Source organism: Sciurus carolinensis, chromosome 1, assembly GCF_902686445.1.
Source record: "Sciurus carolinensis chromosome 1, mSciCar1.2, whole genome shotgun sequence".
NCBI lineage: Eukaryota > Metazoa > Chordata > Mammalia > Rodentia > Sciuridae > Sciurus > Sciurus carolinensis.
Window position 1 is genome coordinate 91,521,633 of NC_062213.1, and position 72,089 is coordinate 91,593,721.

General features: G+C 36.0%; 3 protein-coding genes and 1 pseudogene across 3 annotated transcripts; 3 read left to right on the forward strand and 1 right to left on the reverse strand.

The window, feature by feature from the left end:
• Positions 1-3,475: 3,475 nt before the first annotated feature.
• Positions 3,476-4,417, reverse strand: LOC124962656 (olfactory receptor 10K1-like). The gene has a single exon (XM_047521825.1). It carries the CDS (start codon positions 4,415-4,417, stop codon positions 3,476-3,478), a length of 942 nt encoding a protein of 313 aa, XP_047377781.1.
• Positions 4,418-18,748: 14,331 nt separating this feature from the next.
• Positions 18,749-19,688, forward strand: LOC124977847 (olfactory receptor 10T2-like; annotated as a pseudogene).
• A 15,430-nt stretch (positions 19,689-35,118) lies between these two features.
• On the forward strand, positions 35,119-36,060 carry LOC124986937 (olfactory receptor 10K2). Its single transcript, XM_047555813.1, has one exon. The coding sequence runs from the start codon at positions 35,119-35,121 to the stop codon at positions 36,058-36,060; it is 942 nt and encodes a 313-aa protein (XP_047411769.1).
• Positions 36,061-44,808: 8,748 nt separating this feature from the next.
• LOC124987012 (olfactory receptor 10T2) lies at positions 44,809-45,777 on the forward strand. Its single transcript, XM_047555927.1, has one exon. The coding sequence runs from the start codon at positions 44,809-44,811 to the stop codon at positions 45,775-45,777; it is 969 nt and encodes a 322-aa protein (XP_047411883.1).
• The last annotated feature ends 26,312 nt before the right edge of the window (positions 45,778-72,089 follow it).

Below are 72,089 nucleotides of genomic sequence, written 5' to 3' on the forward strand. Positions count from 1 at the left end.
TGAAAAAAGGAGTAGTGAAGACAACTTCCACCTGTCAGGCTTGACTGTGTGGGTGGAGTTAACTTTCATTAAGATTGGGCACGAAGGTAGCAGAGCAAGCTCAAAGTTGGATGGGAAGTTCATTGATATGACTAGAATCACTGTCATGGCAGAAATTATGCAGGAATTATGTTCTGGATTATAACAATGTTGTATTCAATATCCGTACAGGAGTAAATTCAAATTTATTGTAGTAACAGTTAAGAAAAAAAAAAAAAAGCAGTTATGTCCCCAAAACACAAGTAACAAAGACATAGATATGGGATTTTATCAAAATAAAAACCCTTTTGCATAGCAAAGTCAATAATCCTCAAATGGAGAGAAAACCTATCAACTAGAATATGTATTTGCTTACCATACATGCAATAAGAATTATTCTTCAAAATACAGAAGGATTCAAAGAGCTCAATATTAAGGAAACAATCATATTAAAAATGGGAAAATTACCTGAACAGATATTTCTCAGAAGAAGAATAAACATGGCAAACACATATATTTAAAAGAATAAAAGCACAAACCATGATGGAAAGTCAAGTGCAAACACACCTGCTAGAGAGACTTATAAAAAATGAAACAAGCGTTGAGGAGTGCTGTGCCTGAGCATCCTCCACAGGTTCATCTTGAGCTTGTTCCTCAGGATGCTCCTACAAGGAGGTGCTGGGGATCCTTTAAGAGATGGGGCCTGGTGGGATGCCGTTGGTGGATTTGAGGGAGCACTCTCAGAAGGGCTTTTGGGATCCCAGTGTCTCTCTGGCTTCCCGTTTGTAGATGTGAGTTCTTCCTCCCACAGGTGTACCTATCATTGTCATGGCCGTGATATGACACAACCAAGAAGACCCTCTCCAGAGCTGAGTTGATGGCAGCACCATGCCCTTGAGCTTCCAAGGGAATAATTTCTTTATTCAGTTAATCTTCCTGAATTATGTTTGTGTAGCAACACAGATCAGACTAATACAGAGAGATTGTGGAGAAAAGGAAATGATTACACACTATTGATGGGAATATTAATTAATATAGTGCATATAGAAGGATAGATGCTCTTAAAACATGTAAAAATAGAACTACCAAATGATCCAGCAATTATTCTACTCCATATCCAAAAGATATGAAATCAGTATGTTACAGAGGTATCTACTTTCACGTTTATTGAGACACTCTTCACAAGAGTTAAGATATGAAATCAATCTCTGTGGCCATAGATGGATTAATAGATTATATGGTGTATACATACTAATACAATGGTATTCATTTATTAAAGATGAGGGAAGTCCTGTTATTTATGGCAACATGGATAAACCCAGAGAACACTCTGTTACGCCAAATATTGAGGTACAGAAAAATAATTTACATGATCTAACATGTATTGGAATTTTAAAGAGTTAAATAATAGAAACACAGAATAGAATGGTGGTTACCAGAAGGTTGTGGGTAGAGACAGAGGTTGGCTGGTTTGCAAAGATGTTGGTCAAAAAGTACAAAATTAGTGTAAGATGGGATGAATATGTTAAAGAGATCTGTTGTACATCATGGTTACTACAGATAAATCATTTTGCATACTTGAAAATCACTGCGTAGATTTGGAGTATTTTCATCACACGTAAAACATGAGTTAGTACATATGCTAATTGTATTTATTTGTCCATCATATAATATATACGTGGATCAAAACATCATGTCACATACAATGAGTACACATATCTTTTTAAATTTCAATTAAAAACATTTTTTTAAAGGAAGTTGTATTGACTTTTTTACCTATCTTTAAATCATTCAGATCTCTCTTTTTCTCAGGGTTTATGTACGTGTTTCCCCTGTTTGAAGGGATCTCCTGCATTGGTCCCCTTTCCTGGTGACTCCAATTACACTTCAGGATATAGGTGAAATGTCAGCTCCTAATGGGACAGCAATAGAGCACAGCAAGGGCAACAGGAGAACAAGGTGAAAGTGGGGCACTGGGGCTGAAATGAACCTAATAATTATGTGCATCTATTAACATGTCACAATGAATCCCGTTATTGCATATAATTATAAAGCATCAATAAAAATTTAAAGGTCTTGAAACCAGTTCCATATTTAATATAAATTAGATTTTTTAAGTCTTCTCTCTTCTAGATCCTGCATGCACTCTCCTTTATAAACTAGACTTACACTGATTCTAAAACGTTTTCCCTGCCTTTGTCTGCTTATTGGGACTGGTTTGAAACTGAGCATAAGGTTTATTATGGCAGACATCCCATATATGTCTTTCATCACACATTTTCAGTAGCTAAGATAGTATCTAGTATATATTAAGGAAATAAATAAATTGTTGAAAAAGATGAGAATAAACAAATCAGATCTTGCATGTCATGAAACCATAAACATTGGGATGCTGCAGGAAAAAGGGAGGGTGTAGAATGAAAGGGACAGCTGAAATTGTCTTGAAACATAAGATCATATGTTCATGTTAAACAAAGAAGAGGAGCTTTTCCAAAGGAAAGGAACAGCACTGTAGACTACACAGTCATGTCAATTTCGGGCCCAGCAAAGTTTGGCTGAGCTTCAAAATGTACAACTAGGCACTCATGGGATATGGATAATGATAACTTCAGAAATAATAATGTTGTCGATGTAGTCAGAGACTACATGATAAATTCAGGTTCGTGAAGGATGCTTGGTTTCATCTCATTTGATAAGGGAAATTATTGGAACTGTTTTTGATGGATTTTCTGACCATTCTGGACTCCTGAACTTTTTCTGCCTGATTATTAATTCAAAGTCTTTGCTTGGAATTACTTGAGAAATTTTAGCAACTGGTGCAATGCTAGTAGCTCCTCTGAAGAGAATAAATGTTTGTTTCTTAGGGAATATATGTGGAGACTGACAAGGTAAGCCAGGAAGGATGTACACATGAACAGAAGGGAGATTCCATCAGGATGTTCCCGTCTTAAAGAAAGGAAAATGTAAAGGTAAAGACAGGTCAATGTTAGTATGAGGTGGTGAATGAGGGTGCGAGAATGTCAGCAAGGTTTGTTGCAGAAATCATGGGGCCAAAGTTTTGCATTTTCTTTGACAAAGGTAGTAGTCAGCTAGACAATCTTTCTCAGTAGAGCTGAACAGTTGAGATACATGTTTTCTCTGCTCACTTACTCTCATCAGCTTGAATGTACATTTGCTCTGATATTAGTCTTTGAATGACCAGTATGTTGTGCACTTACATGTAATTAACTTTTTCCTGTAACTGAGGAAACCCTTTTCATGTATTATTAAACTTTTTAGAGAAGCATTAATGGGAGAAAACTGAAATGTCTTCGTTTTATTGAATAAAGTGTAAATGTTCTTTCCACATGGAGAATATTCTTATGTTATACTGAGTTTGGGTATTTAAATGAGAAAATAGATGCAAGCACATATTTTCCTGGCAAATAATAGCCATGAAGAGTGTAAAATTGATTCCTTAGCTAAGAGGATACCAAGTCTTGCTCATTGTTCTTCGAAGGGCTGATATGAATTCCTTATTTCTCAGACTATAAATCATGGGATTGAACAATGGGGTGAGGATGGTGTAAGACACAGATATCAGGGTGTCTTGGCTTGAAGAGTAATTGGACTTGGGCCTTAAGTAGATGAAGGAGGCACAGCCATAGTGAACGGTTACCACAATGAGATGGGAGGCACAGGTGGAAAAGGCTTTGTACCTTCCAACAGTGGATGGGATCTTTAGAATGGCAGAGATGATGTGGACATAGGACACCAGGATAAGTAGCAGTGGAATAACTAAGACAAATACGCCCAGCGTGAAGATGACCAGCTGACTGAGGCGGGAGTATTGAGATGCCAGTTTGAGGACAGGAGAGATGTCACAGAAGAAGTGATGCAGTTGGTTGGAAGAGTGGAAAGGAAGGTTAAATATCAGACAGGTGGTGACCAGAGAGAAGGTAAAGCCACAGGTAGAGGCAGTAGCCACTAATCCCAAGCACACCCCATGGCCCATGAGCACAGTGTAGCGCAGTGGGTTGCAGATGGCCACATAGCGATCATAACCCATGGCTGCCAGCAGGAAGGAGTGAGAACAGCCCAGGAAGAGGAAGGTGAACATCTGGATGGCACAGCCCAGGAAGGAGATGGTCTTCTTCTGAGCCAACAGGTCCACCAGCATCTTGGGCACAATGACGAAGGTGTAGCTGGTCTCAAAGCAGGAGAGGACCGAGAGGAAGAAGTACATGGGGGTATGAAGGGCTCTGTCCAGCACAATGGTGGAAATGATGATGGCATTGGTGCCCAGAGTGAAGAGGTAGAGGAGCAGGAAGACCACGAAGAGCAGCCTCTGGAGGCTGGCCAGAGCTGAGAAGCCCAGGAAAACAAATTCCCTCACCAAGGTCTCATTGACCCACTCCATAGACAGCAGTTCTATACAGGAGAGTCAGGGACACAGGGGTAGGCCAGGATCCATGAAGAAAGCAGAAATGTGCAGGATCCTCAGCAGGTGACATGTATTTTTTTTTTTTTTTTTGTATTTGGTAGAATTCCTTCATTCCCTCTTTAACATGTCTGCTAAAAGAAGAATGATGGTAAATTTACCGAGGAATAACTGACTCCAGTTGGGAGACTTTTTGTAGTGTAAAAAACAGCTCATCCTTTTAGCTATGTGTTATGCCAATGTCTAACAGATTTCCCCTTTTTCTTTTTAGGCATTATTTTTTCCTTGCTCAATATAAACACACAGAAACCAGCTCTCTCTAAGTGATAAAACATTGTTAACTTGAACAATCTGATCCTGATCAGAATGTAGAATGAAAGAATTATTAACCCGTACCAAATCATGGCACATGAATTATGCTATGAATATAGCACAAGGAATTACAATTTTGTCTAACTATATAATTCACAAATTTTTATAAATGAATAAATAATGAAAAATAATTTTAAAAAATAAGCAGAAGGAATGTCAGACAGATAGGGCAGGGGAAGGAAGAGAAGACTTTGGGAATGCTGAAGATTGAAAGGGATCAAATTATTATATGAATTTATGAATATGCTCAGTTATGTGGTAAGGATGTAACACACTTTATCACAATATTCATTACAATTATCTTAACAAAGTACACAAAACCATAGTAAAAAGTAATTAGTTAAATTTCAACAGACTGAGTAAAAAGAAGACAACTGTCAATTAGGAATATTGCTGAAGGTTCCAGAAACTAGTACTTCACATCAAAGGTGGGACAGAAGATAATATTAAGGGCAGTATTTTTTCTCTTATCCAAGAAGAGAAAAGTCACCAGGTGGTAGAAAGAGACTGTAACTTTGTGACATTTTTCTGCACATGACAGTTTTTCCATTCTGAAGTTCCGCAGAGAAACTTACAGGAACAGAACTTTCCAGAAGTGGCTCAGATCTTGCCACAGAATGTGAAAGAGAATAGGACAATTGCCACTGACAGGTTCTGCTCCCTGCTGGAAACCACCTGCTTTTATGTAGTGGTAGGCCAATAAGAATCCTTCTGAACATTTGCTACTAAAACTAGTTTGCAAAGTGCTAGAAATTATTTTATTTCTACAGTAATTTTTAGGTTTTAGATGAGATGATTTTTTCCAATTGCCTGACCTAATAATAAGAAAGTTTTCTCTAAATATAAAAGTCATCCACTATATTTGTGTGAATATAATCTTAATTCATTTGCCTCTAAGTTTTTTTACATCATTTTTTGCTGAGGAATTTTGTCATCTTTTATCATTTTTTTTTCATCTTTTTAATCAACAGTAATACTTTGCTTTCTAGACCCTAAGTTAAATTATGAACACTTCTGAAACTCATTGCATCTCAGCCTATAATTTAGAGATTATATATTTTCATACTAAAAACTGATCTAAAACATAGTTATGAACTCTGTCTATAATGACCATAACTAAAACTTATTAGTTCTATTATCATTTACTATTACCCTTCTACTATTAGTATTAACACCTAGCATTATTAGTATTATATATAAATATAAATAGGTCTATGATATTTAAACTCCATTATAAGCATGTGTATGAGAGAGAGAGTGAGTGAGTGAGTGTATGTGTATGTATAGTACTTTCGTCTTTTCTATACCAAGAAATTCCACAGGTTTCCCCACATAACACTCACCTCCTAACACAATGGATTTCTGTCCATTAAAACACCAAGGAAAACTGAAACTCATGATCCCTGCTTATTCTTGTCTCACTGTTGTCCCAGAAGACTTTTTATTCTGGTCTCCTTAGAACTCATCCACTTCTAACCCTGGTATGCCTTCCATTGAATATGATGTAAAAAGTAGAGCAAAGAAACGGAAATTCTCTGGTTCTGAAGGAGTATCTGTATCTACCAAGACCAAAGAAAATCAAGTCTGATTATTTGTCACTCAGGCTTATACAGTCATCTGGTTTCATATAATCCTATAGGTGAAAAAGCTTTGTAATTTATTTATTGTCGCTTTTCATGAAGTTTAGAGAACTAGCATCACAGTTCAACTGAGCAGTCAGCCCCACGTACTGAAGCGGACATCAGAGAACACACAGAGCATTTAATCACCAGTACTAAGATAGAAAGGCATACAAGAATAAAAATTAGAATTCTCTTCCAGCCAGGTTATAAAATAAATATGAAAGATCTCTCAATATAGAGTGAGAATACATAGATATTTAGATTTTTTTTTGTTGACTCATGAAGAGGCACTTAACATAGGTATTCAATCTCCTTATTTTAAAGTTAAAGGGAACTACATAAACAAGAACTGAAATAAAATAATAGATTCATGGAAGGTACAAGGAAGACAGTCCAAAAATAGTTTGCAGCAGAATTTTGACTTAGGGTAGTAGTTAAATATATTATGACCCTTGAGATGTTTTGATTCAGACAGTCTAAGGTTCTGTGCTTAGACTCAAAATTCCTCTTATTATGATATTGTAGAACACAAGCATAGAATTCAGGTTATGATCCTTGCAGATGATACTTGTTTGTGTTTCCAACTCCTCAGACGTTCCCTTGGGATTTTATATAATATGGATTTAAATAAAAGATCAATATTTGAGGATGCTGGGTGTCTTCAAAAAAGGAGTAATCTATGAAGTTTTCAGATGTAAAAATTTCAAGAAATTCTAATATTTATCATAGGAAAGACATCAAGTAGTTAGGAGAAATTATGAGATAGCCTCTAAGATTACGAAGTGGAATTTTTGTCTTTTAAAATACACTTGAAATTGCCTAACTAAAATGAAGTTGAAGAAGCATACTTCAATTATAGCTAAAAGCATACATCCTTGAGTAGACATCAGAGAAAAGTGGAAAGAGAGAGGTGGGGTACCTGTTTCATTTCTTCCATGATTCTACCTGTTGAAAAGGAAAAGGAACGAAAAGAAGAGGAAAGGGAAGAATGGAAATCTAGCTGGGAGCAAAAATGATCCAGTATAATCATCTAGAAAAAAATCAGAGAAATGTACAGACCATTCCCCATCATTCATAGTATTGGGATGAAAAGTAGGCACTGATTCTCTTTTTCATCCCTGCCACTTACCAGAACTCCTGTGTGGGGTGGAAAAAGAGTGTTCTCATGTATGACTCATCCCTCATGTCCAGACCTCACAAAGTCCCTCCAGTGTTCCCTCTGCTTGGCAGGGACCCACATTGCTCTTCTTTTTCCAATTCAAAAACAACCAGCTATTCAGTATCAGGGATTCTCTGGAAAGTAAAAATTTAATCACAGAATCAAGCCTGAGAGAAGAGCAGAAGAGAGGGAATCTGCCATAGGACAGAGGCTCTCATATGAATTAATGCAGTGAGTTCCTCCATCCATCAGGACTCTCAGCTTCTCCACATCAGTCATCAGAGTTGGTGACCAGCACAGGTCGTGGTTATTAGAGGCAAGTACTATGATCACTGGACTCCTGAGGCTAGTTCTACTGCCCTGGAGACATTGTCTTGGGGTTAATTAGAAGTCAGGCTATTTTGGAAAAATAATGTCACCAGTTTCTCAAAGGTGGCCTGGGTCGAAGAGCCTGGGGAAAAGGAGCCAGGAGTAAATTATTCTGTGTATGCAATGGAAGTTGAGTCCATCTGTCAGGGATTCTAAAGAAGAGTCCACCAGAGTTAAGACTGCATACTTCAAAAAATAGAAAATCTCAAAGACATCAACAGATTTTTAGAGACATTTGATCCTCTGAAATTGAATCAGGAGGACACACACAATTTAAATAGATCAATTTCAAGCAATGAAATAGAAGTCATCCAAAGCCTACCATCCAAGAAAAGCCCCAGACCAGAGGAATTCTCAGCTGAGTTCTAAAAGACCTTCAAAGAAGAATTTATACCAATACTCCTCAAAGTATTCCATGACATAGAGAAGGAGAGAACTCTTCCAAACTCATTCTATGAAACTAGAATCATCCTGTCACCAAAACCAGGCAAAGACACATCAAGGAAAGAAAATTTTAGATCAATATCCCTGATGAACATAGGCTATGTTATCATCGGGAACACTGAAGGACAGATTACCTCATGTACATATATTGACTGCATGACCAATGTGATCCTGAAAAATAACAAATTACACTCCATTTATGTATGATCTATCAAAATGTATAAATGCATTCAACAGTCATGTACAACTAATTAGAACAAATAAATTAATATGAAAAAAAAAAATAGGAAAAATCATTCTCATGTGAATTTCAATGGTTTCAAATCCTAATCAACTCTAGGGAGTATTAGTCTTTTGAATTATTACATTCCCCATTAGATTTCATTGTAATTTAGTATGCATTTTCTTGAAGACTAAGCTTGTTTAGCGTTTTTTCATGTTCTGATTGTTGTATGTACATCTTGTGCTGTGAAGTGTGTGTTCAAAATTTTAACCTTGGTTTAACGAAATGGTTTGCCTTTATATTTGTAGGAGTTATTTTTATATTCCAGATACAAATCCTTTATCAGAAATATTTTGCAAATATGCTGTCATTGTGTAGGTTACATTTTCATTTGATTAATCATTTTTAGAACAGTTTATTGAATTATAATTTGTATATCGTAACATTTGCACTTTGAAGTATATAGTTCTATCTTGTTGCATTTTTGTTTGTTTGTTTGTTTCATTTTTGTTTTTGTTTTGGTACTTGGGATTGAACCCAGGGGTACTGAACCACTGACCCACATCCTCAGTCCTTTTTTTAATACATTTATACAAATGGTTTATTACATAAAATTTAAAAATACATAAAAGAGTGAATAGTACAATATACCTGTCACCTAGATTCAACATCTGTTAATTATGTCATTTTTATTTTTCTGTGTTCCTGCCCACTCCACAATCAAGCCCCATTTTAATTACTTTTGGATGAGTTCTGAAGGAAACATTGAATATAACAAACACTAACTGTGCAGTTTTGACAAATACATGTATAAAATATTACTGCTTTTAAGCATAGAATATTTACACAAGAAATATTCTTGTGGATATTCACAGTGAAAATTGTCCTGCCCCAGAAGAATGTTATGATTATGATTTTTTATTTTGATTCATTGTACACAAATGGCGTACAACTATTGTTTCTCTGGTTGTACATGAAGTAGAGTCGCACTATTCGTGTAATCATATAGTACATAGGGTAATGATGTTTGTCTCTTTCTGTTATTTTTCCTTCCCCACAACCCTCCCACACTACTATTTCCTCTATGCAATACATCCTTCCTCCATTCTTGCCTCCCTTCCACATTCCCGACCCCGCCCCCCGTTATGTATCATCATCCATTTATCAGAGAAACATTTGGCCTTGGGTTTTTTGGGATTGGCTTATTTCACTTAGCATGATATTCTCCAACTCCATCCATTTACCTGCAATGCCATAATTTTACTCTTCTTTATGGCTCAATAATATTCCATTGTGTATATATACCACGTTTTCTTTATCTATTCATCTATTAAAGGGCATCTAGGTTGGTTCCACAATCTGGCTATTGTGAATTGAACTGCTATAAACATTGATGTGGCTGTATCACTGTAGTATTCTGATTTTAAGTCCTTTGGCTATAGGCCAAGGAGTGGGACAGTTGGGTCAAATGGTGCTTTCATTCCAAGTTTCCTAAGGAATCTCCACACTGCTTTCCAGAGTGGCTGCACCAATTTGCAACCCCACCAGCAATGTATGAGTGTACCTTTTTCCCCACATCCTTGCCAACACCTATTGCTGCATGTATTCTTGATAATCACCATTCTAATTGGGGTGAGATGGAATCTTAGGGTAGTTTTTTGATTTGCTTTCTGTCATTACTAGAAATGTTGAACATTTTTTCATATGTATCTGTTAATTGCTTGTAGGTCTTCTTCTGTGAAATGTCTGCTCATTTCCTTAGTCCATTTATTGATTGGGTTCTTTGTATTCTTGGTGTAAAGTTTTTTGAGTTCTTTATATATTCTGGAGATTAGTGCTTTATCTGAAGGGTGTGTGGCAAGGAATTTCCCCCACTCTATAGGCTATCTCTTCAGATTGTTGACTGTTTCCTTTGGTGAGAAAAATCTTTTTAGTTTGAATCTATCCCAATTATTGATTTCTGTTTTTATTTCTTGTGCTTTGGGAGTCTCGCTAAGGAAGTCTGGTCCAAAGTTGACGTGATGAAAATTTGGTCCTACATTTTTTTCTATTAGGTCAGGGTCTCTGGTGTAATTCTTAGGTCCTTGATCCATTTGGAGTTGAGTTTTGTACAGGGTTTGAGATAGGGGTTTATTTTCATTTTGCTGCATATGATTTTCCAGTTTTCCCAGGACCATTTGTTGAAGAAGCTATCTTTTCTCCATTATATGTTTTGGTACCTTTGTCTAGCATGAGAAAACTGCATTCACGTGAGTTTGTCTCTGTCCTCTATTCTGTACTATTGATCTACCTGTCTATTTTGGTGCCAATACCATGTTGTTTTGTTACTATTGCTCTGTAATATAGTTTAAGATCTGGTATTGTGATACCCCTGCCTCACTCTTCCTGCTAAGGATTTCTTTAGCTTTCTGGGTTTCTTATTCTTCCAGATGAATTTCATGATTACTTGCTCTATTTCTGTAAGGTATGTCATTGGGATTTTAATTGAAATTGCATTGAATCTGTATAGCACTTTTGGTAGTATGGCCATTTTGACAATATTAATTCTGCCTACCCAAGAGCATGGGAGATCTCTCCAACTTCTAAGGTTTTCTTTAATTCTTTCTTTAGTGTTCTGTAGTTTTCTTTGTAGAGGTCTTTCACTTCTTTTGTTAGATTGATTTCCAAGTATTTACTTTTTTGAGGCTATTGTGAATGGGGTAGTTTTCCTAATTTCTCTGTCAGAGAATTCATTACTTATGAATAAAAATGCATTAGATTTATAAACATTGATTTTATATCCTGCTACTTTACTTAATTCATTTATGAGTTCTATAAGTTTTCTGGTGGAATTTTTCAGCTCCTCTAAATATATAATCATGTCATCAGCAAATAGGGATAGTTTGAATTTCTTTCCCTGTTGGTATCCCTTTAATTTCCTTGGTCCGTCTAATTGCTCTGGCTACAGTTTCGAGGACAATGTTGAATAGAAGTGGTGAAAGAGCATATCCCTGCCTTGTTCCGGTTTTAGGGGGAATGCTTTCAGTTTTTCACCATTTAGAATGATATTGGCGATGGGCTTAGCGTAGATGGCCTTTACAATGTTAAGGAATGTTCCCACTATCCCTATTTTTTCTAGTGTTTTGAGCATGAAGGGGTGCTGTATTTTATCAAATGGTTTTTCTGCATCTACCAAAATAATCATGTGATTCTTAACTTGAAGCCTGTCGATGTGGTTATTTACATTTTTGATTTCTAGTTGTTGAACCAACCTTGCATCCTTGGGATGAACCCCATTTGATCATGGTGCACTATCTTTTTAATACGTTTTTGTATGCAATTTTCTAAAATTTTGTTAATGTTTGCATCTATGTTCATTAGGGATATTGGTTTGAAATATTCTTTCCTTGATTGTGTCTGTGTCTTTTTTGTATCAGGGTGATATTAGCTTCAAAGAATGAGTTTGGAAGGGTTCTGTTGTCTTCCATTTCAGGGGATACTTGAGGAGTATTGGAATGAGTTCTTCTTTGAAGGTCTTGTCGAACTCAGCTGAGAATCCATCTGGTACTGGACTTTTCTTGGTTGGTAGGATTTGATGATTTCTTCTATTTATTGCTTGAAATTGATCTATTTAAATTGTGTATGTTCTCTTGATTCAGTTTCAGAGGGTAATATGTCTCTAGTAACCTGTTGATGTCTTTAAGATTTTCTATATTGTTGCAGTATAGATTTTTAAAATAGCTTCTAATTATGTTTTGCATTTCGATGGTGTCCATTTTGGTATTTCCTTTTCATCACAAATTTTAGTAATTTGAGTTTTCTCTCTCCTTCTCTTCATTAGTGTGGCTAAGGGTTTATCAGTTTTGTTTAGTTTTTCAAAGAACCAACTTTTAATTTTGTTAATTTTTTTAATTATTTCAATTTTATTGATTTCAGCTCTGATTTTAATTATTTCCTGTGATCTACTACTTTTGGTGTTATCTGTTCTTTTTCTAGGGCTTTGAGCTATAATGTTATCTCATTTATTTGTTGACTTTTCCTTCTTTTATTGATTGTACTCCATGCAGTGATTTTTCCTCTTAGTGCTGCTTTCACAGTGTCCCAGAGATTTTGATATTTTGTATCATTGTTCTTGCTTACCTCTAAGAATTTTTTTATCTCCTCCCTGATATCCTCTGTTATCCATGCATCATTCAATAGTGTATTATTTTGTCTCCAGGTGTTGGAGTTGTTTCTGTTTTTACTTAATCATTGATTTCTAATTTCATTCCATTATGATCTAATAGTATACAAGGTAGAATCTCTACTTTTTTGTTATGCTTTTTGGCATAACATATGGTCTATTTTAGAGAAGAATCCATGTGCTGCTGAGAAGAAAGTGCATTCCCTCACTGATGGATGGAATATTGTATACATGACTTTTAAGTCTAAATTATTGATTGTGTCATTGGGTTCTATGGTTTCTTTGTTAAATTTTTGTTTGGAATATCTGTCCAATGATGAGAGAGATGTATTAAAATCGCCTAGTATTATTGTGTTGTAGTCTATTTGGTTCCTGGAATTGAGAAGGATATGTTTGACGTACATGGATGAGCCATTGTTTGGGGCATAAATATTTATGATTGTTATGTTGCTGATTTATGGTTCCCTTAAGCAGTATGAAATGTCCTTCTTTATCCCTTCTGACTAACTTTTGCTTGAAGTCCACATTATCTGATATGAGGATGGATACTCCGGTTTTTTACTGAGCCCCTGTATGCAGTATGTTAATTCCCATCCTTTCACCTTTAGTCTGTGGATATCATTTTCTATGAGATGAGTCTCTTGAAGGCAGCATATTGTTGGGTCTTTTTTTTAATCCAATCTGCCAGTCTGTGTTTTTTGATTGATGAGTTTAGGTCATTAACATTCAGTGTTATTATTGAGATAAGACTTGTATTCCTCTTCATTTTGGCTTATTTTTGTTTTTAACTTGACTTGGATTCTCCTTTAATTGGCTCCTTTAGAGGAGTTCCTCCTTTACTGACTTACATTGTTGTTTTTCATTTCTTTCTCATGGAATATTTTGCTGAGAATGTTCTGTAGTGTAGGCTTTTTTTGTATATTCTTTTAGCTTTTGTTTATCATGGAAGGATTTTATTTCATTGTCAAATCTGAAGGTAAGTTTTGCTTGGTATAAGATTCTTGGTTGGCATTCATTTTCTTTCAGAGTTTGAAATATGTTCTTCCAGGCCCTTCTAGCTTTTAGGATTTTAGCTGAAAAATCTACTGGTATATGTATTGGTTTCTCCCTGTATGTTATCTGATGCTTTTCTCTTGCAACCTTTAAATTCTGTCTGTATTTTGTAGGTTAGGTATTTTCATTATAATGTGACTTGATGTGGATTTGTTGTAATTTTGTACATTTGGTGTCCTCTTGTATTTGATTTTCCATTTTATTCTTCAGATTTGGGAAATTTTCTGATATTATTTCATTGAATAAATTATTCATTCCTTTTGTTTGCTAGTCCGCTGGCTGGGCTCAGGCCTCCTTAGTGCAGGAGATGGTGGCTGGGCCTGGCAGCTGGGCTGGGCCTCCTTCTGATTATGAGTTTTTGGACCCTGTGTTCACTCTGCCATTTCTTGGTGCTCAGGAGGCAGGCCTGCTCCCCAGGGATCTTTAGCACCTGCACAGCAGAGAAACTTGTGACTTAAAAGTATGAACGTGAAGATTGGAGCTAAATGCCCTTAGTCCTTTTTATATTTTATTAGAAAGGGTATTGCTAAGTTGCTTAGGACCTCCCTAAGTTGCACTAAGTTGCTGACATTGATTTTGAACTCCTGATCCTCCTACGTCAGCCTCCCAAGTCACTGGGATTACATGCCACGGTGCCTGACTTTTTTCTTTTTTAATTTTTATTATTTTTTTAAGTGTATAGTTATGTAAACATCATTTTGTCTAATTTTAGCACAAGTTTTTAATTATTCTACAGTTCAATTTGTCTATTATTTTCTTTTTCTGGTCTGTGTTTTCTATTTCCTGCCACTTCAACTTGCAAAGATGTTCCTCTTATGTTTTCTTTAAATTTGCATATATTTGACCATTTTGAATTATCTGTGTATACAATGTGTAATTGTGTATATGGTGGGATGTGAGTCAAGATGTATATTTTTTCATTTTTAAAATTTTCTTTGTTCTTCTTAGATACACATGACAGTAGAGTGTGTCATGATATACTATATATACATGAAATATAACTTATTCTAATTAGGATCCTATTCTTGTGGTTGTACCTGATGTGGAATTTCAGTAGTTGTGTTTTCCATTAACATCTATAAATTTGGGCTACATGTACAGTTTTCATTAACATCTATATGAAGTATTTGCAGGGACATTTTTTTTTACTCCTGTTGGGTAAATGAATTACAATGGCTGCCAAATCAGTGTTCTACAAGCTAATATTAATATTAGGGCTGTGACATGAAAAATGGGTAGAAAGGAAAGCTTGCTATTAGTCCTCTAGTCCTCTGCTCTCTAAAATGATCCACTAAGATAAATAACTCTTACTCCTAAACGTCTCTTTTTCTTCAGAAACCAAATTAACACTAGAATGATGAGACCCTGCTACACATGACATCAGACAGCTCTCAAATAAGATCCCTATATTTCTGAGAATGGGACAGGCCTATGGGGAGTTTGAGGAGAAGACTCTCCTGCCTTAATGCTGGTTCGGGGAACTGTGCTCCCTTCCAGTGACACTGTCATGTGCTGTGTATGGGCCACCTTTGCATTTTGTAATTTTCCAATTATTTCTCCATTTTTCCCTCTAAACATGAAAAAATAGGAATATAGGAAATATTAGTGAATGCAAGCATAACTTAAATACATAAAATAGGAGAGTTAAAACAATATATAAATGAACTAACGACATGAGTTTTATTATGGAGCAAGAGAAAACTACATGAAACTTGACAAGGATGTCATTTATTTAATTCCTCAAAGTATTCCATCTATACACAGGATATAATGCTAATGACTGAGAAAGCGATAGTTCATAATAGCAAGTATAACCTTGATTCAAAATTAATAACCCATGCAAAAAATTATAACATTCAAACTTATCCACCTTACACAGATCAAATAAGCCAGATAACTTATAGGTTTTTTTTAAAAATTGGGATTGAATATACATTTTTTAATGCCTAGATTTCAAAGAAGGACTTCCTTCCAAAGTCTCAATCCCCTGAGTGTTATTGTAAGACTGAGAGCCATTATAAGACTACAGCATATGCCATGAGGGACACAGCTGCTAAGAGAAGGGATGTCCAGTTAGTTCTAGCCCAGCAACTAGACAGAGCTATCTTTCATCTTCAAAGGCTTAATTAAGTCCCTTAACTTTCCCTAATAAGATCTGAGAAAATTATTGCTTCATAATTTTGCTTATTTACCCCTCCTCTCTAAACTTTGATTGGATTTAGGAGAAAAAAACCTGGGGTTGAGCTAAGACTGCTTGTGAATGTAAGTGTCTCCTTTGTATTAAAGTTATGTGGCCACTCTTTCATGTTAGATATCAGTCCTCTCTAAGAACACTCTGGATAAAAAAAGAGATTCAGAGGCAGAAGGACTGGCAGAAACCATGCAAGTTAAGGTGGGTCAAAGCATCAGGAGCTAGAGTGAAAGATAGGGATAGACTGCATATGAACAGAGCCCAGGTGGGGCAGAATACTGATCATGTGAATATGGGAAAGAAAGAAAGCTGGAGAAGGAGTAAAAGATGGTAAAATAGCAAAATACTCCTAAAATAGATCTAAATTAGGAGAAACTACCTGAATAGAAAAACAGATATGTAGCTTAGGAAGAAAAGTGGATAATGAATTAAAGGTGGAAGAATAGGAGATAGGAGTAGACAGAGGGGGAAGCAGAAGCCTGCATGAGGTTCATTCTGAGTAAAGAAGACACTGCTCTGCTTCCTAAATTGCTAGTGAACAAACTAAAGTGCAAAAGAAAGATTAAAACTGAAACTTAGGTAATTCAGAAAACCAAGTCCTGAAAGAGACTTTAGGACATTTGGGATGTAGATTCCCCTCTGCTATTAAGTAAATTATGTGACCTCGATCTTCACATTTTACTTGTCTGTGCCTTAGTTTCTTCATTGTGTAACACACAAGGGGGGTTAGATTGGATACTAACAGCTCACATTTATTGAATGCTTACTACCATTCAGGAGCTTCATTGGGTTTGGGTGTTTGGTACTGGAAAAGGTTTTCAGTTCATGTTATTATTTATTGCCCTTTCATGAATGAAAATAAGGAACAAATTCAAGACTTGATTTTCCCAAGCTCGTAAAGAAGCAAAGCCACAGGCACAACGTAGGCAGGTCTGACTCCAGTGCCTGCATCCTCACTAACCCCCCATGCTGCCATTCAAACAAAAGATCCCAGAACCAACCCATAGCTAAATAAAGGAAACAGTAATAAAAACCATTTAGGGTCTACTTAAGAAGCCTCTCAAGGGGGAAGTGGCAAGCTTGGGTTTTGTAGAAGAGATGAACATTAATTATGAGGGATGAAGAACTGCAGGAAAGTAAATATAAAGCTATGCATAGAAGGAAAGAGGTAGATGGCTTGTGATGGCTTTTCTATAACTGAGGGGCAGTCCCATGACTCAGGACTACGTTACCTAAGGTGGTGTTTGAGATAGAGCAGTTTCCATAAATGATACCTTGGCTCACATATGAAATCACTAAGAATGTTAGTCAGGAGTAAATGTGACTCATACAGGGATACGATGATTCATTGCAACAGCTAAAGGGCTGTCATTTATAAAAAGGAGTTACTTGTTGCAAGCATGTGCAGAGGACAAATAAAGAACACTGAGTGGATATTCCAAGGAAGGGCAAGGAGGTTCAGAGAACAACTCAGAGTAAGGGGGTTCTAGCTAAGCGAACTAACAAGAGAGCATCCTGTTTTGTAGTGAGTTTCTTATTACTTGAATATGACTACGGAGACTCGACAATACTTTCTAGATTGCTGTATAAAGGTTCTCAGAACTGGATTAAAGTTTAGATCAGAGATTCCTGATCTGTTTTCCATGTAAAATAATGTCTTATTACCTAACCCTAGTAATTTTATTTACTTATTTATTTGTGTATTGGCACTGGGGATTGAACCAAGGGGCACTTTACTACTGAGCTCCACCATGCCCAGTGTAAGACTGGTAATTTTAGCATTCGTGATCTTCAGACCAAACTATGGATCTCCCCAGAAATAATGGTAAGAATCATTGAGAGTAATGAAAGTTGAGATAGGGGTCAGCAAGGTAAAGTTCTCAGCCCAATACTCAAAATATTCTGAAGATAAATTGAGATTTAAGCAGGCTCTTTTGTAGTTCATTCTTTTTCCATATTTTATTTATATATTATACTTATACATAACAGTGGTTATGTATACATTGATACATATTTGTATGTGCACAAAATCCAACACTGTAATTTGATCAACATTATTCATTAAGTAGGTTCTAAGTCCCAGATCCCCATGCACTCATGACAAGAGAACCTCTAATACAGAAGCCATTCCAGACTTCACAACTGTGTGTAAATAGAACAAAACCACTTTTGAATAAATAAAAATACTTAATTACATATGAATAAACAGTTTTAGTGGAGCATGAGAGTTTATGCCACTTTTAACTTGTTTTTGAGTTAGTTTTCTGAATCAAATTTTAATAAGAAGACTTTGAAGAGAAATGATGTCTAAGCAATGCTACATTAAAGTGGGTTAAGCAAGTCTTTAATCTCTTTGAGCCTCAATTTATTGTTCTATAAAAATGTCAGAATTCAATAAGATTAGCTCTAAACTACTTGATTTAACAATATGGACAATTTAAAATTTAATGGTATGAATCTTTGATGGACCTGTGAACACAAATAACAGAAACAATATCAAAATAAAAATAAATCTCTTCAGTTGTTTAGAAATCAGTATGCTACCCATTTCTCCTGATCCCCCACTCCACGTTTTTAATGTGATTACTCATTATTTCAGATCATATTATCAGCTTTGTACAGATATGTAGATCTGGTTTCTTTGAGGGCATTTCACTTTTGTCAAATTCTCTCTGTTCTTAATTTCAGGTGTCTGAATCTGATCTCCATTGACCGATGAAGAGACAGAACCACAGCATGATCACTGAGTTCATCCTAATAGGCTTCTCAAACCTGGGGGACCTGCAGATCCTTCTTTTCTTTATCTTCTTAATAGTCTACCTGACTACTCTGATGGCCAATGCCACCATCACAACTGTCATCCGCCTAGACAGGACTTTGCACACTCCAATGTATTTTTTCCTCTTCGTCCTTTCTTGCTCTGAAACCTGCTATACCTTGGTCATTGTACCTAAAATGCTAAGCAATCTGCTCTCTACCATTCCCAGTATTTCCTTCTTTGGGTGTGCTGCCCAGCTTTATTTTTTGTGGGCTTAGCTTGTACCAACTGTTTCCTCATTGCTGATGGGCTACGACCGTTACGTTGCCATCTGCAACCCTCTCAACTACACACTCATTGTGAGTCGAGCCACCTGCACGCAGCTGGTTCTGGCCTGCAGCTTTTGTGGTTTCCTGATCTCTGTGGTCGTCAACATCCTGGTGTTCAGTGTGCCCTTCTGTGCCTCCAATCGGATCAACCACTTTTTCTGTGACATCTTCCCCGTCATAAAACTGGGCTGCACAGACACCAACCTAAAGGAGATGGTGATCTTCTTCCTCAGCATTCTGGTGCTGCTTGTTCCCTTTGTCTTGATCTTCATCTCCTACGTCTTCATCGTGTCCACCATCCTCAAGATCTCCTCAGTGGAGGGGCAGCGGAAAGCCTTTGCCACCTGTGCCTCTCACCTCACCGTGGTTGTTATCCACTATGGCTGTGCTTCCTTCATCTACTTGAGGCCCACGTCCCTGTACTCCTCAGACAAGGACTCACTCGTAGCCGTGACTTACACTGTCACACCCCACTGCTCAACCCCTCGTCTATACACTGAGAAATAAGGAAGTGAAGGTAGCCCTGAGGAAGGTTTTGAGCAGATACTCATTTCCCAAAACTGTGTGAGTGAGCTGATGAATCAGGAAACTGTATTCACCCAAGTGTCCTGGGTAGCACTTTCATGTATAAATATACCTGCCCTTTTTTTTTCTTCTAGGACTCCTTGTCCAAAGAAGAGAAATATAAGGACGTAGATAATCTTGATTCTTTTATTGGAGATTTCTTCTTCCTGGTTGACTGTCTCTGGTATAGAAGTTATACCAGTCGATCTACAGAAACCTTAAAGAATGAAGCCAGGCTATTTTCATGCATTGAAATGTCAGTTTTCCAGGATCCACACTGCAAATGCTGCACTATCTTTTTGTAAATGTCCCTAGTGCTGATACCAAAAGAAACAGTAGAGAATGTTGTCTAAGTCTCTGGATTACTTTTGATAAATTATTTCTAGATGAAAGGAACATAAGTTCACTTTGGAAAAAAAGAGGTGGGGAGATTGAAGTTCTAAGAGATTGAAGGTATAGAAAATAGATAGAAATAGATAAAAATAGATAGAAAATATACACTTCAGACTTGCAAGAGCTGGGTTTGAATGTTGATTCAGAACATTTCCTAGTTGAGTGTTTGCGGCCCAATTTAACTCTTATTTTCAGTTAATTTTTTTGTAGCATGGACCTTTAACACCTCCTCATGGGTCATTGTAAGAATACTAAATAGATTAATAGATGTGAAACTATTTCATGCTTGCCTAATAGAAGACATTCTTACACTGAAACATGAAGGAAGGGACTTCTCCCTTCACTAACTCTCTGTACTTAGTTCAATAATTTGCATCGTAGCAGATTCATGAGAACTCAGGACCGTTACCTATTCAAGTGTATCATACGCATTTGCCTGAATATATGGTGACTTTTGTTAAAGATGTGTTTTAATAAATCAGAATTAGATGGTAAAAATGTAAGTATTCAGTTCTCAGCCTTTCACTTTAGTGACAGTTTAATCTTTGGGAGAATCATAACCTGGATACCACAGTAAATTTTCTCACATTCTTGCTTTGTAAGCATAAACTAACAGCTTAAACATCATAATTTGGAAGTGATTAAAATATGTTTGTTGTAACCATTAATGAGAAAACACCTAAGAGTATCTAGCACCTTGTTTTGAAACATAATGTGCATTTGACAAATTTAAATACAGATCCTGATAGGCTTCTCAAACCTGGGGAACCTGCAGATAGTATGACTGTTATACTTGTAATACTGAGAGGCTAAAAGAAGAGATGAGTACAGAATATAAGAGATGAAAAGAGAAAGACATGCTAGGATTAGGAGAATAGGAAAAACCCCCAAAAAGAAGGAATAAAAAAGTGACAGAAGGCTGAGTTGAATTTGCCTTCTGCCAGTGGCGATTTCTTTTAATATCTGAAGTTCTATTTTTTAAAGGCTACTCCCAATGGTTTGGCAACAAGTGTCCCTAGGATAAAGTTAGGCTGCTAATTTATCCCCAGTTCATCAGAATAGTGTTCAATGCACCCTTAGAACATGTCTTCATTAAGGTGCTGAATGAGTCATGTACATATATTTTACATAAATATTATTTTGTTCCAGGTTTAAGGTGTATTTGTTGAGATAAAGTGGACACCACCTACCACTGAGAGGTGTTTGGGAGTTAGAGGTCATCTTCAGTGTTCTTCTCTGTGACCTCAGAATCTCCAAAACACCACTGTCCCAAACTTCATTTACTCACACACATTTCCATCTATAAAAGGTATTTCCTCTGATTTGTATATGGTACACATACTTCTCTCCTTGCTGCAGAATAGAAAGGGTTCCCTGAATTCCACTCTTTTCAAAGGCTGGCTGGCCTTGCACTGAATTGACACTTTGGGATGACCATGATGGACATGGTGATATTGGCAAAGATTAGACCTGGTATATATTTGACTTTTGAAAATTTTTTTAATTTACGAATGCTGATAAAGTTTGGACCATCTGAAGTCTTCTAATTTATCTGTAGTTATAGATGATCACAATGTTTTTCTTCCAGATCTCCAGGGGCCCTATTAATATTCATTTAGCTAAGTTTTGATTAAAGACATTTTATATTCTCAATCCAGAATGTGTTTTTGACTTTCATGCATTCATCTAACAAATAATCACTAGCTTCTTCACTCACTGGGCACAGAGAGAGAGGTGAAATACAGTGCACACACATTACAATACAGTATGATGAAAAGTTATTTGAGATGCATTGGGTATGCATAGTTTAAAGTCCTAACCAAATTTTGGAGAAATCAAGAAATATTTCCTAGAGTAAGTAATGTTTAAATTAAATCTTGAAAAATAAGTAAAATTAAGAAGGAGAAGAGTAGCAAAATCATCTAAGCCTTTTGCACAGGCTCAGAGAAATTAGAATAAGTTCTACTCAAGGTATGTCAAAATACATACTACTGTCATGTATCTCTAAAGGAAAACCAGCTTTGGTGACTGAATATAAGTGTCCTATATGCCTAAAAATAGACCTCTAGGGTGACAGACAGAAATTGATAAAGATAAGGCAGAAAGCATAACCTCATTAAGAAAGGACTGTGTATTAAACAAGTCAGAATGAATCCAGCACTATCAGCAAGTGAGGTTTATTCAATTGTCGTTTAACTTAACATAGTTTAACTGACTTTTTTCTTTATTATTAATGTATTAAACTTAAAGATATAATTGAGGTTTATTTATTTTTTGAACTCAGGGGCACTCAGTCACAGAGCCACGTTCCCAGCCCTATTTTGTATTTTATTTAGAGACAGGGTCTCACTGAGTTGCTTGGTGCCTCGCTGTTGCTGAGGTTGGTTTTGAACTCATCATCCCCCTGCCTCAGTCACCCAAGCCGCTGGGATTACATGCAGGGGTCACAGTGCCCTGCTATTGGGATTTATTTTGACATAATAATACAAAAATTATATTTATATTTCAAGACTATTGTTTCGACAAAAAAGGTAGAGAGATACATAAAAAAATAGCAGATGAATACAGATCATAAACCACATACACACACACACACACACACACACACACACACACATTGAATATGTATTTCTTGAAGGATGAAGAAAAATTTATGTATTTTTTAATATGCTAATATAATTGGAAAAAATAAAACAAACTTGTTTATTCATTCATATACCTCAAGAAATTTTGGACACAGTGAAGGAAGCAATAAGGAAAATGAAGAATGTATAGAATGGAGAAAATCTTTGCTAGCTACTCTTCTGACAGAGAATTAATATCTAGAATACATAAAGAACTCAAAAAATATTATACCAAATAATCAAATAACCCAATTAATAAATGGGCGAATGAACCAAAAGAATAAATACAAATGAACAACAAATACATAAAAAAATGTTCAACATCATTAGCAGTTATGGAAATTCAAATAAAAATAGTTCTTGCTTGTGTGTGGCACATGGACTTAGGGTTGGCTTTTAAGTTGGGTTTAGAATGAGAGCTCAGCTTCAAGCTGCTTCTCTTGGTTTGGTCCTTTTTGGTGGATTGTGGTCAGATCCATGTCAAGTATGTTCATTCTAGAGCCCAGGTTACAGGGACACAAAGTGACTTGGGGAAACCTCTTCTGATAGTGATGACAGAAAATCTATAGTTCTAGACTGAGGTTTTGAAATTCACTATCACTTTGGCCTCATTTCCTTGGTTGATGTAAATCCTAATAACAAACCCAAAGTGTTGGGCTTTGCTAAGCAAAGGACATAGAGAGAGATAAATAGCTATGGCTAAAAACTCCATCTATGATTGTATGTTGTGACCCAGCAATTCCACCACTAATGTTGACCAGATAAAGGGAATCATGTTACCAAATGCACACCTAAGTTTGGGCTCCCAGTACTTTTCATTATAGCCCCAAACCTGGAAATAATCTATATTATCCATTACAGTAGAACAAGTAAATTAACATGCATTCACATAATCTAATGTTATAAAGCAGTAACATTTACTACTACATTTATCTTACAAAAATAATTTAAGTGAAAGGAGCCCAAACTGTATTTACTCTGCATTTCCAATCATAATTTTGAGATGTGGAAAGATCAATATATAGGCATAGAAGTCAGAACTGTGGCTCCTCAGGTGAGGGGTTGGGGAATTCTGCCTCTAAATCTGCACATGTGTGTGTCATGTTGTGAATTCAGCTGCACACTTTGACTCACATACTTTTTTACACATTAATAAAATGTGCTTAGAATTTAGGGAAGAAACAGGTTAGAACTCTAAGTTAAAAGGATAAGTACAAAGGAATAATGGATGGTCTATTAAATATCATATAAGTTCTTTATTAATGTAATGTATAAGACATTATGGTTTACCCTTTATTTTCAACTCCATAAATACAATTCCATGAGACAAGGTCTATGTTTCATTAATCTTTATAACCCCAGAATGATTAGAATAGGGAAAGTCATAGTTTTTCAGAAAATATATATTTAGCAAACAATTTTAAAGTTAGCAAAATTCTCTATAGTAAATTTATTTAGTAAATAAATATATTTCTACAATAATTTTGTTTTAATTAATAGACAATAATTGTACATCTTTAGATTTCCATCATCTGAAGAATTTATTATTTTTTATGATGAGAACTTTCAAAATCCTCTCTTCTAACTATTTCTGATTATGTGATATAATAGTGTTAACTACAGAACACCAACATGTATTAATCCTATCTGGTGGTGACTATGAATCAGTTAGGCAAGCTCTCCCCACTCTCTGTTCTCCTTATGCCTCCCTAGCCTCTGGAGAACACTCTTCTGCTCACTAGTTCTATGACCTCAGATCTTTCAGATTCCCCATTTTAGTCAACACCTGTGGTATTTGTCTTCTGTGCCTGATTTATTCACTTAACATTGGCTCTTCAATTCCATCCATGTTGCTACAAGGACAGGACTTTGTCCTTTGTGACTGAACCATATTTCATTATGCATAAATAATTTTTTTATCCATCTATCCATTCCTGGACAACTTGGTTGATTGCATATCTTGCAACTCTGATATCTTCATTGCATTTCCTTAGGATAAATTTCTGATAATGGAAATGCTGAATCACGTGGTAGGTTCATTTCTTGTATTTATGAAATTTACTATTTTCCATAGTGGCTATAATAACTTACATTCCTATCAATAGTTTACAAGAATTACCCTTTCTCCACACCCTCACCAGTACTGGACATTTTATCTCATTTTGATTATGTAATTATAATTTATGACTAAGTGTAAATGATATTTCGTTGTGGTTCTCACTTGCAATTCTCTGGTGATTCATGTTGTAGAACATTTTTATATATTGTTACCCATTTGTACATCTTCTTTTGAGAAATGTGTATCCAGACCATTTACCCATGTTTAATTAGTTTTTTTTTTTTTTTTGCAATGCTGGAGATTGAACCCAGGACCTTCTGCTTGCAAGGCAAGCACCCTACCAACTGAGCTATATCCCCAACCCTAATTAGATAGTTTGCTGTTTAGTTTTTTAACTTCCTTTTATATTCTGGATATTAATTTTTTCTTGGGCGAATAGTTTACAAATATTTAATCCCATTGTCTCTTCACTTAATTACACAGATGTCTTTTAGTGTGATATAATCCCGTTTGTCTATTGCTTTTTTGTTTGTTTTTACCTGTGTATTTACATTCCTCTCAAGAAAATCCTCATAGAGTAATTTTATAGTTTGGGTTTAATTTCAAAGTGTTTTGTTTGTTTTATACATGGATTGAACACAAGGGGGCTTTACCACTGAAATACATCCCTAGTCCTTTTTATTTTTTTATTTTGGGAGAGGGTCTTGCTAAGTTGTTAACGCTGTCCTCAAACTCCCAAACCTCCTACCTCAGTTTCCCACATTGCTGGGATTACTGAAGGGCCTAGCTACATTTATATTTAAGTTTTTAATCCATTTTGAGTTGATGCTTTTTAATATGGTGAGAGGATTGAGAGATAGGAGTCTAGTTTAATTTTTCTACGAGTGGACATTCAGTTTTCCTAGGAACATTTATTAAGGAGAATATCCTTGCCCACATGTGTGTTCTTGGTTCCTTTCTCAAAAATCAGTTGGCTATAACTTTGTGGGTTTATTTCTGTTCCATTTTCCATGCTGTTTTGGTTACTGAAACTTTGTAGTATATTTTGAATTCAGGTCACCATGGTGCCTCCAGATTTGTTCCTAATGCTCAAGATTGCTTTGGCTCTTCAGAGTCTTGTGTGGTTCCATACAAATTTTAGGATTTTAAAATTTCAATACGAAATATGACAGCATCCGCCTGAGCTTCAGGTGGGAGGCTTGCAAGTTTGATATCAGCCTCAGCAACTGAGATACGACATTAGCATTTTTATAAGGATTGCAATACATATGTAGATTACTTGGTGAAGTATAGACATTTTAGCAATGAATCCATCCAATTGATAAACATAGGATGTCTTTCCATTTATCTCCTCTTCAATTTTCTTCATCAACATTTTGTAGTTTCCATTGTACAGGTCTTTTAACTTCTTAGTTCAACATATTCCTAGGTATTTTTGCAGGTACTATAGATGAGATTGTTTTCTTAATATTGGTTTTTTAGATATATTAGTGTTTTAGTCAACTTTGTCACTGCTACAACTAAAAGACTTGACCAGAACAATTATCAAGGAGGGAAGGTTTATTTAGGGGGTCATGGTTTCTGAGGTCTCTATCCCCAGACAAGCAGGATTCATTCCTCAGGACTGAAGGTGAGGTAGGACATCATGGTGGAAGAGTGTGACAGAGGGAACCAGTTCACATGGTGATCAGGAAGCAGGGAAAGAAAGAATCCACTCACCAGATACAAAGATATACCCCAAGGTCATGCCCCAATGAAGCATTTCCTCTAGCCACACCCCACCTGCCTCCAGATACCACTCAGTTAATCTCATCAGGATTAATTCACTGATTATGTTAATACTATAACCCAATCTTTCTCCTCCAAACCTTCTTGCATTGTCTCACACGTGAGCTCTTGGGGGCCACCACATCTAAACCATAACAATTTCTAATGATGATTCGTTTTTTTGTAACTTCCATTTATCAGTTACTTCCTATTTTAAGAAGCTAATTTATATCACCACCCATGTGTGTGCTGTTTTTAGGCAGTTTTCCCCTGTTATCTTTCACTATCTGCTACCTAAAAACACACTGGGGTTCTGGCTGTAGTCCACCTTGGCTGTAACCCAGAGACAACCTAGAACTTAGAGGTCTGACGCTAAGAATGAACTGCCACGCCGACTTCCTTCTCTTCCTTCCTTTAAACTTGTCCCATTTTAGACTGAGGTTAATTCTATGGAACACACAGGAGGAAGAATCTAGAGGATGGGGAAGGGGAACAACTAAGTACAGGGGGCACAGTTGACTTGTCCTTTCAGTTCTTCTTCTTGGGGAGATGCCTATAGACCAAGGAAGTGACATATACATCTAAAATTCAGGCCATGAAAGGGAAGATACAGCAAAGATGTGGAAGAATAGTGAGGAAAAAGTTCAAAGAAGGAACTATTGGAAACACAAGGGAGAAGTAAGGTGGGTGATGTGGCAACAGTGGATGATTTTGAAATGTTCTCTGGAACAAGATCACTGAAATTGAAGTAGAATATCCAGAACCTTGAAGCTACCCTATTGTGTCTATTATATGGGATGGAGAAGAATTGTAAGTAAATGGTCTAAGTTGCTTAAGAAAGGGGCCAGGTCAAATTCTCATGGCCTGTTTTTGTCATCTCGAATTCTCAAAGCCCCCAAAATGTTGTAGAGATGAAATTTTATTTGAGGATGATCTGGACAATCTTAATCCAGTGTAGAAAATCATATAAACCAGAGAGCTGGGGGGGGTAAGCATAAATAAATAAAACTACACTTTTCTTTTAGACTATAAGTCTGAGGTTCTAAGGAATGACACAGTCACATTGTTTTACAGACACTTTGCCCAGATATCCAACAATCACTTAGAGATGCATAATACAATCAGCACTTCTATATTGGAAACCATATCACTAGTATATTTTATATCTGTGAACAATATGACTGTTAATTATTTATGTTGACTCTAAATAGCTAAAGTTTGGTGCTTAAAGTTTAGCCTAAATTTAATGAAGATTTGGGCCTCATGGACTATATTAATATATTGTGGATTCACCTTGATAATATAAAATTACTTTACCTTTCCTCTAATTCTTTAATATAATGATCTAATATGTTTACACTTGTCTTAATGGTATATCTTGTAAGTCATCTCAGATCCAACCTTAAGTAGCTAGGATCTTATCATTTAGAATTTCTTGGCCTGTGAATAACAGATAATTCAATTCAAACTCTCACTAGCAAAAGCTGAATCTATTGACCTATGTAAGCTGAAAAGCCCAAGGGTACAATGGCTTCAGGTACAGCATGATCCAGAGTTCAAACAATTACCTGGAGGCATCTCAGATTTCTGCTTTTTCTGCCTTTGTGCCATTTTTAGTCTAAAAAACATGGTAGTCTCTGACATCTTCAGCTCACCAAGTCCAGTTCAGAAGAACAAATTAATTTCTTTTGAAAAGAAATCAAATGTCACAAGAAATTTGAATCTTTTTGTACCTGATTGTCCAGAGCTGGGTCATATACACTTCCTGAACAAAACATTAGGGCCAGAGAAAATTCAAAGCACTGATGACTTTATTGCATAGCACCTGGTGGATCCTGAAACTTGAGGGTGAGGGATTAGATGAGAGGAGTGAAAAAAAAAAAAAAAAAAAAAAAAAGAAAGAAAGAAAATTGGGGTACTCAATGGGAGCAAAATATGGGCATAACCGCCAACAAGCATATTTAGTATATAGATTCAAATATGTTAAATTCCACTGTTCTGGTTTCTTCTTCATGGGCATCATTTCTTGCTCCCAGTAGCTCCTTTTTTGCAGGGTAGGTACCGGGATTGAACTCGGGCACTTGACACTGAGCCGCATCTCCAGCCCCATTTTGTATTTTATTTAGAGACAGGGTCTCACTGAGTTGCTTAGCACCTTGCTTTGGCTGAGGCTGGATTTGAACTCATGATCCTCCTGCCTCAGCCTGGAGAGCCACTGGGATTACAGAAGTGCACCACCCGCCTGGCTTCAGTAGCTCTTTTGTTCTCAGTGTGATTATTTCTTCATTAATTCAATACTTGAGGAGTTCTTACTAGCCATCAAATCACTGTTAGAGGTCTTTTACATCCATCCACTGAGGGATAGGGAGTAATGTTGAAAACAAAGTGCGGTTCTGGATAATGGAGTAGAGTGAGAAAAATTAACTCAGAGGATGGTGACATGGGTCAGCTATCATTCTGACCAGTACCTTCACCTCAAAAAGTCACTGCTCAATCTACCCTGTCAGCCTGACAACAACCTACCACCCTACTGTAAGCACAGAAACCAATTTAAAGCTAAACAATTTTACAATGCACCTACTAAAATGAATTATCTGTGTAAATGTTCTCTTTTGTCCCTCTACCAGTATAATAAATTTAGAACTTAAATTTTATCATGCTTTCTAAAATTGTTGCATCTGAGAATGACTAAGAGCATTCTGCTCCCTAAGCCCTAATGCCTGGGCCCAATTTTCAGCAATTGGGTATTTGGTAACTTACCTCTATTTTCCACAATCAACTCACCTGTTAATTAAACCCAGTGTGACATCTCCATGGTAATGGTGTTGGCATCAAGAGACCTACAGAAAAACTTCATGCTACCAATAAATAAAATGAAAGTGCCAATGGCATTATTGCCATTATTAACTGTGACTTGTGCAGTCTTTGGTCAATTGCCACAAAATGGCAGGGGGAGGCTGATTACATTTACTTTGGTCTGGGTCTAAGACCCCAGACCATCATTCCATCTCTACCCCTGAGTAGGTATCAGCAGCCTCTGACCCATTTCAATTTTTCTCCTTTCAGTACTTCTACTTTAATTCTGTCTGAGAGCCTCTATGTCCCTGGCTTCTCTCAGGAAGAGAGAGAGAAAATGGTAGCCCATTCATGAACAGCAGACAAACATGTTGGACTAGCACCTACTACACTGTGAAACCGGACCATGAACAGAAAATAAGAGTAAACACGCACTCAGCAGGACTTAGGTTTTCAAATCTCAGGTAAGAAACAGAGAAGGGTGATGGGTTCACGCTGATACAGTAACAATAACAAGAAAGCCACATTTAAAGATATGAAATCCAAGCAAGAATCATTTAACTTTTAATGTGAATTTTTGCAAAATGGTACATATAAATTTTATACATATTATAAATTAACTAACCCATTGCTTCTCCTAAACTTATATAGATGGTCTTGATTCTGACTTAGTTCAACAGGGCATTCAATGATATTTTAATTACAAATCTTAAATAATGACTTTTTTCAGAAAGAACTGTATTAGGTGCAATCTCAACAAAGTTATATGACCTAATACAGGGCTGAGTACTTAGTGATTACTTTGCAAATATAGTTGATGGATATAAAAACAAAAGAAACCCTGCCACATGGGAACACAAAATCAGAAGCCAGCAAAACCAATAGCAAGATCAGACAGAACAGGTAGGTACAGGAAGAAACATAGTAGTGAGTGTTATGCAAAAAAAAATGTTGTTATCTCAGAAGCAGCATCATGCCATCAAACCACATTCAGCTGAAAGATAAAAAATCTCTCTTCTGTTACTGAACATCCATCCACTCAGTTGCTTTCTGGTCTTCGATCTTCATAGTGTTCTCTGAGCCCAACTTTTTCCTCTGTCAAAGGAGAATGCTAGGTTAGATCTTTAAGACCATCTACAGCTGTAACATTTACCACATTGACCTTCTGGAGCTCCTCCTGGCAAGTGATGAGGACTAACACACCATACCTTTCCGGTTCCGCAAAGGGAAACCATCTTGATCTCATTAAATCCTTCCCAAAACCAGTGGTGATGCAGATGATAATGTGATAGTCCTATTCTCAAAATCATGAGCCCTCCCAGCCCTTTTCAACTCTAAGTTGTCATTTCAGAACTAATGTCTGTGTTGACATTTAACCATTGTAAAAACATTGTCTCATTCATTTTAAAGAAACCTTGAAAGTTAAAACATAATGGAGCTGGGATCTGAACCCATAACAAATTGCACTGGAAGTCTTGTCCTTAAAGTATCTTTGTGTGGAAGGAGGATGGCAGAATGCTTCTTTCTCTTTCCTGTGTACACGCACCTGTGTTTATACACACAGATTGCACCACAGTCTAGTGCAGGTTCCACCAGCTCTGGGTACCTAAAGGGAGTCTCCCATGTCTTTGATTGTCAAGTTTTTCATCTTCATGATGGAGACACTGAAAGAAATAACTGCCTCATAAGGTCATTGAGAGGACCAATTAAGACAACATAAGGTGAAAACAGTATTTTCACCTTACCTGGAACATAAAGAATATATAATAAGTATTAGCCTATGTTACTTTTCTACAAAATGAATCTGAATCCTGGTTGTCCTTTTTTTTCTTTCTGGAAACATCAAAAACAATATCAATAGGCTGATAGGTTGGAATGATGTTCCTCAGAGAACTTGATTAAACTTACTTATGATTTGGTTTTGTTCATTTGCTTTTTGAGGTCTTTTTCTTCCTTTATTTAATAATAACAGATGAAACCGTTTGTATTTATCATGTGTAACATGATGTCCATAATTTTATCAAAATGCTTACAGGTGGTGTTAAAATATCACTTGCTCTTTAAAATCTTCCCTGAAGTTTTCTGGTTTTTCCTCAAGATTTTCAGGACATTTTGTTTGTTTTGAACCATATTTAATGATGTTTGTGATAATCTTCTTATACCATGGACAGCTGTTTGCTTCTGTTTTCCCTGCAAAATGAAAAATAATTTTATTTTTCTATCCATAATACATAGAACATAAGAGAAATCATAAAGAATTTGAATTATTAGACCATCTGTTCCAGTCTTTAGGAGTTCAATAAACTCCTAAAGTTGATGTCTATAAATGTAGATAAAACAAGCTTTATATAATATGCCTCCTTGATAATTATAGAACATCTATAAGGAGAAACTTTGATGTATGTGACCAAGATTACTTATAATTAGGCCTTCTGGGTTTTCTCCCATCCATTGTCCCCAAAATAGAAAATGGGAGACTTCCTTTGCCTTCTAACAGAGTTGAGATATTCTACATATATGACTCTATCTACAGCGCAACCAGGTACCAAAGTATTCGTGTGTTATTTCAAGGTTGGTAACACTTGCATCTTCCCAGGGCGGAATAGAACTTCATGGGAAACCAACTTACTTTCAGTCAGGGTGGAGAATCTCAGAAAAGGATCCCTCTTAAGTGTCCCTATCTGGGAAAGTACAGAAAACAACAATAAAGTAACGAAAGGGCAGTATTTAGTAGGCACTTCCTGCTTATTGAACTAGTCTCCTTTATCTACTTGATCTCAATGTATACCCCCCAATAGCCCTGGGGAGCAGAAATCGTTCTTCTCATCTTAAAAAGGAGAGAATGGACCATGAAGAATGTGAGGTCTTACCTAGAACATGCCAGTCGGGATTAAAGCCTATATCTGTCTAAACTCAAAACCCATTGTATTCCTGTATTACCCTGCTTTTTAGGGGAATTTTTAGATCACATTAATAGAAACTCATTAGTAGTGCTGAGAGTTAGGGAATCTGGAATTAGAAAGATAACAGTGTGTCAGTGATAAATCTATGCACCTACTAGGCAATAAAAAATCTAGGTTTTTAGCAAATAACCAGAGGAACAAGATGAAACGAGAGTATGTTTGTCCCTTTCATAGGGTTGTGGAAGATTAAACATGATTATGGAAACAGAAACATCGGACAGTAGGCACCACTCCTTTAGGAGAAGCAATGGTGCTTGCTTGAATTGGTGTTTATATCTGGATTAAAATTCAGAGAAGCTCAATGGTACCCAGTCTTGTGATATTGTGTCAAAACATTATTTAGTTCACTCTATCCATAACAGATGTAAAGAAACTCAGAAATAAGTAATAATTATTGATGTGCCTGTATCACTATGAAATGGTGATTTTTGTTCTTTTGGGTAAATACCAATTAGTGGGATATTGGATCATGAGGTGGTTCCATTCCTGTTTTTTTGAGAACTCTTCATACTTTTTTCCAAAGTGGTTGTAAAAATTTGTTGTACTAATTTGCAATGTATGTGCTTATCTTTTCCCTCAGTCACCAGCATTTATTAGTATTTGTGTTCTTGATGACTGTTATTCTAACTTCAGTGAAATAAAATCTCAATGTAATTTTGTTTTGAATTTCCCTGATTGCTGAGCATAGGGATATTCAACATTTTTTCTTATACTTATTTGTCATTTTATTTCTTCTCTTGAGAAATATTTGAATATGTCAAAAGGAACACTGCTATTCTGTATAACTACAAATCACTAATAAAGATATTAAAAATTATTTTCCAAGGATGTATACAGGAGTTGTCTTCAGAGTACTCATATAATTCCAAATGCATATTGATCATGTAAATCACTATATTTTAAATAATAATCTTTTCTGAATATGTCTGATCTTGATCCAAGAGCAACAGGAAGCCTTGGACTTGGAATTATTTATATATGTATCATTACCACATATAGCTCCTGGCACATGATTATAATCATACTGCTTAATATTCGTTGTGTACTGTCTGATATTCTTGATTCAGTTGCTCTCTGTTAAGGTAGAACACATTGCCAATTTTATTATTATGATTATTATTATTATTGGGGCAATAATTAGTGATATTTCTAAATGGCACAAATCAAGGTTATTTCTATAATATTCCTCTAACTTATCTATATTTTGATATACTGTAGATAACTGCAAATGTACTAGAAATTCAGCATATGGACTTCCAATGACCAGCTATCCTATTCAGGTCTAATTTTCTATTCTAAACTGAGAATTTTCTTTAAGTCCATGTGGTACATAAATCCTTAAAAAATTTGGATACTCAGCAATCTTCATTCTCAGGGTAACATTGAGGATTCTCACTTCGTGAATCCTAAAAAACATGTGATGCTGTCAATGAGATCATTAACAGCATGACAAGTTAGCCTTTTTACTTATCTAATAATTACTTGTGGAGAGGTTATTAAATACTAGTGAACAAATAGAAATCAGGTGAATACACATAACATTCTCGTCTTTCCCTCAAGGGTACAAAATCTAGTGACGAAAAAAATTCAATCAAATATTTCAAAATTAAGTGAATGTCTCATAAAATTGTCTTTTGATGTCTTATGTGAGTTCTGAGGAAGGAAGAAAGAACTCCTCTTATCAGGAGGTACCATGGAAGCTCCCACAAAATGTGAATTAACTGAGATTTCAGAATAGCCATACAACATCTACAGATAAAAACAGGTAATAAGCGAATATGAGTGAGGAATAAAGTCAGAGGAGCCCAAAACTTCTTTTCCTAATACTAATATATCCCATAATGGTACAGAAGAGCATTAGAAATAGAGTTTGGTTTCCCAGTTGAAAGACTTTGAAAAATTGTAGGGTTTGAACTTTATTCAATAGGAACGAATAAAATTTTTGAGGAGGGGAGCACAGTGACACAATGTGTATATCAGAAAGTTTATCTGGCATCAGGGGAAAGATAAGTCAAAGAGATGTGAGTGGAAGTGGGAAGGATAGCAATACCCAGATTTCAAGTAGTATTTAAGGAAAGTAATGGAAATGGACAAGAGTCCTGTAGAAAGACTGTGGTTCTGCAGCAGTAGAAAAGGCTGTCAGATCTGCAACGGAAGATGTATGGACTGCTGCATTTTGGACTAGAGGCTCAGAAAGAAGTGAATGTTTTCCAGCTTTTGGAGCAGGATAAGGACACAGAAGCAATAGAAGGCATAAAGAGAATATGAGAATGTAGAATTGATGATTCCTGCCAAGAAGTAAGGCAAGGAATGTAGGAGAGGATATGGAGAGATTAAATTTAAGAGTGGGAGTTTTGATATAAGGAAATACAAACAAAAAGACAATGAATATCATGATGTATATATATGTATATATTTTATATATCATAATTTCAGATGGTTTATTTTGTTTGCAACTGTGGGAAAGACTTCATTGAAACAGTGTACATGCAAAAACGCCAAATGAACAAGTGCTACATCTGAAAGTGATATGCAGAAATTGAAATATCAGTCTAATGATGGGAATGGAGAAAAAGGCATGGCAAGAACTTCTTGACAAAGGAGTTAGCATTACTACAGAGACCTAAAGGCTAATGTACACTTGCTTAATTTTAGATATTTTATTCCTTAAAAAAAAAAATAGAAGGGAGGAGGAATGATGTGTTAGAACCCAAAATCAGAGAATACCTGCTCCGCCATGATGCATTTCCTATGACTCTATTAATTTTCAGGGAGCTCTGTTGCTACTCTCTCGTCCTCTCTCCTGGACTGTTTCCTGATGATGTACCCTCCATGGAGTGGACCAATGGCACTGTGGTGAGAGAGTTTGTCTTCCTGGGCTTCTCTGCTCTGACTGGGCTGCAGCAGCTACTCTTCGTGATCTTCCTGCTCCTCTACCTCTTCACTCTGGGCACCAATGCCATCATCATTTCCACCATTGTGCTGGACAGAGCCCTTCATACTCCCATGTACTTCTTCCTCTCGGTCCTCTCCTGCTCTGAGACTTGTTATACCTTTGTTATTGTGCCCAAGATGCTGGTGGACCTGCTGACTGAGAAGAAGACCATCTCCTTCCTGGGCTGTGCCATCCAGATGTTCACCTTCCTCTTCCTGGGCTGCTCTCACTCCTTCCTGCTGGCAGCCATGGGTTATGATCGCTATGTGGCCATCTGCAACCCACTGCGCTACACTTTGCTCATGGGCCAGAGAGTGTGTGTGGGACTAGTGGCTGCTGCCTATGCCTGTGGTTTCACAGTGGCTCAGATCATCACATCTTTGGTATTTCATCTGCCCTTCCACTCCTCCAACCAACTGCATCACTTCTTCTGTGACATCTCTCCTGTCCTCAAACTGGCATCTTACCATACCCATTTCAGTCAGATTATCATCTTCATGCTCTGTGCATTGGTCTTGGTTGTTCCCCTGTTGATGATCTTGGTATCTTACATTCGTATCATCTTGGCAATCATCCAGTTTCCTTCCACGCTGGGCAGGTACAAAGCTTTCTCCACCTGTGCTTCTCACCTCATTATTGTCATTGTCCACTATGGCTGTGCCTCTTTTATCTACCTAAGGCCTAAGTCCAACTACTCCTCAAGCCAGGATGCTCTGATATCAGTATCCTACACCATCCTAACTCCATTATTCAACCCAATGATTTATAGCTTAAGAAATAAAGAGTTCAAATCAGCTCTTTGTAGAGTTGTGGGAAGAACAATTTCTCTGCCACATTAATCTGGATCCTACCTTTCTAAACAGTGAATCTCAAGGTATACAGGGGGAAATACTACCCAAAGTAAAAATGATCAAGCAATTGAGCACCATGTTCAGTAACAGAGAATATTACTCCCTTGTTTCCAAGTACACAATTCTAAATAACGTATCTTCTTGACATGATCACATGAATTATTGCCCATCTGAAGGCTTTCTTCTCAATTTAATGAAAAATAATAAATGGCAATTATAGGAAAACATACATGTGTTCAGAATTCTAGGTCTTGCAAATACTGTCACAGTCTCAACCAAACTAGAAACTAACTCTGTTAAAGATAAGCAGAAACCTAACTCTGCTCAAGAAACCAGGGAACTCCTGCTTTTTCCTTGCCTCTCTTTCTGAATACTTTCTGAATCTGTCTTTAAATGAGATAATATTTGTCAAATGCATGTTTGGTACATAAGATATATCCAATTAATTCTCAAGTAAGAAAATTATACCAGATGATATTTTTCTAATTTTTTGCACAGGAACATATCTAAATTTGGTCAGCATACCTTGAAGATATTCCTAGCAGCATATGTTAAAGAGAAAAATCTAAAATCACATAGTTTGGCCAGGAAAGGTAAACTAAGCTTAAATCCATTTCTTTAGACATTCACCAAATGGGGAACTGTGTGAAGAGCAGCCAGTCTCTTTTCTCCATGCAACTTAGGAGTCTGCATGTGTAGCTGAGGACAGAACTTGAGTGAGACATTTTAATGAGCTCTCCTTCCTGAAGCAACAAACAGAAAGCTCTGCAAGATATGCCTCCTCACATTATATTTCTTTTCAAGATCGACTTGTAAATAAAGGTCTCCTGATTGATTATTTTTGGTGCTCAGTGTTTTCCTTTACTTCCACAAATCTCATCAACAATGAAGCTAGGGGGAATAAAGTTGGACCTCTCATTCAGAGGCCCTGCTTTCATGCAATGCCAAGGATATCTGCCAATGAGGTTAGTCAAGTGCTTTTCTTTTATGTCTTTGAAGCTTGAGACTTGCTGAAGACAGGACTTGAAGATGATGAAAACTAAAGCAAAATCATTTATGTAGTCACCAAATACCCCTTTTTTTGGTTTTGTTGCTTATTTCAGGCCTTTAGCCTATCAAATGGTCTCATGTAAATGAAATAGGCTGATAACCTCTAGTATGAATCAGTTGAATGTATTAATTGTTTGTTCCTGCACTATATGCTCTTATTTAAAAATGCTACTTCATTTACATTTTAGAGCAGTCTTGGGAAGTACATATTATGTTCCACATTTTGTAGATGAGAAACTGAAATTCAGAAAATGAAAATGACCTTCCTACTGAAAAATAGAAGAAGTGATACTGAGCCCACATGAGTTGTTTCCTTAGTTAAGGCCTACAATATCCTCATATGACCTCTTGCAAAGACTGACTAATTAATAGAGAGTAGAACATGTAAGTATGCATCTTTAATAATACAAGACTAAGCCATGTGACATTGGTGGAAAAGGTATGCTCTTAACATAAGACAAATGGTCTTCAAATCTTATTTCTTTTCCAGGGTTGTAGATACTAACATTTTGGGGTCAAATGTCGGAGTACTGAAAAGTGGGTAAAGTCACTGTGTGTTGAAAGGTCACAAATGTCAGAATGACTCTCCTGGCATTTTTATTCTTCCTCTTATTAATGCCATATGACTGAATAAAATAACTAAAATGACCTCGGACACACTCTCCTATTAGTTAAAACTGAACTTCTTACTCACTCTGTTCCTCTTTTCTTACTACACTAATGCATGCCTGTACATGCACACGTACACACACACACACACACACCCACACACACATACTTTGGTTAACTTCATCTCCGCTCTCTAAATGTAACCTGTAGAACAGTGATAAGATTTTGAGATTTGGAGTTGAATTTATCAAGAAACCAAAGTCGTTTAGGCCACATATTCCAGTCAAGTTCACAGATCAGTCTACCCTTGAGTTTCAGGCATAAACTCAATCAATAATAATAAACTGGTAGTTTGATTTTCCATTCGTCATTGTCTATTATGTATTATCTCTTTTGAATGCACAGTGGTAAAGAGGAAAGGTTAAACCAAGGCAGGATTATGAAAATGCTGTTACCTAGGCCACAAAAACTATTAACTTACCAGGCTGACTTCATATATTAGGATAGATTTTCTAGGATAACCCTTTACATGAAGCAAATCAATCACAATTGAACTAAGGACACAGAGTTCTTCAACTGCCTGATGTACATTTCCCATACTTTGCATTAGCAAGTCCAACTTTTACCTAGGAGAAGGAAGCCCACACAGTAGCTCTTTCTAGCTCCCTATTTAACCCAATATCTACACTATTAAGGTTTGGATACAAGGTAACCCCCCCCAAAAGCTCCTGAGTTAATGCAGGAGTATTCAGAGGTGAGATGACTAGATTATGAGAACTATATCCCAATCAGTCCTTGTTTGAATGGACTTACTTGGTGGTAACTATAGACAGCGGGGCAAGGCCAGAGGAGGTTGGTCACTGGCCACGTGCCCTGGAAAGACTTCTTCCCGTGGTCCCTTCCCTTTGCTCTATCTGTTTCTTGGCCACCAAGAGGTGAGCAGCACTCCCGCACTATGCCCTTCTGCTATGATGTTCTTGGGCCATAACATATGTTATGGGCTATATAGTGTGAAGTTTCAATACATGTATACATTGTATAATGACTAAATCAAGGTAATTAGCATATCAATCACCTTTAACATTTGTCCTGTGTAGTGAAAATAGTAGAATTGTAGGAAATATTTTGTATATTCTGAATCCTAGATTCTTATCAGAGATATGATTATAAATATTTTCTCCTGTTTTGTGAATTGTCCTTTCATTTCTTAATAGTATCTGTTGAAGCATATAGTATTAATATTGCTTAATTTATCAATTTTCTCTTCAGTTGCATTTTATGAACCTGAGTTTTTTTTTTTTTTTTTTTTTTTTTACAGTACTGGGGATTGAATATGGGGGGCACTCTATCACTAAGCTACATCCCCAGCCCTTCATAGTTCATTTTGAAAAAGGATCTCACTAAATTGCCTAGACTAGCAGGCCTAGAACTCGGGATCCTTCTGATTCATCCTTCCCAGCTTCCCAGTAGCTGGGATTACAGGCATGCACCACACCTGGGTGAACATAATTCTTTTAACACCTGTATAACACCCATAATGATAATAATAGGAGTAAATGACCTACTTGGAACACTTTTCATAAGGTACATCTTTTTTCCCCACATTATAACCCTTTTCTCTGGTGTTTCTATTACCTCTGTTTTATTAATATAGAAATGAAGGCACAGAGAAGTAAATTATCCATGATTAAACAATAGGAAGAAGTAGAGCCAATAATGAGATCAAAGGTATATTACTCCAGAGTTACTAAACAAATACACGAGTTGGTCATCTCACTCTTCAGGGGTATTTTGTCATTATAAACATAACAGCAATGAGGAAAATTTCACATATGTATATTTGCATAAATTTACAAACAAATTTGTAGAATTAAATACTAGAACTAGAATTAATTAACACAAAAATATGATCATGTTTTAAACAACTAATGCCAAAATGATTTTTAAAAAGTATCAGTTTTACCCACTCCCATAACATAAGTAATAGATTTCTCAGTCCCTGTGAAAAATAACAAATGATTGTTTATTTGTAACAATCAAAAAAGACACAAATATCTTATTTTAGTTTATATTTCTAGTATACTTTTTCTTACACAAATTGTGCATAATACATAAGGTAAAAGAGTATGAGTTCTGTAACCTTTCTATCTGCATTAAAATCTAACTTAGTTGTGTGACATTGGACAAGTTACTTGATTTCTTTGCCCATCACTTTTATCATCATTTAAATTGTAATATAATATGTAAATAATAAGTAAAAGTGAGGATGATAGTGACCTAATATTTGCACTGTAATTTGTGTGATAATAGTGCCTGGAATACAGTAAAGTCTATGCAAACATAATTAGTGTTATTCTATAAATCCTAGACATTTACCCTCAACGTTTGAATTATTATCTGTTTTCATCAACTAATGTGAAATAAAATTTTTACCAGATTCTGTATTATCATGTATGTAGATCTCATGTCTTCATGCAAGTAAGTCTTGAAGTAATTTTGAAATTTTCCCTAGGGATGTCAGATGTATATATTTTAAGATTTATTTCTATTTAAATGCTTTGGTAGTAGTGTATTATATATTTATTCAAATTTCTTCTTGTGATATTTAGAAAAAAATTTTCTGATACAAAATTTTTATTTCTTTGACTTTTTAAAAAATCAACTTATAATGTGCCAGGACTGTAAGTAAAATATTGAAAAGAGGAGTATTAATGGGCTATTATTTATATCTCAAAGGGAAATCTCTTAATATTTTACGTTTAGTTGTTTAGTTTTAAAATTTGCTCCAGCTTCTTTGAAAGTGAATGTCTTCAGATTAATAAAGTAGCTTTCTGTTCTTGTTTGGTAAAAAAAAAAAAATATGAATGATCATGATTGTCTTTCTTAAATCAATTAAGGTAAGGAATTACAGTAAAATTTTTATGCCAAACAAAGAATCACTTGCATTTGGGGAATTAAACTTAATTTACTCCATTTTCTATTGCATTTTTAAAATATGAGCTAATATGTATTATGAGCTAATATTTGTGTTCTTTTCAGTGAAAAGTGGTATGAAATTTTTCTCTCACAGTTCTTATTGAGTTTTGATCTTAAGATTTTGCTGGGCTCATAGAAAGAACAGGAGATTTTTCCCTTTCTTTAAGTCTCTGAATGAGTTATGAATCATTGAAAGTATATTATTTTTGAAGCCATTGGGATCTGTATATTTCTTTGCTGAATGATATGATGGTAAAATGATTAAGGTGCTTATGTTTATATAAATACTCAATTTCTTTCATAATGAATCAAGTTAAGGTTTATTTTACTAGGCATTCCTTGACTGTCATCTAAATTGTGCATATCTATTTGAATATTCTTCACAATATGTTCTTTTTAACTGGCATCTGTGGTGATGGTATGAGTTGATCTTGATGAATTATTATATCCCTTTTATTGTGTTTGATGTTTATTGGGGTTCTTTCTCAAATCAGTGTCATTGAAGATTAACCAATTTCATCAGTTTTTTTTTTTTTTAAACCAAGTTTTGGCTATGTTGATAATTGAAAGTTTCTTATCTACTCCAAGTCCTACCTTTACTACAACCTTTTTAATTTATATTTATTCGGGAATGGTTAAACCAACAGATCAGGAAAAGACTGCTATTGACGGATAACCGTCTGTCAATATTACTCACAGTTCCCACATGGGAAAGGGGAGCACACCACGCCACACAAGAAGCACCAGGGAGAGAACAGTGGAACACAGTTCTGTCAAAGGCAGAGAGAATGAAGGGATACTGAAGTAAGACTGGCTTTTCAAGGAAATAATGAGCAAGGCAGTTAGCTGGCTGAGCAGGTTAGGACTGACTAGTTTGAATAATTTCAGTGGGCTCCAAGGCTACCCCTAGTTGTCTGATGCTGGTTCCGGGGTGATTAGGGCAGGGGGAATGTCTCTCCTTCCAAGAGCCTGAAAAAGAAGGCAGTTTGGAATATGGGTTCTGGATTCTAGTACATACAAAAAAAAAAAAAAAACCAAAAAACTCACTTGTAACCTTTTTGTCAGAAAGTATCTTAACCGCACCCCACCTCCCCTGTTGCTAAAAGAATGATTATTTGCATTTTAAGTGTTTCATTTACACATGGAAAGGTTTTTTGTATTGCTTTGTTTTGCAATCTGAGTATCTTTTCTCATTGTAAATGAGATGTCCTTGTTCAAGTTTAGACATTAATTTCCACTTTTTTGAGCTCTCTTTAAATCTCAGGGGTCCCTAGTCCTTAGAATCCCAAAGGCTATAAATACTCTCCAATCCAATTATAGGATATGAATTGGCATATGAATGTAGAATGGGCTGTTTTCAGCTGCTTATTTAAAACATTAAGGTGTGGACATCTAAGCATTCAAATGAACCCTTTGAGATGTGTCAGTACATGTTCTTCCAGTCATTTAACCTTTCAGGACTGATGTCACTGTTTTACTACTGGCTTTCTGATGCCTGTTTCAATATCCAAATTTCCTAGGAGACTCAGTCCTCAAATTCAAAGTCACATGTCAGCGTCCTCAATCTTTTAGACATAAGTGGGTAAGTGTATATTCTTTGTCAGTTACCACCTGAAGAAAGAAACATTTTTTCATAAGCTTTCAAATTTGAAAAAATGTTCACACATAGTTTTATTGTTATGAAAATATTCTGCACCAAGTTAAAACTTTATTTCCTCTTTTATTATAATGAAAGAAGCCTCTACTCTGAGTAGACATACACATTCACATACAGATACAGACAAATACACAAATCACACCTTAATATATCAAATTGGAAAACTGAGGAATAAGGAAAAGAAGAAAACAAGGGTGGAAAAGCTCTCAAGTATAGATTACTCTTTTTAATGAAAGATGATTTTGAGAAGAATAAAAAATTCAGGAGTGATAAAGACCTATAGTAGAAAAGCAGAGAACACATTGTAGACAAAAATCGTGGTAAGTGAGAAAACTCATCAACACAAGGAGAATTAAGCCATGCCATCATTTAAATATGTAATTAGAGTCTGTTAAGTCCCAGTACTGTTGTGTGTCCTACAGATCATTTATGTGCCCCCCAAAACAGTTTAGGTGGGGAAAACAGATGTCTATATAGATAAGTTAATTATAAAGTAATACAAAGCAGTATCCACCCTACTCATCATATAAGTATGGTTTTAAGATCACTAAGTGTTGTGAAAAGGAGAGCATCCCTTCAGGCTCTGGTAGTTAGGGAAGGTTTATTGGAGAACACAGGCTTGAAGGGGATTTGAATGTGGAAATTATATATAAGAAACAGCATGAAAAAGGTATAAAAATAGAACTGCAATTGTGACCTGAAACAGGATGTTTTGCATATCACCAAATCCTTGTTAGAGTCACAAAAAAGTCAGATGATGATTTAGGATTATGTTGAATGTTGTTTGATTGTGAAACGGTGGTTGCAATTAAGCAGTATCCTCTTTGACTTCCTCATTTTTGAGTGTGTTCACCAACTATATAGTTGTACCTATTTTCCTACTCCTTTGACCTGTTTTCTTATCTCCCTAATTTTTGGATAAGAGAAAAAAGCTTGTACGTGTATTATAAAATTTGATGATACCAAAAAATTGGGTCAAACACATAAGCCAGAAGTCAGCAATGTTAAGATTAGTTTTATCTGAACAAGCATTATGGAACCACATTTTAGTCCCTTAAAAAAGGTATATGGCAGATAATCTTCTGGCAGGGTAAATAATCAGTGAAATAACAACCAGGTACAGTGGTACACATCTGTAATCCCAGCCACTCAGGAGGCTGAGGCAGGAGGTCAAATGTTCAAGGCTAGCCTGGGCAACAAAGTGAGACCCTGTCTCAAAATAATAATAGTAATCATAATAATAATATGTAGCTCAGTAGTAGATCATCTCTGGACTCAGTTCCAAGTATGAAAAAAAGACAAAAAAAGACAACACATTTTGTTCCTGCACATAAGAAGCCTACACATTGTAGAAGAAGCCAAAAATATAAGGACGTGAATTCAGTTTAACATATTAAGTAAAACAGTGAGGATGCTCTCAGGTTACCACGCTCAGGAGAGAGGACATAGTATACTTGACTTGCCTGAGAGATAAAGACAAAAACACTTGTGCCATCTACCAGATTGTTTGGATCAAAACGAGGTACCTTACATGAAAGCATCTTTTTCTGCGAAGTCTGATATAAGGGAAGGAGTATTGTAGCAGGTGTGGGGAATTTCTTAAGCAAACGAACCACGCAGGGATGAAGAATATGAACACATTCAAGTGTGTCGTGTCAAGCAGCTCTCTCCATTTCACAGCCATGCATAGACTCATCAAAGATGCTCCATACACATACAATTTTATGTACCAGTTAACATAAAATTAAAACTTGAAAAAAATTAAATATTATAAAATAAATTAGCCAACAAGTTTGGAGATGCTGAGTGGCACCAATACTATACCTGATCTCTCCTGAATCTCTTAAACTAATTGTGAAAGTAACAATGATTGAGACTTTGTGGGGTGGAAAGTCCTATCAGTAAGATAATACAAGTTTTCTAAAAAAAAATCTCTTCTTGTTTTCTGTACCCTAACATTTTCTGGCTATTAATTGCCATAAATTCAAAGTGCATTCTTTTTCCTCTTCGTGCATTATCCTAACCTAGCACTTCCTACTCTGCCCCGATCCCAAAGATTCTCAATGCCTTTTGTTTCACAGGCAGGAATGCCAGATTAACCCATTAATCTCAAGTTTTCAATTCTATATAGGAAGCTGGGACATATTTGGTTAAACTGGGAAATTGTTTTCATTTCATTGAATAGTTTTTTAAAAAATATTAAAGAGCTCCTTTTAACCTTTCAGTATTTCTATTATACAGGAATTGTTTCTTACTGTTCAGAGTAACAATTTCTTGTAAAGAATCATCCAAAAGGCTATATTTTTATCTAGAGAGGTTGAGAGAAAGAGTAATATTCCAAGTCTGGCAAAATACTTAATGTAAAAGCATTGGGAAAAAGTTTTTATTCTGATGACAGTTATTGTTGTCTCTCCTAAATTCATTCACAGGAAGAAGTCATCCAGATGCAGGGTTTTAACACAACCGTCGTGGTTACCCACTTTGTCCTGGTGGGCTTCTCCAGCCTCGGGGAGCTCCAGCTGCTGCTCTTTGCCATCTTCCTGCTCCTGTACTTAACCATCCTGGTGGCCAATGTGACCATCATGGCTGTCATCCGCTTCAGCCAGACTCTACACTCTCCCATGTATGGTTTCCTATTCATTCTTTCCTTTTCTGAATCCTGCTACACTTTGGTCATCATCCCTCAGCTGCTGGCCCACCTGCTCTCAGCCACCAAGACCATCTCCTTTGTGGCCTGTGCCACCCAGCTCTTCTTCTTTCTTGGCTTTGCCTGTACCAATTGCTTTCTCATCGCTGTGATGGGATATGATCGCTATGTGGCAATTTGTCACCCTCTGAGGTACACGCTCATTATGAACAAAAGGCTAGGACTGGGGTTGGTTTCTCTATCAGGAGTCACAGGCTTTTTTATTGCTTTGGTGGCCACGAACCTCATTTGTGACATGCCTTTTTGTGGTCCCAACAAGGTCAACCACTATTTCTGTGACATGGCACCTGTCATCAAATTAGCCTGCACTGACACCCGGATAATAGAGCTGGCTCTCTTCAGCCTCAGCATCCTGGTGATCATGGTGCCTTTTCTGTTAATTCTCATATCCTACGGGTTCATAGTTAGCACTATCCTCAAGATTCCCTCCGCTGAGGGCAAGAGAAAGGCCTTTGCCACCTGTGCGTCACATCTCACGGTGGTCTTCGTCCACTATGGCTGTGCATCCATCATCTACCTTCGGCCCAAGTCCAAGTCGGCCTCAGACAAGGATCAGCTGGTGGCCGTGAGCTACACCGTGGTTACTCCCTTGCTTAATCCTCTTGTCTACAGTCTGAGGAATCAGGAGGTAAAAAGTGCCCTGAAAAGAGTTTTGACAATGTCTAAAGCTACCAAGATAAGTCAACAAAATCGTTTTTTAAATTAACTAGGAATGTCACAGAAAAATTCAAAGTTTTAAAATTTTTCTCTGAACTTTTAGACCCTCGTTGAATAGTTCTTCCCATCCTAGAAGAAAGCAAGTCTATATGCTACATTGTCTCATGCCTGGTTGTAAAGAGAAAAGAAAGAAAAGGAGCCCACACTTGGCAAAACGAGAAAAGCATAAGATCTTTTTGAGGGAAGACACAACCCAAAATAAAACTCAAGCCAAGAATTACTTTTCTGGTTGGATAAAGAAAAAAAGGTCTGACATGGTTAATAGCATTGCCAGGATATGGACATTCATACAGTGAATTCACTCTGTACCAGTTTCCATGCAAAGAGATAAAAATCCCTAAATTCTTTTAAAATTTTAATATTTATTTATTCATCAGTACTGAGGATCAGATCCAGGGCCTCATACATGCTAAGGCAAATGCTCTGCCACTGAGCCACACCCCAGCCCCAAAGTGGAAAAATCAAGGTAAATAATTCCATAGTGGACAGGTACGGTGGCACATGGCTTATAATCCTAGTGGCTTGGGAGGCTGAGGCAGGAGCATTGTGAGTTCAAAACCAGCCTCAGCACCTTAGCATGACCCTAAGCTATCCAGCAAGATTCCAACTCTAAATAAAATATAAAAAAAGGGTTGGGGACATTGTTCAGTGGTTAAGAATCCCTGAGTTGAACCCCAATTATAGATGAGTACATAAATAAATAAATAAATAAATAAATAAATAAAATCCATAGATTTTGGTGGTGGAGGAGCAGGTAGGTTGAAAGATAAATAATGAAAAAATTATAATGCAAGATAATCTGATCTGTTAAAGGGATAAAAATAAATGGTTGTAAGAATCACAAAATGAAAAAAAATGAATCTTTATTCCTTCTGAAAGTTATAAAGACTAGGGATAAGTGGGATGAAAAGAAGAGAAAATTTGAAGTGGAGTCTTAAAGGGAGAACAAGATTTCAATACTAAGAAAGTGAGTTTTTCCAGTGACAAAAACATTAGTCAGTATTACTAATTTTCAAACTTTAAGTCAGATTTTTATTAGTATGCTAATTAGAAAGCAAACATTGCATTTTTGCTTACAGTTGTGCTTTGTTTTCCTAGAGCGGTATGTTTAAGTCTGTAAGAGGATGTAACTATTTAATAATGAACTAAAAACCATGGATCACGACACCCTGATACCTGCTGCTCAAATGAAGGCAGACACGGCCCCCTCTTCCACTGACCATGACTGTGAGGGCAGTGATCAACACTCATGCCATTCTGACATTTTATTTTAATAATTTGGATTATAAACACTGAACTTAATCGATTTTAAATCCTAACCCGATTGTTTTCAAGCTACGTGCTTTGGGACATGGTATTTAAAACTATTAAAATTGATGAGTCTTGAACTTTATCTGGGTTTTGTTCTGTTTGCTTCTTTTTCTTTTCAGAGGCTGTGTAAATTACCTAGCTAACACAGAGCTCATCTTTTTGTATATTTTTTCCAGTCCAGCAATCCAGTCCTACCAGAATAAAAAAACCCTGTGAATTGTTAAAATGACATTGCATCACACAAATGGAAAACTATATTATGTTTTGACTGTGTAATAGTGAAAATGACATATAAACAAGAAAATGTTTTACATAACAGATTCAGCAGCATGTTCTATTCCCTCTGTAAAGTGCTTGATTCCCACAGCATAATGAACACACATCAAATAGATTACTCAATAATATGCCTGCATATTTCACCTCTGACAAGTTAAGTCATATCATTTGTTCTCAAAATCCTTTATAGGGATGGTATTTATTATTCAATTTATTCTACTCATGAAATTTATTTTTTTTTTACTGTGCTTGCACAAAGATTATTTGTTACTTATTCAGTTAAGGCAAGTGTTTTGAAAACATGAAATCAGAGCAAAAAAATCAAATCATAAAAATCCAAAAGTGTGATCTATGTGAATTGTTTTGCAAATGTCTTGAAGTTCCTGCTTATCTTTAAATCAATTCCCAGCACTGCTAAATAAATAAATTCACCAGAATTTAGGTAATACATTAGGGGTGGACTTAGGTAGGACTACCCTGAGCAACTCCAATCAAATAGTCCAATACTCAAAGTAAAAGTCTTATATTTAAATAAAAAAATCAATCAATATGTGTTAATATATGTGTACTTAAGATGTAGCAAAACATTTTCATTATACAAAAGTCATCTTTTTGATTTTCAGCTCAACCATTTTTTTTCAAATTAACCAACCAATTATCTGACTCTGTTAGCTCAAATGACAGGGCTTCTATTGTATGTTTTCAACTATGTTTTAAAAAATTATTAAGGATGAGAAAAGAATATAATATACAAAAACAAAGTTAAATGTGCTAAAATGATGATCAGTTGATTAATTAATTAAATTAATTATTTAATGTCTTATAATTTTGTGAATTGCTTTATCACTCAAGGTTGCACAAGCAGATACAACTCTTGTTCTTCCAAGTTGTCACCCACACAACCTGCCTTGTTAGCAAAAAATTGGCTGTTTGTTCTGGAATCCTTCTACCCTGGATTTTTTCAGACATCCTGGGGATTGACTTATTTGAAGTCTTCAGAGTAGTCTCCACATCAAAGCAGAAAGAAGCCTGGTTATTCTGTGCTGCTGCTCCTTCCCCTTACTAGCAGGGCAGTCCCTAGGGAGCTGGCAGGCAGTGCAATTCACCCACTCTCTACAGCAGGATATTAACCTATTGCTTTCAGGGGAAAAAAAAAAAAAAGAGACTCCCTTACATATGCTCAGATTGAAGCTCTGCTCCTTTTTAATTCTCATCCACAACCCTGTCCTGAACCACCAGCAGCCTCAGGAATACTGAGTCAGACCTCTGGTTACCTCCCCTCTTTTCTCTAGGGACTACCTGACTTAGACGGGAGCTCTTCCTCTGAAACACTGAAACACTGAAAAATCTTACTTACCCCTTGTCCCCCATTCTTCTAAGGCAAAATACCCTTGCAACTCAAGGGCTTCCTCTCTGTACCTTTATCAAGTGTGCTACTTATGAAAATGTCTTCCAGTGATGTGAAGATGATTTTCTCACTAGGAAAGGAGGCAAATCAAATAATTTTTTTTTTCTTTTGGTACCAGGGACTGGACCCAGGAGCACTCTTCTGCCACTGAACTACATACAGTCCCAGACCTTTTTGTTTTTTGAGACAGAGTCTCCTGAAGTTGCCTCTGCTACTCTTGAACTTGTGATCCTCCTTCCTCGTCCTGCTGAGTCATGGATTACGGGCTTGCACCACCACACCTGGCAAAATATTATTAAAAGTAAAACTGTCAGTATATTTCTGGCAGGATTCTCCATACATCCTATTATGTTTTCAATTGGAAACAAACTGTAAGCTTAAAAAGGATGATTACTTGAAGTGTTCTATGTTACATTTTTTTTTTTTTGTGCCAGAGTTTGAAGGTAGGGGTGCTTAACCCAGCTCTATTTATTTATCTATCTATTTTATTTTGAGGCATCATCTTGCTAAGTTCCTTAAGGCCTTGATAAATTGCTCAAGCTGACCTTGAACTTGCAATCCTCTTGCCTCAACCTCTGAGCCACTGGCATTACAGGTATGTGCCATCACACTTGGCAACCTAGGTGATTCTTTTAAAAGAAACATCTTATATTTGCTATCTCCAGTAAGTAACCTAAGGAAGTATCCATTACACATCTTCAGAAGGAAAGCCGTAGTTTTCTTTTGATTTGAAGTAAAGTATATATCAGCTTTTCTTAAGAGAGAGGTTGTGAGGGTTTCAAATTTTATGTTTTTCCTGAAATCATGTTAATATAAATATTAAATAATATTTTCATTAAAAATGTGGGTTTGTTTTCACCAACATTTTGAATGTAAATAATTCTTTTCAGTCCCAAAGTACATTTATTTTTACTTTTATAAAATATTCCCCTTTATATAGTAAAAATTAGTTAAATGTTTTTACAACAAATGAGTGAACAATCTAAATAATACTTTAAAAGCTCATACTACCTCACTGATGTCAAAATAAGATCAAGGCCCTTTTAACATGAGGTTTCTTTTATTAAGTAAAGAAAATCTGGTTTACTATGTTTTTGGTACAGATTAAATGGCTGAGGGAAATCATCAGAAATTTGATGCATATATAACCACAAAACTGGGTGTCCTGGAGACCTTTCAGTCACTAATTGAGGGAAGTATAAATGTGATTGGGATAAAAGGTCCAAACACACAAGTCATTATATGAGCACATAACTCACACCTGAACGCACATTTTCTTAAATTATACTTCTACTCTTTTTTTCAGTCTGCAACTGTGGTTTTAAAGGGGGCTCCCCATGATCACATGACTGGGCAAGAAAACCCCAGAGCCTGCTTCACGGATAGTTCTGCTTCATACATCAGTACCAAGAAATGGACTCCAATTGCTCAGAAAGGGACCCAAACCATCAGAGGACAAAACTTCAAACAGAATATGTTTTTTCACTTTATTCAGATGAAGAATAGGGGAAACAGAAAGACAGAGGAAAATCCAGGAAAATTCCTCTGGTCTTGCCAAATTATCAAAAATCTGGGGGGAGAGTCAGACATTGGTAGCAAGGATATTTGAAAAAGGTAGAAAAACCTGCAAGAACAGTCCTTGAATATAAATCTAATTGTATCCACATACATGTTCAGTAGGACCTCAAAGCAAAAAAGTGTGATTTTAATAATGCAGTAGTTATGGTAACGTATTCTGAGACTAATAGAGAAAAGTCAGACACAATCTGTGGACACATAGGTTAAGGGAATAATTCTAATAATTCTATGAACTGGGCTCGCCGTGTTGACCCCCACCAACTTTAAAAAATAAAAAACAGCAATTTACCTGAAACCCTTCTTGACTTAAGCCAAGAGAATATGTTATAGTCCTCAGGAAACAACCTGTTATCTGCAGGAAAAATGCAGGCCAGAGCTACTGATGAAAAGAATACTAGTTATCCCGAAGAGGGAACTTATGTGACTCTTACACAGACCAGATCCCACAACTCATGGAGATAAAGATAATCTCCCCTAACCATAAAATCTGTAAGAACAGGTTGTAATTATGACAGGTCAGCATGGACCAAAGTGACCTGGAGTAGTCATGGCAGTGGGGACTTGAAAGTCTCATATCTTGTGTCAGTCAAAAGTCAAGAGGTGCACCTGGGCAGGATTCTCTGGAAACTTTCCTGAGACCCTCCAATAAGACTGTAGAGTGAGAGGCACACCATCCCTCTCCTCTCTGAGAAGACTCTCTCCCTTGAGGGTGTACCATTTTCCCTTTTCCCATTCTTCCTACAAAACTCATGCCTTTTACTCTGAGCAACATATCTGAAATCTTTCCAGATAACTCAGCTTCATCTCAGTCTCTGCCCTGTAACAAGACTATCATTCTCTCACTTTCCCAACCAACATGGTGTATATTAAGCAGACAGATAGACAAGGTGGCCATGTTGGCTGTGACAGAAGCTCTCTATGACTCAGTAATACTTATGTTGCCTCACAAATACCCACCTGCCTACTTACCGCTCACTACTAGATTCCAACTATATCTATTAATCCTGAATTTTTACTGTGCTTCTCTTTTAGTCCCAGTTCTGCCATACACTTTCTGAAATGACCTATAAAGAACTCAGTGTGATGGCAGTTTGAGAAAACAGAAAAGTGGTCTCTAGTGGAAGAAACACAGGGTCTGAAAGTGTAACTGCTACATGGTGGGTTTGTGGAAATTCTAGAAGATAGAGGGATCAACCTCGAGGTTCAAACTACCTTCTTCCTGATATTTTATCTCCATCTGGTCTGTAGGATTTGGGGTCCAAAGTAAGAGTACTTCTTAAATAATGGGATCAATGAGAGCAATTGACAACTTCAAGACACCAAGGAAGTAAGGTGTTGCTCAGGGTTACCTGCATCACTGTCTGAGGGAAACTAGAGCAAACATGTTAGGCACATCAGAAGATGTGATCAGATGCTGGGGATCTTTTATTTTTTTCATGCCTTCTTGCACCAATATGCCTAGAAATAAAGACACTGACAATTTCATAAAGGTAGTTTCTCCAAGAGTTCTGATTTCTCAGGAATGAGAATTGTAATCAAATGTTATACAACTTTTGGGCTAAATAAAGCAAGAATACATGATAAATGCAAGTGAATCAATTAAATAAAAATAAATGGCAGTTATAATCAAGGGCAGAACTGAGGATTTTATCTCCTAATGGTAATTCAAAATTTTTTTTTTAAATTCCATTTTACTTGCATTCCATGTTTCTATTTTGTTTAACAATGTGATGGTGTGCTGTGATTTTTACACCTGATCCCATTACTTATAACATTAGAATGATACAATGACAAAACTAAAAGTGAAGTTCACCCAGAGGGTGTAATAAGTAACACTTTTCTTTAACTTCATTTTATTGGATTCAATAGTCACTTCTCCATCCTTGTCTCACACTAGCCTAGATTACTACAACCTCCCCCTCACTTGTCCCCTTGCATACATCTTTGTCCCCATGGATTAGAATTCCCTAACTCCTCTGCTATGGCTCTCTATTAGGATCACATCATTTCTTTGGAATTTCTACATCACCTCAGGCATGCTGTAGACTTTGGGCCTTTGTACTGATTACTCAGTACTGATTACTCAGTTTATATTTAAACCTCTTTTTCCATATAAGTGTGCCGCTACTAATCTCATTCATGTTCCTTTCATGCCTCATGGTTCATTCTTCAAGTCATGGTGAAGCCCCCTGGATGTCCTATTTAGAATTGTTTCTCCCTTTGTCTCTACTCCCATTGACTTGCTCCACTTCCTTCCATAGTACCTATTGCTTCCTAAAATATTAGACATCATTTATTAATTTATTTTGTTTTAGTTCCAGAGCCCCACCTTTTCCTTCCCTCTTCTCTTTACTGGTATTCCTTCCACTCATTTATTTATTTATTTTTAATTGGTGCTTTATTAATATGCATAAAGGTGGAATTTGCTGTGGTATATTTATACATGTACGTAGTATAATTTTGTTAAATTCATTCTGTTTTCTCCCCTTTCCCATCCCTCCATCCTCCCCCTCATCTCCTTCTCCTACCCTGGTCTTTCCCCTCTTTGATGTCTGACCTCCACCTTTTTCCCTTACTTTGTTCTAGCTTGCACATGAGAGAAAACATTTGCCCTTGATTTTCTGAATCTGGATGTCCTACTTTACTTACAAGGGGGATAGCTGGATCATATGGTGGTTCCATTCCTAGTCTTCTGAAGAAACTCCATACTGATTTCCAGAATGATTGTCCTAATTTGCAGTCCCATCCCAATATATGAGTATACCTTTCCCCCCAAATCCTGGAGAAGCAGGATTCTTTACTTTTTGTTCACTCACATTTACTTTGACTAGAAAAAGTGACTAATACATTGTGGGCACTAATTAAGTAGTATTTTATTAGATTAAGCATGGCCAACTGTGGAACCGTATAAAGGAAGATGTATTTCCGTATGTTGAAACATAGGTGCACATGCTTTAAAACCTAACAATGAAATCTAGAGGAGACCTATTATTTTAATTTGTTCAGTATCCCTCTTTCAGAGAGAATTTTTTTCTCTGAATAAACCAATTCAGTGGAGTGAATTACAGGAACTTATCAACTTGACCACAGGTTCAGGTTTGCAATCCCAATGAGGTGAATAACTTTCTCTCACCTAGGATTTAAACTTTAGAGAAGAAACAGAGAGGACTGGAAACCATCCAATGTTAATTCCCTAAAGAGATCATTAACAAGATTCTACAGCTGAGATAACTTTGCAGTTGCTCTGTTTCTGTCACTGTTGGTTATGGCACTGTTTTTCAAGTACATGAACCCTCCGGAAACCTTCTGAAAAGTATTGCTTGCTTACATAAATTCATCCTGTTTAGTGTCAAGAACTATGAAGAGTCTGAGATTTTACACATGTTGAAAGTTGAGAAGCTGTTCTGCTACAAGTTCATGCATGTTGGTAAAAGTCTCTAGAGTCAAAGTCAAAGGACAGCTTATTTCTTACGGTAATAGCAGTAGCTAGAGTATCAAAATACGTGTTGAGTTCCAATTCCTGCCTGGAAACATGAAGAGGTCTGAGTGACACTTGTAAATCCAGTTGTGTGTGCTCAGGAGAGGAACACAGAACTTGAGTGGCTATGACAGCCATAGGAGTTTCCTCGGCTAACCGGGCGTGGCAGTGCATGCCTGTAATCCCAGTGGCTCAGGAGGCTGAGGCAGGAGGATTGTGAGTTCAAAGTCAGCCTCAGCAAAAGTGAGGTGCTCAGCAACTCAGTGAGACCCTGTCTCTAAATAAATACAAATAGAGCTGGGGATGGGGCTCAGTGGTAACCCTTCCCCCGGCTCACAAAAAAAAAAAAAAAAAAAAAAGAGTTCCCTCAGCTAGGCTAAATGTGAGACAGGGTTCTTCCAGATTCTTGTCTTGTGAACTCCCTTTTCTCACCGTCTTCTTTTAAAAACTTGAAAATTATTTCTCTGTCTTTCTGAGATACAAATCTTTCTAAATACCTCTTGTCAATATTAGAACTAAAAGGAGTCTTCTTCAAGGACTTGGGAACCATCTCTTTGAAATGTCATCAAGGAAGATAGTACCTTTATCTCTCATTGTCTCTGCTGGGGTAGAATCCTAAGTTGCAGTGGAGGGTTTGCTACCAGTAACAAAGTTACCTCCCATCATAAAGATATCATAAGTTTTTTAAAAATTATTAATTTTTTAAAAATTTTTTACAGATTGCATTTTGATTCATTGTACACAAATGAGATACATGATTTCATTTATGACTGTACATGATGTAGATTCATACCATTTGTGTAATCATACATGTACATAGGGTAATGATGTCTGTCTCAATCCACCATTTTTCATACCCCATCTCTCTCATTTTCTTCTACATAATCTTAAGTTCCCCTGTTCTCTCACTCCCCACACTCTCACCCCCATTACATATCATTCTCCACTTATCAGGGAAAACGTTTGGCCTTTGGTTTTTTTGGGATTGGCTTATTTCACATAGCATGATATTCTCCAATACCATCTATTTATTTGCAAATGCCATAATATCATTCTTCTTTACAGCTAAATAATATTCCATTATGTATATATACCACAGTTTTTTAATCTATTAATCTGTTGAAGGGCATCTAGGTTGGTTCCACATTCTAGCTATTGTGAAATGAGCTGCTAAACATTGATGTGGCTGTGTTACTATAGTATGCTGATTTTAAGTCCTTTGGGTATAAACCAAGGAGTGGGATAACAAAAGCTTATTATTATTATTATTATTATTATTATTATTGCCAATTGGTAAAGACAAATAGTCTGATGTCTTTCAGTACTTTCCAACTAGCTTACCCTTTAAAGACTTTTTGAGCTGAGCTTGGTGGTACATGCATATATTCCCAATGACTGAGGTGGCTGAAGCAGAAGAACGGCAAGTTCAATGTCAGCCTGGACAACTTAGAGAGAGACTTTGACTCAAAATAAAAAATAAAAGGGTCTGGAGATGTAGCTCAGTTATAGAGCACCCCCGGGTTCAATTCCCAGGACTGGGGTGAGGGTGGGGAGGAAGGAAGAAGAGAAGGAAGAAAGGAAGGAAGGAAGAAACTTTTTGACCTTGTTTGGCAGAGTTGCCTAATTCAGACAGTTCTAGTCTTTCCTCTATTGTAATACCTTTAAATAAAGCCTCCCTTTCCTGTTTAACATTGTCTAGCACAATTTTTCCTTCAACCCAGGCAGTCTGAAGTGTTCATAGGGACCATAAGCACACTTGTCTCTGTAAAGACAGTATTTTTTTTTTTCCCTAATGCTGATCACCATAGGAACACTATGAAGAGGATATTCTGGAACAAAGGTGCCTCTTCTCCCTAGGTGAGCTGAAAAGTGAAAGTCCATGGAGAATTGGCTCCCAACAGTTTGTTCTGTACCTTGTAACCAAGGAAACCTAACATCTGTTGTGAAAAATATTTTTCTATTATGTAACTAAAGTAACTTCCTTTTATTGCCTTTAGAGAAGTAGATTGGTCTGGATAAAAATCTCTACAAAGAGTATTTTTGCCCTTGGAGACAAGATATTTCAAGGTTTTCCCTAAAGCAAGTATTGTGGGAATAAATTTAAATTCAAAGTCACTGCTTCTGACCAAACATAAAGTGAATGAAATAATTTATGTATTTCCATTATTAAGAAAGCAGTCTCTCTAGTCAGATAGGCAGGGTTTCTTTTTTAAAAAAATTTGTTCTTTTTAGATATACATAATAGTACAGTGTATCTTGATATATTATATACATATGGTATAACTTCCCATCCCTGTGGTTGTACATGATATGGAGTTACACTGGTCATGTAATTCATATATGAACATAGGAAAGATATGTCTGGTTCATTCTTTTGTCTTTCCTCTTCCCATCCTTCCTCCCTTTCCTTCATTCCCCTTTTCTAATCCAGTGAACTTTTATTCTGCCCCCTTATTGTGTGTTAGCATCTGCATATTAGAGGGAGCATTTGGCCTTTGCTTTTTTGGACATGGACTTATTTCACTTAGCATGATAGCCTTCAGTTCCATCCATTTACTAGCAAATGCCAAAATTTCATTCTTTATGGCTTAGTAATATTCCAATGTTTATATATCACATTTTCTTTATCCATTCATCTGTTGAAGGGTACTTTGGTTGGTTACATAGCTTAGCTACTGTGAATTGAGTTGCTATAAAAATTGATGTGGCTATGTCACTATAGTAAGTGGATTTTAAGTCCTTTGGATATAAAATGAGGAGTGAGATAACTGGGTCAAATGATAGTTCTAGTCCAAGTTTTCTGAGGAATCTCCATACTGCTTTTCAGAGTGGTTGCATCAATTTGCAGTTCCACAGGCAAAGTATGAGTGTACTTTTTCTCACATTCTTGCCTACATTTATGTTGCTTATATTCTTGATAATTGCCATTCTGACTAGAGTGGGATGGAATCTTAGGTAATTTTAATTTGCATTTCTCTAATTTCTAGTGATGCTGAACATTTTTTCATTTATTTGTTGATTGTATTTCTTCTTCTGTGAAGTGTCTATTCAGTTCCTTTGCCCATTTATTTATTGGGTTATTTGGTTTTTTGGTATTAAATTGTTTGAATTTTTCATATATCCTAGAGATTAATGCTCTATCTGAGGTGCAGGTGGCAAAGATTTTCTCCCATTCTGTAGGCTCTCTCTGCATGTTCTTGCTTGTTTCCTAGGTTGTGAAGAATATTTTCAGCTTGATACCATCTAATTTGTTGATTCTTGATTTTACTTTTTGTGCTTCAGGAATCTTATTAAGGAAGTCAGTTCCTAAGCTGACATGATGAAAATTTGGGCCTACTTTTTCTTCTAGTAGGCACAGGGTCTCTGGCCTAATTTAAGTATAGGTCCTTGATCCACTTTGAGTTGAGTTTTGTGCAGTTTCTATTTAAACTCTGCCTGTTTTTTAATTTTTTTTCTTCATTATGATCTTGTTTATCTTTTCGAACTCAGCATTTCCTCAAAACTACAATGGAACAAAGTACCTATCTCCAAAGGTCATTAAACAAGAATGTGATAATGCACAAAATATACTTACTATAGCACAGAACACTAGTGTAAATATTCTTTAAATTGAAACTTTTTAATTGGCACATGAAAACCAGACATACTGATGGAGTGACATGGAACATGTGTACATTGTCTGATGTTCAATCTAAGCTAAGCATATCTATCTTCTCAAACTTTATTATTTTATTTGTGAAAATATTCAGAATTCTTTCTTTTAGTTTTTTTGAAATATATGGTAGTACATTATTGTTTGTTATACTCATATATTCACCCTGCTGTGTAATAGAACACCAGAACTTATGTCTCCTATGACGTGGTACCTGTTTACCAACTTTTCCCCATCTGTCAATCAACCCCCTAAATTTCATTTATTTATTTACTCATTTTTTGGATCCTGGGGATTAAAACCAGGGATGCTTTAACACTGAGAGACACCTCCAGCCCTTTTTATTTTGAGACAAGTTTTCAAATTTTCATTAGTTGCCCAGGTTGGCCTCAAATTTTCAATCCTCCTGCTTCAGCCTCCCAGTGTTGTTGGAATTACAGATGTGCACCACTATGACTGAGGCTACAAAAGGTATAGTTTATCACCCTGTGATTTCACTCTGGCTATTATAGATGTCCTAGAAAAATCAATCAGCAAACCCTTAAACTCATTCTATTGTTCCAGAGCAAGTGCTTTAGAATCACAGCAATGTCTAAACTGCTAGATGCATAGGCCCAAGGCCTGAAGAACTGTTGTATGCACCATTGTGTTTGCTACATTTTGACTGTGGTGACTGAAGTCTGGAGGGACAATTTCCTCCATTGTCAATCAGTGGCAAAATTGATTATTATGAAGCACAGTCTTCATTTCTATTTCTTATATCTTATCACAGAAAAAATATTAGAGATACTTAAGATTAATACATGAAGGTATCTGGGACTTCATAAGTTTAAGTACAATCAAGGACCCTCATCTTCCTTTGGCCTTGCTAATGAGTGATTTTCTTATTAGCTTAGCTTATTGAACTCATCTTGCTAGTCAAATTTGTCTGAATGATTGGTGTGTGTGTGTGTGTGTATGTAAACATCTATATCTCAAATTCCAGAATATAAATTATTTCATTTCCATGTAAGTGATCAATCAAACGTGCAATGAAAAAGTGCTTTGCTTCACACAGACTGTATTCATTTCCTGGCACTGTCTTCTCAATTTTGTGACTATCAGAAATTTACTTAACTCTGCTGCTCCTCTCTTTAATTTAGAAAATGATGACATGCACCTTCCTCAAAGGTTCCTGGAAAAATCACATAAAATCACTTATCTAAACAGCTGAAACTGTAGGATCTTAACAAATATTTCTTCTCTAAGATTTTCCAAGGGGAATATATCACTCTGACTTCCAAAGAATTCATATCCCCTCTTTCTCAGAAAGTGGCAAGAGAATGAAAGAAAGTAGTAATGATTTAGCTTATAAGGGTTACTCACTCGATGATCTTTAAAATTTAAACTTACTCAGTAAAAGGTATAGAACAAAGGACAGGGGAAAACCAAAACTCACTGCAGTTGTTTAACACATAGCCTAGTTCCACTGCATCCCATTGAAGACTTGATTCATAGACAAGCATCTCTATGTTCACTTTTTCTCCTACTCCCCAGTCCACATAGATTTAAGGTAGTTTCCTTACTATCACCTCCCCAACCCACCGTGGCAGAGTTTTACAGAATTAGAGAACTTCATATCCATACAATTATTATGAGATTGGATGAAGAAACACTGAGTGGTTTCTCAGGAATGTCCCTCAGCAGGCCCATGTTATCAGACAGAAAGAATTCCCAGAAAACTCAAGTATCTCTTACCAAAAGTCAAGGTTCTCTCTACCATGGTTCTTTCTATTCACTAACAAGAGGCGTGAGGTGATACTCATCATGGTTTTGATTTGCATTTCCCTGATGATTTGTTGGTGTTGATCAGCTTTCACATACCTGTCTATCATTTGTAGAACTTCCTCAGAAAATGTTTGTTCAACTCTTTTTTGCTCACTTTTAGTTGGGTTATTGTTATCTGGGTATTCATCCACCCCAAGAAAATAAAATCAGTATCTCAAAGAGATATCAGCACCCCCATATTCATTGCAACATATTCACAATAGAAAAGATGAAGAAACCACCTAAGTGTTAATTAATGTATGAATGGATTAAAAATGTATATATACACCATGGAATGTTATTCAACCATTAATGGAAGGAAATCCTGCCACTTGCAACTACATGGATGAACCTGGAGGACATGTTAGGTGAAAAAAGTCAGACACAGAGAGACAAATACTGTAGGATCTCACTTACATGTGGAATCTAAAAACCACGAACTCATGAAGCCAAGAATAGAAGATTCTTGCCAGGACCTGGGAGATGGCAGAAATGGCGAGATGTTGGTTGAAAAGCCAAACATCCAGCTTAAAAATGAACAAGTTCTGGAGGTCTAGTATGCAGCATCAATCTGATGGGTCTGTTAATTAATTTGGTTATACTCATCATTATATAACGCATTTGTATATGTAGTCTTTGCTTTGTACACCTTGAATATATTCCATCTTTATTTAACAACTAAACATTTGAAATTTGTTTTCTCCTTAGCTTCTCCAATGTGGACCATAGTTATTAACTGCCATCCCCACATCTAATCTTTGGACTTTTACATACTGTTCACTTCATTATGTTCTCTACCCATAAGCCTGTTGCACTAGGTCGGCATAGCCAAGTCCGTCTCTTTCATCTATTTATATTAAGCACTAAAAAGTAATTTAACATCTCCAAGATTATTGTACTCTTCAATGTTCAAACTTTTTACCTTGATCCTGCACATTACTTCAGTTGTTGAAGAGTCCTATATAATAACTATGCAATTGTATGCAATTCAAACATTAAAGTACTAAATATTCCTGTTAATTACTATGCATAAGTATATTTTTATTTCTGAATTTTATGAAAAGTTTATTTTCTCATTTGATTATAGGAAATATTTTTTAAAAACTATTAAGAGCATAACAGTTCAAGAACATGTCCTAAAAACCCCCAGGTAAAAGTTGATATCATTGAAAGAAACAGTGTGAATCATTTGCTCCCTGTATGTATTACCATAAAGTGTCCACAGTAATGTAAAGTGAAAATTGAGAAGGATTCTATCCCAGAAAAGAGGTCAAAGAATTTTGTGTGTGTGTTTGCAATCCCAAGGATTGAGCTCAGGGGTGCTCTACCACTGAACTACGTCCCAGCCCTTTTTACTATTTTATTTTACTTATTTTGAGACAGGGTCTGTCTTCCTTACCAAGGCTGATCTTGAACTTAAAATCCTTCTGCTCCTGAGTAGCTGGGATCACAGGCTTGTGTGTGGTCAGGTTTTTAATTTATTTATGTTTTTAATTAGCACTTAACGAATTACAGGGTTGTTGGTTTTTTTGTGTTTTTTTTTTTTTTTTTTTTTTTTTTTTTTTTTTTTTTTTTCCTTTTGGTAGCAGGGGATTGACTCAGGGCTGTTCCACCACTGAGTGACATCACAAGCCCTTTAAAAAAAATTTTTTTTGAGACAAGGTCTTGCTAAACTGGCCAGGCTGGCCTTGAACTTGTGATCCTCCTGTCCCAGTCTCCTGAGTTGCTGGGATGACAAGCCTGATCACTGCACTTGACTTCAGGGTATTTTGTTTGTTCATTGGTTTGTTTTTGTTTTTTTAATTATGGTTCTGTTATAAAATTTATAGGCAATTATTCAATTATAAAAGTAGTCATTAAATTATAGTAGATATAACTATTAAGAAGATCAAAAAACAAAACAGTAAAATCATAATTTATACAGTGTAAAATAACTACATAAACCACAAGGAAGCCCCAGAAAAAAGGTATCAAAATGATATTGTTTCAAACAGATCTAGAATTCAGTTAGTATTGTCCAAACAATGATCCTGTTTTGTAGCCAGGCTTCCTCTTTCTTCCAGCAAAAATGACTGCATTCAAATTTATTCCCAAGGCTGGGAATGTAGCTCAGTGGCAGAGGGTTTGCCTAGGATGTATGAGGCCCTAGGTTTACACCCCAGCATCATAAAAAAATAAGAATAAAAAATTTTCTTCTCAAGTGGTACTAATGTAGAATTGCCAGATGAAATACAAGATGCCTAGTTAGTTTTGGATCTAGGGAAACATACCTAATGTTTTATATAAGTGTGCTACAAATATTGTACAGGAAATAATCGTTGCTATTTGAAATGCAAAAATTATTGGACTTCTTCTATTCATATTTGTTAAATCTTATAACACAAAACCCAAAAGGAGGAAGTAGAAAGCTCAAATTCCCATGGCCCATTGTTTGTTTATATTCGAATAGCAAACAGTTGCTTTCTAAATTTAGATAACAATTAACTAGCCTGTGCGTTCTCCCACTGACAAGGGTGCTGTGGTTAATTTCCCTTTGTGTATCAGTGTGTAAATCTCAATTATGGAATCAGTTAGGCACTCCATGACTAGGACTCTAATACTAGATTCTACGTATTATGATAGAGACCTAAGATACAAATAAGTCATAAGTCGTTTTGTTTATGTAATTATTTTCTTGTTATTTATTTCAGTCTTTATTTGCATTACTGGAAATCGAACCCAAGGATACTCTACCATTGAGCTACATCCCCACCATTTTTATTTTTATTTTTTATTTTGAAACAGGGTCTCACTATGTTGCTGAAGTTAGTCTCAAACTTGCTGTCCTTCTGCCTTAGTCTTCCAAGTTGTTGGGATTACAGATGTGTCCACCCCATCTGGCTAAAAATAAGTCATTTCTGAGATCTTTCCACATAATTCTATTTCACCAGTAATTACTACTGTCACTGCAAATATAAATGCCCCAGCATATGAATTGTCTATTCAAATTTTGCTTTGTACATCATTCAGCCAGTGTCAGTTTCTTCATGCTAGGTATAAGGCCCCTAGTCTAAGGTTTCAAGTTCTTTCATTTCATTCTTTAAGGCTGCCTCAACTTTCCAATTACAGGTACCTTTTCAGAACTTAAAAAGTGCCTGGGGAACATCTTGTTAGCAGTCATTTGGGGCATTCAGCTTTCCTTTCCTGATTTGAAACACACACACACACACACACACACACACACACACACACACACATACTCATTCCACTTACTCAGGATTAAATACTGAGCAGTTTGTGAATGGTAATGCTGTGTATTGAAACAGCCATTAGCTCTTGTGGAAATAGGCTGTAGGAAGGTGTGCACATCTTCATATTTTCTGATGAGTTTTCTATATTCCTTGGGAAAATTTATGACTAAATTTACTCTGAAAAGGAAAAGAAAATGAAAATTATGCCAAGTACGTATCCACAATTGTTCATATCCTCTTTTTTTCCCTTTGTACATGTCCCTTAACAAGATTTATGACTTGGAGTGCAGCATGGTAAAAGTCTTCATTCCACAAGCCTGATACGATGAATAATAAGCACTTCTAAAAACAGCTTTTGTACATGTGTCTTTTCTTAATTGTTTTAAAAAATGTACAATATGAGATCTACCTTTGACACTTTTATGTGGAATACATTATTATTAAATATAAGCACAATGCTGTAGCAGATCTCTAGAATTTTTTCATCTTGCATAATTGAAATTTACACCCATGGAAGAGCAACTCCCTTTCCCCCGCCCACACCCATGATAACTGCCATTCTACTCTATTTCTTGGAGTTTGACTACCTCAGTCCCCAACTGTGCTGTGCTTGTCCTTAGTCCACTGCTTTATTTCACTTTACACAAAAGCCTCCAGAGTGATCCATGTCGATGAATGCCATAGGAGTTTCTTCTTCTATAGTTTAATAGTATTTCATTGTATATAAATTCCATGCTTTTTTATCCCCTCACCATTGAGGGACATTTGGATTGCATCTGCACCTTGGTTATTGTAAATGCTAAGGCAACAATTCTGAATGTACTGACATCCTTTTGCTACCCGCTAGCCCATGAGTTTAGTATTTTCTTCAGAAAATTTTTCTTTGAATACGGTTGTTAGGAATTTAGGTATGGCATAGTACCCTGGGATAGGGTATCATTTAACATAATAAAGCCCAGATTTGTGATGTTCTTCCCAGTCGGCTCTTCATTTCTATTTTTTATATTGTGAGATCTTTGTAGTATATCTCGTATCTTATAGAATGATTTCTTATTTTGTATCTTTTTAAAATGAAGTTTAAATTTGTCAATTACATACACACACACATCCATATACACTAGTCACTTGACATCTAGAGGAATTGTCACTGTTATAATATTTGACTCAATCATCCAAAAATATGAATTGTTTTTTCCACTTAAGGTAGTCTTGTTAAACAATAATTATTTAATAATGGTTGTGAATATTTTGATAAATTAAACTCTACATAATTTACAGTGTGTATTGATGTTTTTAGTAATATTGATATTTGATTTTACTTTTTAGTTGGTATGTAAAATGCATATCATTTCTGTTGATTGATTAAGTTAACAGCAAATTTGCCAAGTGATCTTAGTCTAATCTTTTATTTATTTATTATGTTTTTTTAATTTTAAATGATCAAACTGTCCAAAAATAATGAATATGTTATTTTTCTTCAGATCTTTACTTCTTATTTTAAATATTTGACAGGATTTCCAATAGCTTATTAGAGTCAATAACAAAATAAGAATCATCCTTTTCTAATTCTTAGTATTTAATGATAGACTTCTAGTGAATCTCCAGTAACTATGACATTGTTTTATAAATTTTTTGTTTATACCATTTATCAGTTTTAGGGAAATCCTATTTAATTTGAATTTGCCTATAGTTGTTTTTTTTTTTTTTTTTTTTTTTTGCCATGCTGGGGATTGAACCCAGGGCCTTGTGCTTGCAAGGCAAGCACTCTACCAACTGAGCTATATCCCCAGCCCTATAGTTCTTTTTTCAATAGCTGTGTATTATGGAATAATTTTCCAGTTGGCTGTAAATATCTCATTTCTCCTCTTTCTTCAAAAGGAAGAACCTCAATATTTAATTGATCTAATGATGAAACCAAATAAAGATATTTCCCAGAAAGCAAGTGATCCCTTGTAGAAGATAAGCAAACTATCACCAGAAAGTGTCTTCAATGGGAGGGCACAGTCTCATTTATCTTCTCCAGTGCCTCAACTAAGATGTGATTGTGATGGCCAAAACACAGTGGTATTCTTAAAACAAGACGGGGAGTTCACATGTGACATCTGTCAGATGATAAGTATCAGGAATCTATGCTCCTAAAAATAAATGAAGCTATGCCAACTGTCATGGATTTCCTCCCTCTGAATGGACTTTTTCATGAAAGAGAAATAAACGTATTTTTTTTTTTGTTGAAGTCAGTATACGTAAATTTTCTGTTATGGTTAAAGATTCTCTCAAGACAAATGTGACAATCTCGTAACCTCAGGGCTCAGTCAAACTTCTGGTCTGATAAAATGAACAAATTTTGTTATAAAGTAGGATATTTCAAAATGCTAACAAGTGCTGCTGATATTCCTAGTTAGAATGATTGAATTGGCAAATATCTGTCTTCAAGCTTTAGATGGAATTTAGTTTGCAAATATAATATGCTATGCAAGGTATTTTAAAGTAAGTAACAGACAATTCTACACTAAATATGTGCAACAGATTATATGTCAGACATATAATAACCATATAACTTGATATTGCACAGCCATTAAATACAATGGAAAAGTAAAACAACTAAAAATATTATACAGGGGATGATATATAACTTTTTCAGATGCATTTTTATTGTAAATCAGCATTCATCTGTCCCTATCAAAATATTTAAAAATAAAGGTAGAATTGACCAAAAGAAAAGAAACTTTCCTTGACTTTGAAATTCAAAATTTATTCTTTTGAGCTGATACAAGTAATACATAGAATTCATTCATTTTAAGTGTAAAGTTTGAACTTTGGCAAGTGTATACTATCTTTTAAATAACTCCTCATTCAAGATATAGAACCGTTGTTATTGATTTGGACCACTCGAGGCCGAGTAAATGCAGTCACTCATGATATAGTCCTATGTCATCAAGCTAAAACTAAAGTCGTTTAATCTGACTTTCCAATAAATCAAGAGGGTTAGAGATAATAGCCACATCCTCGGGGAAGACAGCTTTAATTGGCATATTAAGGAGATCTCTTCTGCTGTCACTTTTATAAGAAAAATAACTGCAAAATGACAAATCTGCTTTTGGATCTCTCTATTTTCCTCAGGTCTTTTCTGTCTGTAAAGCTAAATTCCTCTGCCAGTTAATTGACGCCTCCTTGTATTGTATACAATGAGATGTTCAATTCTAAAATCACAAGTAAGGGTCAATTAAGATTTTTAGATTAAATTTGTTGTAATTTGTCTTTTGACAGTTCCACCATTTCAAAAGATCCCATGTACCCTAGTATTTCCTCCCACAGGTGGTCCCATAAATTAATAATCTGCTGTCACAAGTCAGCCCTTTTCAAAACTTTATGTAAATGGAAATATAGAGTATACTATTTCTTACAACTGAGTTATTTCATTTAACATAATGCTTTGGTGATTAATCCATTTTTGTTGAGAATATTAATAGTTTGGTGAATTTTTCCCCTTTTTATGGCTAAGTATTTTGTGATATGAATATGCTCTAACTTACTTATAAATTTTCCAGGAGGAAATCTAGATTTTCTTCAGGTTGTGGCTTGATGAATGAAGTTCTAAGAATATTCTCCTATATTTCTTTGTACAAATGTTTTTTACATTTCAATTAATGAAGTAATGGGGAATGAGATTGCTGGGTCACATATTAAGTTTGTGTTTAATTTTATAAGATATACCAAACTCTTTCCAAAACATTTTTCAAAAGAGCTATACCATTTCTATAGGTCACATACAAGAATTGCAATAGATAAAATGTTTGTGTCTTCCTGGAGTTTGCATGTTGAAATTATCGTACTCAATGTCATTGTATTAGGAGTGGGGCATTTGGCAGGAAATTAGGTCATAAGGGGGAGTCTTCATTAATGGGATTGTTCTTTTAAAATCTCCACACTGATTTCCAGAGTGGCTGCACTAATTTGTAACCCCACCAGCAATGTATGAGTGTACCTTTTTCCCCCATCCTCGCCAACACCTATTGTTGCTTGTATTCTTGATAATCGTCCTTCTAATTGGGGTGAGGTAGAATCTTAGGGTAGTTTTGATTTGCATTTCTCTTATTACTAAAACATTTTTTCATATATCTGTTGATTGCTTGTAGATCTTCTTCTGTGAAGTGTCTGTTCATTTCCTTAGCCCATTTGTTGATTGGATTATTTGTATTCTTGGTGTAGAGTTTTTTGAATTCTTTATATATTCTGGAAATTAGTGCTCTATCTGAAGTATGAGTGGCCAAGATTTTCTCCCACTCTGTAGGCTCTCTCTTCACATTGCTGATAGTTTCCTTTGTTGAGAGAAAGCTTTTTAGATTGAATCTATCCCAGTTGTTGATTCTTGCTTTTATTTCTTGTGCTATGGAGTCCTGTTAAGGAAGTCTGATCCTAAGCCGACATGTTGAAGATTTGGACCTACTTTTTCTTCTATAATATGCAGGGTCTCTGGTCTGATTCCGAGGTCCTTGATCCATTTTGAGTTGATTTTTGTGCAGGGTGAGAGATAGGGGTATAGTTTCATTCTGTTGCATGTGGATTTCCAGTTTTCCTAGCACCATTTGTTGAAGAGACTATCTTTTCTCTATTGCATATTTTTGGCACCTTTGTCTAGTATGAGAAAATTGTATTTATTTGGGTTTGTGTCCGTGTCCTCTATTCTGTACCATTGATCTACTTGTCTATTTTGGTAACAATACCATGCCGTTTTTGTTACTATTGCTTGCAGTATAGTTGAAGTTCTGGTATTGTGATACTCCCTGCTTCATTCTTGCTACTTAGGATTGCTTTAGCTATTCTCGGTTTCTTATTCTTCCAGATGAATTTCATGATTGCTTGCTCTGTTTCTGTGAGGTACGTCATTGGGATTTTAATTGGAATTGCATTGAATCTGTATAGCACTTTTGGTAGTATGGCCATTTTAACAATATTAATTCTGGCTATTGAAGAACATGAGAGATCTTTTCATCTTCTAAGGTTTTTAAAATTTCTTTCTATAGTGTTCTATAGTTATCATTGTCGATGTCTTTCACCTCTTTTGATAGAATGATTCTCAAGTGTTTTATATTTTTCGAAGTTATCGTGACTGGGGTAGTTTTCCTAACTTCTCTTTCTTTTCTTTTTTTTTTTTTTTGAGAGTTTCTCCTGTTATTTACTTTTTATTTTTTTATTGTAAACAATGGGATACATGTTGTTTCTCTGTTTGTACATGGAGTAAAGGCATGCCATTTGTGTAATCATAAATTTACATAGGGTAATGTTATTTCATTCACTCTGTTATTTTTTTCCTCCCCCCCACTCCTCCCACTCCTCTTTTACCTCTAAACAGTCCTTCTTTCCTCCATTCTAGCCACTCTCCTTAACCGTAAACCCAAACCTAACCCTAACCCTAAAGCTAATACCTTCCACACCCCATTATATGTCATCATCTGCTCATCAGCGAGATCATTTGTCCTTTGGTTTTCTGAGACTGGCTTATCTCACTTAGCATGATATTCTCCAATTTCATCCATTTGCCTGTAAATGCCATAATTTTATCATTCTTTATGGCAGAGTAATATTCCATTGTATATATATGCCACAGTTTCTTTATCTATTCATCAATTGAAGGACATCTAGGTTGGTTCCACAATCTGGCTATTGTGAATTGAGCAGCTATGAACATTGATGTGCTGTATCTCTGTAGTATGCTGATTTTAAGTCCTTTGGGTATAGGCCAAGGAATGGGACAGCTGGGTCAAATGGTGATTCCATCCCAAGCTTTCTGAGGAATCTCCATACTGCTTTCCAGAGTGGCTGCACTAATTTGTAACCCCACCAGCAATGTATGAGTGTACCTTTTTCCCCACATCCTCGCCAACACCTATTGTTGCTTGTGTTCTTGATAATCGCCATTCTAATTGGGGTGAGATGGAATCTTAGGGTAGTTTTGATTTGCATTTCCCTTATTACTAGAGATGTTGAACATTTTTTCATATATCTGTTGATTGCTTGTGCATCTTCTTCTGTGAAGTGTCTGTTCATTCCTTAGCCTATTTGTTGATTAGATTATTTGTATTCTTGGTGTAGAGTTTTTTTGAGTTCTTTATATATTCTGGAAATTAGTGTTCTATCTGAAGTATGAGTGGCCAAGATTGTCTCCCACTCTGTAGGCTCTCTCTTCACATTGCTGATAGTTTCCTTTGTTGAGAGAAAGCTTTTTAGTCTGAATCTATCCTAGTTGTTGATTCTTGCTTTTATTTCTTCTGTTATGGAAGTCCTGTTAAGGAAGTCTGATCCTAAGCCGACATGTTGAAGATTTGGACCTACTTTTTTTCTATAAGATACAGGGTCTCTGGTCTGATTCTGAGGTCCTTGAGCCATATTGAGTTGAGTTTTATGCAGGGTGAGAGATAGGGGTATAGTTTCATTCTGTTGCATATGGATTTCCAGTTTTCCCAGCACCATTTGTTGAAGAGGCTATCTTTTCTCCACTGCATATTTTTGGCCCCTTTGTCTAGTATGAGAAAATTGTATTTATTTGGGTTTGTGTCCATGTCCTCTCTTCTGTACCATTGATCTACCTGTGTAATTTGGTACCAATACCATGCTGTTTTTCTTACTATTGCTTCATAGTAGTGTTGAAGATCTGGTATTGTGATACCCCCTGCTTCGCTCTTTCTGCTAAGGATTGCTTTAGCTATTCTCGGTTTCTTATTCTTCCAGATGAATTTCATAATTGCTTGCTCTATTTCTGTAAGGTACGTCATTGGGATTTTAATTGGAATTGCATTGAATCTGTATAGCACTTTTGGTAGTATGGCCATTTTGACAATATTAATTCTGCTTATCCAAGAACATGGGAGATCTTTCCATCTTCTAAGATTTTCTTTAATTTCTTTCTTTAGTGTTCTGTAGTTCTCATTGTAGAGGTCTTTCACCTCTTTTGTGAGATTGATTCCCAAACATTTCATTTTTTTTGAGGCTATTGTGAATGGGGTAATTTTCCTAACTTCTCTTTCTGAATATTCATCACTTATGTATAAAAATGCATTGGATTTATGAGCATTGATCTTGTAACCTGCTACTTTACTGAATTCACTTATGAGTTCTAAAAGTTTTCTGGTGGAATTTCCAGGTTCCTTTAAATATATAATCAAGTCATCAGAGAACAGTAATAGTTTGAGTTCTTCTTTTCCTATTCGTATCCCTTTAATTTCTTTGGTTTGTCTGATTGCTCTGGCTAGAGTTTCAAGGACGATGTTGAATAGAAGTGGTGAAAGAGGGCATCCCTGTCTTGTTCCAAATTTTAGGGGGAATGCTTTCAGTTTTTCACCATTTAGAATGATATTGGCCATGGGCTTATCATAGATGGCCTTTACAATGTTAAGGAATGTTCCCACTGTCCCTATGTTTTCCAGTGTTTTGAGCATGAAGGAATGCTGTATTTTATCAAATGCTTTTTCTGCGTCTATTGAAATAATCATGTGATTCTTGACTTTAAGTCTATTGATATGGAGATTTACATTTATTGATTTCCAGATGTTGAACCAACCTTGCATTCCTGGTATAAAACCCACTTGATCATGGTGCACTATCTTTTTAATATATTTTTGTATGCGACTTCCTAAGATTTTGTTGAGAACTTTTGCATCAATGTTCATTAAGGATATTGGTCTGAAATTTTCTTTCCTCAATGTGTCTTTGTCTGGTTTAGGTATCAGGGTGATATTGGCTTCATAGAATGAGTTTGGGAGGGTTCCCTCCTCTTCTATTTCATGGAATATTTTGAAGTTTTGGAATGAGCTATTCTTTAAAGGTTTTGTAGAACTTGACTGAGAACCCATCTGGTCCTGGACTTTTCTTTATTGGTAGGCTTTTGATAACTTCTTCTATTTCATTACTTGAAATTGATCTATTTAAATTGTGTATGTCTTCCTGGTTCAGTTTAAGTCATTCGTATGTCTCTAGAAACCTGTTGATGTCTTTGATATTTTCTATTTTGTTGGAGTGGAGTTTTTCAAAATAGCTTCTAATTATGTTTTTATTTCACTCATGTCTGTTGTGATATTTCCTTGTTCATTCCAAATTTTAGTAATTTGGGTTTTCTCTCATCTTCTCTTTGTTAGTGTGGTTAAGGGTTTATCAATTTTGTTTATTTTTTCAAGAACCAACTATATATTTTGTCAATTTTTTGTATTGTTTCTTTTGTTTCAATTTCATTGATTTAACTCTGATTTTAACTATTTCCTGTCTTCTACTACTTTTGGTGTTACTCTGGTCTTCTTTTTCTAGGACTTTGAGCTGTAGTATTAGGTCATTTATTGGTTGATTTTTTCTTCTTTTATTGAATGCACTCCATGAAATAAATTTTCCTCTAAGACCTTCTTTCATAGTGTCCCAGAGATTTTGATACGATGTATCTTTGTTCTCATTTACCTCTAAGAATTTTTAATTTTCCCTCTTGATGGCTTCTGTTATTCAATCATCATACAATAGCGGATTATTTAATCTCCAGGTTTTGAAGTAGTTTCTGTTTTTTTACTGCATCATTTATTTCTAATTTCAATCCATTATGATCTGATAGAATACAACGTAATATCTCTATCTTCTTGTATTTGCTAACATTAGCCCTGTGGCATAGATTATGGTCTATTTTAGAGAAGGATCCATGTGCTACTGAGAAGAAAAGTGTGTTCACTCTTTGTTGGATGGTATATTTTATAAATGTCCGTTAAATCTAAATTATTGTTGTGTTATTGAGATCTATAGTTTCTTTGTTCAATTTTTGTTTGGAGGACCTGTCCAGTGGTGAGAGAGGTGTGTTAAAATCACCTAGTATTATCGTGTTGTGTTCTCTTTGATTTCTGGAATTGAAATGGATTTGTTTGACGTATATGGATGAGCCACTGTTTGGGGCATAGATATTTATGATTGTTATATCTTGCTGATTTATGCTTCCCTTAAGCAGTATGAAATGTCCCTCTTTATCCCTTCTGACAAACTTGGGCTTGAAGTCCACATTATCAGATATGAGGCTGTATACTCTGGCTTTTTTGCTGAGTCCACGTGCATGGTATGTTTTTTTCCCATCCTTTCATTTAAACTGTGGGTTCTCTTTCTATGAGATGAGTCTCTTGTGGGCAGCATATTGTTGGATCTTTCTTTTTAATGCAATCCGCCAGTCTATGTCTTTTGATTGATGAGTTCAGTCCATTAACATTCAGGGTTATTATTGAGATATGATTTTTATTCCCAGTCATTTGGCTCATTTTTGTTTTTTTACACAACTTGGTTTCTCATTTATTTGACTGTTCCTTTAGGGTAGTTCCTCCCTTTGCTGATTTACATCTTTGTTTTTCATCTCTTCCTCATGGAATATTTTGCTGAGAATGTTCTGTAATTCCAGCTTTCTTTTTGTAAATTCCTTTGGCTTTTGTTTATCATGGAAGGATTTTGTTTCGTAATCAAATCTGATGGTAATGTTTGGTGGGGTATAAGATTCTTGGTTGGCATCCATTTTCTTTCAGAGCTTGAAAAATGTTGTTCCAGGCCAGGC

Bases quoted from the DNA above. Each gene is read 5' to 3' on its own strand.
- LOC124987012 (XM_047555927.1), top strand. From the start codon at position 44,809: ATGCAGGGTTTTAACACAACCGTCGTGGTTACCCACTTTGTCCTGGTG.
- LOC124962656 (XM_047521825.1), bottom strand. From the start codon at position 4,417: ATGGAGTGGGTCAATGAGACCTTGGTGAGGGAATTTGTTTTCCTGGGC.
- LOC124986937 (XM_047555813.1), top strand. From the start codon at position 35,119: ATGGAGTGGACCAATGGCACTGTGGTGAGAGAGTTTGTCTTCCTGGGC.